Source organism: Anguilla rostrata, chromosome 9 (assembly GCF_018555375.3).
Source record: "Anguilla rostrata isolate EN2019 chromosome 9, ASM1855537v3, whole genome shotgun sequence".
NCBI classification, from domain to species: domain Eukaryota; kingdom Metazoa; phylum Chordata; class Actinopteri; order Anguilliformes; family Anguillidae; genus Anguilla; species Anguilla rostrata.
Window position 1 is genome coordinate 10,909,663 of NC_057941.1, and position 60,814 is coordinate 10,970,476.

Below are 60,814 nucleotides of genomic sequence, written 5' to 3' on the forward strand. Positions count from 1 at the left end.
GCACTTCAACACCGGTGGTTCATTTAAGTCCTAATCCACACACCTTGTTCTCGGTGCTGTAATTGGCTGTTAAATGAAAGGAAACTGCTAAAACCTGCAGACAGGCGCTAAGGGGGCGCAAGCTGGGGCTATAGCCCAGTTACGAATCTGCATAGCACCAGAAAAATTTCACTTTATTGGCGCTTGCACAAAAACAAAATAAGAAAGTTAGTTGCCACCGGTTTCACTCTAATTTGTTGCATATTGTGCGTGAGCCTACACAGGTGCCGTTATATTTCTACACCAGAGGTGCGTAAACTGTGGGTCGCATCTGATTGATAAAGCCTTAAATTCTGTCAATTTGACTGTGCTTTCCGTGATTAATTGCATGCTAATTCCAGTAACTTTGTCCTTTCATTTAGCTTTTAGGTATTGAAACATGGCTTCTGTCAGCAGCTTAACAATTAATAATCAATTAAATGTTATTGATGAAAAAGACATCAGATTTCATTGCAAAAAGCATGGGATTACATTGTTGGGTCATAGAAGAAAATGTTTCTACACCAACAACACAGCTATTTTTTAGCTTAATTACAATGATAGGATGTTAATTGCTTAATTGTATCATGCAGTACACCTCTATGGAAGCATCTGCATTCGTTGTTTCTACACTCATTTATTCAGGTTTTTCCTTTAATTTGTCACCCATCTTTACTTCTTTGGAGGATTAGGCTCTTGAATGGGAGTCACAGAAAAGGGTGTTATGGAGAGGGAGGTGAAATAATTAGTGCATTATTTTGCAAACACTCAAACTGCTTTTTGCTTTATGTCCGTGGAAACTAATGTGTATCCCTCCCACCCCTGATACTACCATTTCACTGCCTCTCCCCTCTCCAGAAAGTTCAAAGCAGGACTCCCTTTGTAGTTCATTCCAAGGCTGCGCTCACACAGGATGAAAGAGGTCGGCTTTTGCGATACCTTCTGAAGCACGCGTAGCGATATCCTTTAAAAGCTAAGCCAGAGAAGTCTGAATCTCATTTGAGTTAGGAGCTAAAGCATCCCTGGTCTCAAGGAGAAATTAATAAATAAAAATGTTGAGGTGAGAGACTTGACATCACACCTCATTTACTCCATAACTTTTACTTTTTAATCAGACCCCAGGGTTTTCACTCGCTTTGCAATTAAGTGCTTGCCATGTATTACCAAGGGGACTATTCAGGAAATGTATTTCTGCAATTTTTGGGGTATTGAATCCTTAGCTGTTAATTCTCTTGCTCAATGATTTTTAGGGTCTCATAATTTCCATTATTGCGACCAGCAGAATTCTGGTCTTGTTGATGTTGTCAAAGCAAGCCGAGTTGCTTGTGGTGCAATAGCTGAATCTCCCGATCACCATATGCAAGTACGGCAGAGGATTTCCTCTGACAGAAGCTATAGTTTTAAACACGTCCTATCAAAGCCCTTTCAGATGCCCTGATTCTGGGAGAAGAGCCAATTGGAAAAGAGAAACGAATCGCCATTTTAGAACTACACATGTGCCTCACACACCAAGGCAGACTGTTTGGAGAGGAGAATATTATGCGGCATTACAGCTGTGTGTAAAAACGTGTTTCAAGTGTTCATTCATGTTGGGGTGTTTGCACAGGACCTAAACCCTGTGTTTCAGTGTGAGTATGAACAAGATTAAAAATACATTACAGCCATGTCTTAGATATGTGTAATTATACTTCCAAAGTGAATGAAGTTCAGGGTGGTCCTCAATGTCCCAATGAACTTGGGAATAATATCCTCAGAATTTTATGGAATTTGAAATGCTTCCAAACTGCAGAGTTAATGTATTGAAGTCTTGACAGTTACATCAGATTTTACTTGCTTAATTTCCAGCCCTCATCCTTACAGCAATTTGCAGTTCATTTACTTTTAATTAATTCAACAGTATCACTCAGCAGTATCACTTTCATTTATTAAATAATTAATATGCTCTAGCCTAATGCATTCCTAATTATAATCATAAAAATCCTCTGTGCTTGGTGTACTTGTAGTGTACAAGCAACATGACACTGTGCTGATCAATATAAGCGTATATTTCATGGGACAAGGGTACAAATCCACCATCTTTAACAATTATTTGTGCCATTAAAAATACAATACATTCTCTGTATCCAAGACACAGTATGATACCCTTGCATTTAATTACCACCCTTGAATTCTGGATTAAAAGACTTCCTGGCAGTTTTTCAAAATTTTGATTCAGTCTTCTTTTAAAACATTTTTGATTCAGTCTTCTCGAGACTTAAATCACGGGGCATTGTTGCAAAACAGCTGGGAAGGACAGCTGCCACAAATCTCTTTAAATGCAACATAGAGAATAATATGAGATGGGTAAGGCCCTCTCAGGTGTTATTTTAATATGAACAAGATGATATTCCATATGCCTGGTATGTGTTTAATTTTGAGAAGTTTAATAAGATTGGCACAATTGTTTCCCCTCTCACATCTCAGTAAAAAAGTGTTAAATGCTTTGCTTTTGCTTTGTTGTGGAAAAGTGAGGACCAAAATTCTATGGAGGCTCTGAAATATCATTTTTTATGTCTTCATTTTTAACCTTGTATTGACAAATTATTTTTCCCCTTGCGAGATCTTGTTTGATCCTCTGTCAAGACTACACCATGTGACAAGAAAGCAGTTAGTAAATCAATTGTGAAGTCATTCATTTTCAACTGGCAGGTTGGAAGCTGGCACCTAGAATTCATCATCCAGACTGAGTCCTAATAAAGACAAATTCAGAGGCCTTCGTCCCACAAAGAAACATGCATAAATACACCTAAAGCTAGTTTGCTGCTAATTAGTTTCCATTCAACTCAGGCTGCGGTGTTTACTTCAATTGCAAATCTCAGGGGTTTTGAAAACTAAACAAACATTTGAATATGGATTCTCATACAATCAGGTTTATCCATCCATCAGTGGCAAATATTCTGTATTTAAATATTAAGTATTAACATAATCAACATCCATCAAACCATTCATCCATCCATTATCTAGCCCGCTTACTCCTGGCCAGGGTCACAGGGGGTGCTGGAGCCTATCCCAGCATCCATTGGGCGAGAGGCAGGAATACGCCTTGGAAAGGACCATCACAGGAAAATCAGCAACATCAGAATAAATATTGGCATTGGCATGTTTATACGACAGAATACCCCCAACAGCTGAGTTCATGAGTCTGAAATCTGTTCTATTTAATCTATTAGAGGGTACTCTATCAGAGTTAATTTCATAGTTTTGTACATTTTGCATTTAAAACATATTTTGACTGGAAATAGTACCTGTTGAACATACCGACAGATGGATTCTTAACTCTTGACTGAGAATCCAATTGAAAAACGTCTAAATAAAGAGATAGAGCACAAGAGGCCCTGATTAATCAATTATGTAATGTTAATATTGGAACATCAGGGATGTTGTTCAGAACAGGATTTGGTTTCAATTTGGACAAATTATTTGTAGTTGTTAAATGATTATTCTTCTCTGCTCTAACAGTTAAATTAGAAATTATAACAACTATAAAAAAGGTAATGTCCATTTGGAGGAGGAAAATCCAGGTTCAGAAAGTAAAAGTTCTCCCCACTAATTTGTTCTAATCATCTGGATTTTGTTAATTATCACAATTCAGCCAGGAGTTTGAAATAATTGTGGAAATCAGCTCTCTGTTCATGGGTGAAAGAAACATATGACAGGACTTTTACTTTCTGACCCCTGGACTTTCTACCTCTAATTTTAATTTACTTTAATTGTACATACATGATATGTCAAACAGCTAATGATCATCACAATCTTTTTAAAAATTATAATTATAGAAAAAAATAATTTTAGCTTACTAAAAGAAATGTGTTCACTTCAGTACATCTCCAAACCTAAATGCTCGTCTTACATTACAAGAATAGGTTGTATGGAGTAAACATATCATAGAGCCATGTCAATATTGTCCGTTGATTAATAATGTATAAATTATCAGCAAAGCACCAGGTGGAATTATGCTCAGAGAATTGAAATAGTTAAATACAACTTTTTATTATTATTATTGTGATGACACTGCAACCAATTCAAACAATAAATAACTATGTTTAAAAATAATGCATTATAAAATAAAAATAAAAATTGCATTAGATATAACTATAAGATTAAACAAAAATATGTACCTTTATAAATAACTCAGAATATTGTACAGCTACTAATTATAGTATATATTTATTTTTGCCATGAACTCAATGATTTGGCTACAAGCTATTGAAGCAGGTGACAAACAGCCTACAAAATTTAAATGAATCCCAATGTATCAAACACAGTTTGAGAATAACTGTAAGCTTTGTAATGCGTGTAAAACAATGGTTGTCAATATAGTAGTAGGATACTGAATATACATAGTAACTTTTGTATTTCATTATGCGAACAGTAAAATAAACACATAACCTAGAATAGAATAACCTAGAATTAGAATAGCGTAATTATGTCAATTCAGTTTCACTTCATCCTCAATTGCATGTTTTTCTTCATGGAAATAAACATCCTCATCCCCCAGAAAGTGCACTTTCACTTTCACCTCCTGAACCATCATCTTCACCATTAGTGTGGCATGAAGTGGCAGTTCTACTGATAACATTTATTTCTGATTCATGTTTCTGAAGTATTACAACAGTGTTAGGTGTTCTGTGCTTCATGTGTTTTCAGCAGCCAGTACTATTGGTAACAAAAGTTTTGTGAAACGTAGTCATAGTTTTCAAACACAAATCTGGCATTATTGTTGGTTGATTCTACATATTTGAGAGTCTCAAGTCTCTACTGCATAACAAAAAAGAAAATGATCCTATGTTCATAAATAAAGGAGTTATTCAAGAGAGATTAAAGGGAGTGTTTTACGATGCCAGTTGGCGTCATCCGGGTTTAAGGAGCTAAGGGTGTGCTTGGACCCTTGTGATCTAAACAAAGCTATGAAGAGACATCACTATTCTATACCTACTCCTACTCCTGAGGAGGTACAGTGCAACCTGTCAGGCAAATCCATTTTCACCATCTTGAATGAGAAAGATGCTTATTGGCAAGTGAAACTAGACAAGCTGTCATCTGAGCTGTGAACATTTAACACGCCATGCAGAAGATACCGTTTCAAAAAGCTTCCTTTCAGCATCAAGTCAGCCAGTGAGGTCTTTCAGCAAAAAACGGAGACATTTGGTGTCATTGAGGGGCTGCACTTCATTACAGATGACATGATAATTGCTGGTTTCTCCGAGATTGAGCATGAAGCAGTCCTTCAGAAAGCCATGGAGAGGGCACAAAGAGCCAATGTCAAATTTAACAAAGACAAAATCCAGTGTAAGGCCAGCACAGTGTTGATACATGTGGCACATCATTACTTCTGACGGAGTGAAGCATGACAAATCAAAGGTGAAAGCCATCGCTGACATGCCACCACCTAAGGACATAAAAGGGCTATAAAGGCCATTAGGCATGACTTGATTCCTTGCCCAGTACATTCCCAATGAAGCTGCAACAACAGCCCCGCTCAGAGAGCTACTAAGGAAACAAGCTGCATTGCAGTGGAACCATGAGCATCAATCAATAAATCAATCAAATTTTATTTGTATAGCATATTTTACAGCAGTTGTCACAATACGTTTTACAGACAACCTTGGCCTAAACCCCCACAGGAGCAAGCCTAAGGCAACAGTGGCAAGGAAAAACTCCCTGTGGCAGATGGGAAGAAACCTTGGAAGGAACCAGGCTCAAGGGGGAAACCCATCCTCCTCTGGTCGGCTCAGGGTGCCGACTGGTGACCAACATGTCAGTCAGTTTTATAGGGTTTATGATGTGGCTCAGATGATGGGTGGGGCTGGGTGGCGGTGATGGGGAGCAGCAGGTGGCGACAGATGTGGGCAGGGTGGAGGCAATGACGAAAGAGGGGCTGGACCGCATGAAACTGCTCTACAAAAGCTCAAGTCAGCTTTCATACAAGCCCCTGTACTGAAGTTCCATGACTTGAACAAACCTCTCACTATACAAGCAGATGCTTCAAAAGATGGGCTAGCCAGCTTTCTTCTTTAGAAGGCCACAATTTCTCAGGCGCGCTCTCAGATTCTGAAGAGAACTATGGCCAAATCAAAAAAGCAACTGGCAATTGCGTTTGCAGCTAAACGTATCCACTATGTGTATGGCAACACAGTGACTGTCTTCTCAGACCATAAACCACTATACGTCATCTTTAGGAAGCCACTGAGCAAAGCCCTAGCAAGACAACACATGTTATTGCAGCTACAGTGCTATGACCTGAAAATAGCATATACACCAGGTAAGGACATGTATGACACTGACACCATGTCTCATGCAGTTGTTCAAGGGCAAGATATTGATGTAAAGGAGGACAGAGTAGTGCATGAATTGAAGGCTACTGATGCTTTGGACTCACATATACTCAAGATGCTAAAATACTCCACAGCAGCTGGTGCTGCAAGCTGTGAAGACAAAAAGAACTAGCTAGCACCAGAAAGGAATGGCTAAGGCGACATTCCATAGCTCAGCTACTTGAAGTGCTCTCCCTACTCTAACAAACTGGCAGAGACTCGCGACATTCCCCCATTAGGTCATCAAAACTATTCTTCCCAGTGCCAACCCCTGCTCTACTGATTCAAAACACTTTGACATATTTAAAGTTTTGTTATTTAGATGGGAAACAAGTTCATGAATGAATATAAATATGAGTGAATGCTGCATTAGAAATCCCCTAGTAAGTTATAACCACAATGACTTGGGCCTTGTTTCACAAAACTCTAATTGTGGTGTCATCATTATTACTACTTATTACCACATTCATAAGTTGCAGCATTCATTTTTAAGGTCTTTCCCACTTTAAAACATGTCTGCTAACAAGTGCTTCAGACCGCAGAGAGAAACCACGTGCACTAAGAAAGAAAAATTCAGTCCCAGCACTCACCAGTTGCTTCCTATACTAAAGCATGTCTGAGGAACACAAAATTAATATGTCAACGATTGCTACTAATTTGTTACTGTTTATTTGATATGGGTAGGGCTGTTTGATTGAGGAATCATGAATAATGATAATTATTTTGCAGAAGGAATTGGTTACAATTGAAATCAACTTCTGATTTTAAGGATATTTTTGATAGTACTTGATGCAAGAAATCTACCACACGATCAGTGTTTGCCCACATCTTTTTAAATAGGTTGTCTTATTATTCACATGAATGTGTTGCTATGGAAACATGAACATTTCATTTATTGTACTGGAATTATTGCAGTATTTATAGAGGTGCTGAGACAGGTACTTGATTTGCATATTATATATGCCCTATAATATTTCTTGATTTGGCTGTGTACTCCACAATCTTCGATTTGTAATCAAACTATTCATATGTGGTTAAAGTCCACCTTCTCTGCTTTTATTAAAGGGAGTTTTTTAATACAATTTGGTTTCACCATTATAAATTACTGCACTTTTTATACATAGCCACCATATTTCAGGGCACCGTAACTTTGGGGCGTATTACTGTTACATAAATGAAAGTAGTCTCATTTAGTACTTTGTTGCATATCCTTTCCATGCAATGACTGCTTGAAGACTGTAACCCGTAGAAATCCCCAGGTGCTGAGTATGATCCCTGGTGATTCTCTGCTAGGTATTTGCTATAGCCATCTTTAGCTGCTGCTTGTTTTGGGGACTTCCAGTTTTTTGCTTTGAAAAACTGTGTTGCTTCACCAGTATGTTTGGCATCATTGTCATGCTGTAGGATGATGCATCGTTCAATGAGTTTGGAGGCATTTGCTTGAATTTGAGCAGATTAGATGCTTCTTTAGACTTCCAAATTAATTTTGCTTGCTGCTATCAGCAGTTACATCACTAGTGAAAACAAGTGAGCCAGTACCTGTGGCAGCACTCATGCCCAAACAACACCCCCACCACCATGTTTCACAGATGTGGGGGGGAGGGGGGGGGGTACTTTGGATCTTGGGCAGTTGCTCTTGGCCTCCACGCTTTGCTCTTTTTTCCAGGACTCTGCAGGCTCTTTTAGGTACATATTAGCAAACGGTTTCCATTCTGTTTTAGCGGTCAACTAGTAGCTTGCAGTGTATCCTCTGTACTTCTGTTCGTAAAGTCTTCTGCGGAACATCAATCACTGACACAGCCCCACTTGCCTCCTTTAGAGTGTTTCCGATCTGTTGGACAGGTGTTTAGGGGTATTTCTTCATTATGGTGAGATTTTTTCAGTCATCATCTGTAAAGTCTTTTTCGGCCTACCAACCCCTTTTGGTTACTGAGCTCATCAGTGCTCTCTTTCTTCTTAATGATGCTCCAAACCGTTGATTTTGGTAACCCTAAGGTTTGGCCTATGTCTCTGACTGTTTTATTCTTAGCTCTCAGACTTGTAATGGCTTCCTTGACTTCCATTGGCACTACTCCGGTTCTCATGTTGACAAATGCTAATAACAGACTCCAAAGGCAATAAAAAGCCTAGAATCAAGACTAGATCTCTCATACCCACTCTCTTACTAAGGAAGCAATTGAGCACACCTGACTAATCAGAAACACCAGTGAAGTAGTTTGTCACAAGTGTGATGGTGCCCTTAAATGGGGGAGCTATGTATTAAAAGTATATATATATATATATATATACACACACACTGGATAAATACCCGGCAAAGTAAAGGTGGCATCAGACCTGGGTCAAAAACCTGTTTGGCAACAACGTTGAATAAAATTGCACTAAGGATATGATGTTCCTCTCAGTATTTTATATTTCAGCTCCGGTCTCGCACCTGTCACATTCCAGGAGGAAGCAAATAAATAAATCCTCTCAAAACTGCCCAGTCTCATTGTCTCAGAAATTATAGAGTCAATGTTCAGTAGGATCAACTTTGTCCAGAGGTGCAGGATATCCAGATATTGCAAAAAGAACAAAGTTTATACCCAACCGATTATTGGGTTAAAGGCACATAACATCAGCAGTAAATAATTCTGTTACATTATTTCAAATTGTAGTATCATGTTCAGAAACCATTTCACCAAATAACTTTAAAAATGCATTTATTTATTTATTTATTTATTACAACAATGGCCATTATTTTACTGCCCTGCTTGTATCAATTCAGGAACATTGAGGTGAATCATAACTAATGAAACTTACAGACAGCGACTATGATCTTATTAAGCATGCCATTATTGTTGGCTTCGTGAATGTGTTTTGTGTGCGCTGTAATCTGCAATGACAGGATATATTACCCCATAAAAGATTGTGCATTTCACAAGCAGCCCAATAAAGGCAGGCCTATAACTCTCCACAAAGAGCACCCACCTGTCTTCCTAATGTACATGAAAGACTGCATATTAACGACTCAATTCTTACCTTGAGACGTCTAAATAATGTGAATTAACATTGTTGCAAGGGCACGGAGAGAACGGGGACAGATAGAAGCTCAGAAACGCGGTACAGTCCAGCGTTAATCACTCTGCGGTGACACATTCTGAATCATTATAGCTTTTGTCATCACTGCACTGGCACTTGTGCTGGCACTTTTCCCACGCCAGTGACCCCTGAACTGACGATGACGTCTACACTTGAAAAACAAACATTTCTTGACTTTATTTTTTAAAGTCAAGGACTAACTGGCATGTGGTATTTCTAAAAAAAAATATTGTAGCCAATAAATACAAGCGTCAAAACAAGGTTGAAAACTGATTGTTTCACGCAAGCATGACCAGGATGAAGTAGAGATCTTTTGATAAAACCAATATCTGATATATTAAATGCAGACGCTATCAAGTGACATATGCTGAGTTTCCTCAGAGGCTGTACTATGGTGAAAAATGGCTATGTGTTTAAGACATGCTGGAATTCATGACATTGTACAGGTCTGTGGTTATGGTTGTTCTTTTTATAATTCCACAGGTGCCACATGCTAGCAGAAGGAAAGAAGGGGTTCCTTTTTTGGCAAGAAGGGTTTGCATTTATGGAGCACCTGTTTTCCTTTTAGAAGAAGTAAAACCTCTGCAAATGTGACCGCATACATTTGATCCAGATGGGGGCAAATGCATAGCATCAGCTTGTGCTGAGCGTAGTGAACCAGTATTTAAACTAGGGATTTAGGTAGATAAGGATCGTAATATCCCTTTCACATAAAGCAGCTATTTTAATGTGCCTTCCTTTGTGCTCTGTCAAGGGACAGTGAGAATTATGTATTTAAATAAAGCATTATGAAAGGATAGTCAATATATTTTACCAAACATATAAGCGATTATACTCAACATAAATATATCAGGGACTTCAAGGACACTATTATGCATTTTACCAAACATATAGAATGTGAGCTCTGGGAGTAGCTCTGGGGATATAAATAGAAATCAGTTAATTTTCCATTTAAGTAGTTTTGAGACATTGTTCTCAATGCATGGAATAGTTAAACCAGTAATGAAAACAGACTTTTAGGAGTGTTCAAGACCAGGCTGTACACACTGCCGGAGTCAGCCTTCACCGACTTTATTATTATTATTTTCTGCTTTTATTTTTAAGAAAAGAAAAATTAATATTTTTGCAATTTATTATTATTATTATTATTGTTATTGTTATTTCCATGGTTTGTAATATACCCCTATGTTCACCAATTTATCAAAATTACTAAAGAAATTAAAATATAGCAACAAACCAAAAGTTTAAAATCTACACTTTCATATGCAAAACTAAACAAGCAATTAATCGTATTTGGTGTAACAATCATATACTGATTGGCACAGACCTGGCTCAAATACGTATTTGTTTTGGATTCAAATACTTTTCTACACTTTACTGATCTTGTCTGGTGTATTGGAACCAATTAAATACTCTCAGAAAGTGCAAACCCTGCCTTCTGGTCATATTGGCAGGCTCAATTATACCAGGCAAGATCAACAGAGCACAGAAAAGTATTTGAATTCAAAACAAGTACGTATTTGACGCAGGTCTGGATTGGACTCAACCATCCCTAGTGTTCGCCTCATGGCCCAACTAGATCATTCAAAGTTTGAATGGTTGGTTTGTTGAAGGTCTTTGGTCATTCCAAATATTGAAATTGACGTACACCATCCCTGGGAATTCTGATTAATGTTACATTGAGGCTTTCATGTGTGCTTTGAGGCTGTGGGGTTACCTGGCGCAGCTTCTTATAATGTCATGCATTAGTTGAATCCCTTAGATACTTCTGCAATGGGAATTCCACTAGCCTCCCCTTCTATCTTTGGGCAATGCTACAGCCAATTAAATGCCTCCTTGATGTCAGAATTTCATAACAGACTGTGGGGAGGTTCCACTACAATAAAGCCCAGTGTTTTAATAGGATAAGCCACCAGCAGCCCCAGAGCTTTGTGTGCTTCCTAGTACATCATTCATGCTGTGTTAACTGTTATGGTAGACTACCATCTCTGCATCCATTAGCAAGTGAACTGAAAGAAAACAGCTAGGATGTATCATGATTCATAATATATGACTCAAAAATAGCTGTGATTCAATCAAAAATTATCCTTAACTTCCCATTAAACATAATAAAGTCATGTGTTTTCTTCAACAAACTTAGGGCTAAGTCTTATTTTTAAAATATTTTATTTAAACCCTAAACCAGGCTACTTAGATGTCCCCATACTTTGCAGGGGCAAATGTAAGGTTGTTCAGCATCAATTATAATACAAAGCCCTGCTTTGTGAAGCGTGAATTGTACATTTAAAACTGAGGCAATAAATTTGAAAGCATAGTATCAAACATGGTTATTGCTGACTGAGGCACTTTCTCCTGAAGGGACAAAGAGGTGACCTCACCTGGAAGAATGGAAGGGGGGGGGGGGGGGATTTAAGGAGCTGAGATCAAGAGATGAATGAAAGAAAGAGGAACTTGCTGGCTCTGAATTGTTTAAGGAAATAAAATAATTTCTTCCTAGAAGATTCCCAGAGGCTGCACAGTAGGGGAGAGTTTTCATTTTGGCCAAAATAGAAAATCCATTTTTCCAGCACAGTGACTGTGCCATCCATCGGATGAGATGTTAAACGGAGGTCCTGACTCTGTGGTCACGGGATCCCGAGGCACTTTTAGAAAGAGTAGGAATGTTAACCCCGGTGTCATGGCCGAATTCCCCCAGAAACTGTCCGTCTACATCCGGCCACCTAACCACCCCCTGCGTAATGTTCTATCACAATTTCTACGCACTTTGATTCCCCTGGTCATTACGACATAAAACACGTATTGTACAGTGAGAGGAACTGTGAAGCATTCTCAGTTTACCTGCCTGAATAAATAAAGGTAAAAAAAAATCTGATTTTATTAGTGAACACTTGTGTTTTTTGTGCTATTTACTGCCGTTTGGACCTTCAGAACTATTTTTCATTGAGCTGTTCCATTAATCTTTTTTTGATATCCGGAATTATAACTCCATACTATCTAAAAACCTGTCAATTAAAAAAAAAATCTATAAGCTCACCCCGTCCTCCAGATGTCACCTAATTCGGGAGACTGAAATTTGGGATGGATTTCATGCGAGCCTATGGTAGACCAGGGATCACTTCTGTGTACCTCTTTGTAATGAAAGGGATGGCTCAGACTCAGCTGTCGCAATTAATGTGATGAATGCCTGCTTTCTTTCAGGTCTGTTTGAAAGTCAATTACATAAATTACTTTTAGAAAACAGATGGCTCTTGCACCCGGAAACTAAATCAAGGTGAGAACTTGTTGCTGTATGGAAGCGACGATTCACATTCACACAAACACAAAAATGGTGCATAAAATTGTGTACTTAAGAGGTAAAGGGTGAGGCCTTTTTTTAATTAACATTTTGTACAAAGTCCAAAGTTTTAGAGAAACTGCCAGGAGACACCAGGGCTAAAAACATTATATCTAACAGCACTTTTCCTCTTTATATTGTACACAATCTCATTTTGCATATGTCTACTAGATAGTTATGTGACTTTGATGTGCAGAATATAATATGTGTAGAATTATACAAATATTATGCATATTGTGAATTTACATAAGACAAACATGTAAAATTGAGTTGCAACTAAATAAGTTGCAAAATGCATAATTTAACTAATTCAAAGTAATAATAGTCTATATGTGTAATGCATTATATATTTTGACAAGAATTAGGATTGTGGCAAAAATTAGGTCTTGTCTTCATCTGAAATGCTTGCCCCCCATCGTAAAATAAAATAGAACATTGAAAGGTTACAAAATGGTCACCCTTTATTGAGAGGGTCACTAAAATGGCACAAACCGATTGAAAGGTTGCAAGATGTATCTCAGTTCCATCAGAGACTGCCTCTGGTGAGTGATAGAGAGTGGCTGGAAGCCATTGTCAGGGGGAAATATATGGACTATTCTACTGCAGGTCTTGGCTTCCCCCAAATAAGCAGGATGAATTGTGATATGATCTATCACTGGGGCACTCAATGGCCACAGTTTATCACTGCAGAAGTTTTGCCGGGGATATTTATGGTGGACCACCCTTTTATTGCCGAAACTCATCAATAATTTAACCTTGAAGAAGCCTCTGAACAACAGCCTCCAGCTGTGCCCTGGCAGCCTGCCCACAACACGCCTTTACAGCTCTGGCTGGGTGTAAATATTTTCTTAAATTAATGTGATTTTCTAATTTACGGACTGCAATAATAAATATTGGCCCGGAAAAAACACCCATGGCCCCCTTGGGCAGTGGGGGAGGACCGACAAGAGCCTGAAGATGACATCAGCACCGTGTTGGCATTCTCTAATGTGCCCTATTTCTCATCCGACGCTGTAGTTACAGGTCCATAATGCTCAAGTGGATGAACAGGGATAATTTGCCTGCCAGTTCTAGCCTCATTGTCTCTGAGAGCTGAGCGTCCCCAGATCGCGAGAGGGCTTTGTCCCTGTGGCCGATACAGGGCGAGCCTCATTGCCCAGCGGTCTCTGCGTGGTCATCCGCTCTCTTCCAGTGACCCAGCTATGCTTTTCCGTTGTTCTCCTTTCCTCTGCATTGCTATTTTTGGAGCTGAGCTGTTTTCTAGAGTCCGCACTCCAGAATTACTGCACATAGAGCTGGGCTGGCAGGTGAGGCGGGTGAAACTTCTCGAATGACATTTACTGTTTTTTTCTGGGAAAGTAAAATGCATTAAAACAGCAGACAGCTCTGTAAAGCGCACTGAGAGCAGTCCTGTCATTAAAACAGTGACATCTGGTGGTAAATCAGCAAACATCTTGCAAAATGTAAAATCAGAGTGTGGCCCGCAACAGTCACATCTCAAAACTGACCAATTTATATACCAACTATAAAAATGGCCAATTAAACTGAATTCCATCTCTCTCCCTATCAAATGTTCAATCACTCCTCCAAAAGAAATTAGGAACAAAAAGCCATCTAAATGGTGCGTGGTCTTCCTTTAAAGTAAAATTTCTTTAAAGACACACTAAATAAAAGCTCATCACCTATTAATGCCAGTTTTTAAAAAAAGGATAGTCCTGGCCCTGGATGCTGATTGGTCGATACAGCGTTCCAGCTGTGCTATAATTAAGCATTAAGCCATGAGAGGCCGCGCTATGTTGTGAATATAGTCACGGCTAAAGGGCATTTTACAACCCCTTTAACTATAACAATATTCACAATATAGTATGGTCTGAAGTGCCTTATTGCTTTTATAAAACCTTGGTATTATCATTAAAGTTACAGCCAAATAAAAAAGACAGAAATGTTCAATATATGCGATCATTTATTAATAAAAAATACAATAACATTTTCCCACTAAGCAATAAAGTTCTATAACAACATTACTAGTGTTGCCAAGCAACACAACAACACAAGGAAAACATTAAGACAAGTTAGCTAGCCTGCAGCCGTGCGTTCCAGTGGGACAGTGATTAGAGTAGCTATCTAGCTAACTTTGTAAAAGTTAGATGCGCGGACTGCTGTCTACATAGTTAACGTAAGTTTATTGGAAACATTTTAACATGAGTTTGATCACTCCCTGGATATGGAGCCTAACGTAATCTTTAGAGTGGCTACTGAAAGCAGAGGGAAGATAGCCCAGGTAGCCTAATATTAACTGACGTCATCTAGCTGAAATGCATGCTTACTCATTTTAGCAATCTAACATCACTTCTCCTTAATTTTACAGTCGTAATGTTACGTTACACACTCACATACCTGGTTATGCAAACTTGACAAGTTACTTCATCTACACCTTTCTAACTTGTAAATAATTTTATTTAAATTTCTGCTATAATATGAAAAAAAAAATAGAAACAGAGAGATTGGGCTATTGACAGTAGGTAAAGTTATTAGCCCTTACAACGTTAGAGTAGGCTACATTTGATTTAAAAAATACACTGCAACAAAACAGGACAATTATATGGATAGTTTTAACATTACTTTAATAAGAAAACAGAGTTATTGCAGCTGTTCTTGGATGATATCAAATCACAACTCACAGCTATAGGGGTTGCAGGCACTCCGCTTTGTGTCTTGCATAACAATGCCCTTTACTCATGTACTCACAACATAGCACGGCCTCTCATTCCTTATTACTTAATGAAACACTTATAATCGTCTTTAGAATTTATTTTGTGTGGAACGTGACACTGAATTGGAGCTCCATACATTTTGTTTCACTCCTATGAGAAATTATTTATGGATCCGATGATGATAAAGAATGACTGCATTATTAACACGTTTTGTTTTAGATGTTAATGACTTGGAACAGTCTTTGCTGAAATAAAGAAGATTATGGGTACTAATTACCCCAATTAGGACTGCAGTGTAACTATTGTAATTACACTGTGAGAAACCACACTACTTCTACAAAAGAGATGTTCAGCATTTGTATGAAGTGCAATCTGAGAACAGTGTGAATGTATGTTTTTCCACTGTTAATAATATGTTTACTGCATTGTTAATTTGGACCCTATCCATATAGGCAGATTCACTCTAATTTACTTTTTTTATGTACAGTATTCTGTTGCATCTGATAAAAATCTGCTGATACATGCAGAAACTGTGTCATAAAAGCCATGGATGCGAGCTGGTTAATTATTTCCTTTGGAATGCCCTATCAAGATAATTTGCAGCAGGTACAATTCAGGAAGAAAATGCAGCTGTGATGCCATTAATTTGATTCATAACAGTCACGTAGCCCACTGTTTGCATGAGCCCTATCATTACAAAAAGCTTGGTGGTAGGTTCTAAAAGGGAAATAAATATCAAAGCGACAACGCACCTGTAAAGACGCAGCAGTATTACTGTTTTGAGAACGGTGCGGAACGTGGCTCGGTGCATCACCTGTAACGCTAAAGACATACAGCTGCAGGAACACAGAGACAGCCGGATAATTACGAGCCAAATAATTTATCATATTACCAGCACTGAAGAGTGGGTAGGCATGCTAAGCATTCTCATAATTGTTGCAGTGCTATGAAAAGAAAACACATGCAGGCAACTGGCCAAAAATGTTTGCACCCGATACAACTTTTCTACAGGGTACAAAATGAAAACAGATGTGTAAACAAATAAGTCGTAGGCACAAGGAATTTGGGATGTTGAGTTAGGGAAAATTAGCAGAGGTTAGGCTACATGTATAATCGTACTTTTTACATCAGATATTTTGCATTCCCTGTAATCTTATTATGGGCCTTTTCCCCCCTACTTTGCCAGGAGTCTCAAAACCAGATCCTCCTCACTGATCAAATAAAAGCATATTTCCTTTAGTACTGGTTTCCCATGTTAGGACAGGTGTTTAATGTCTATGACATTAAATATTCAGAAAGAGCCGTGTCCTCCTTTAAATATCTTGCGCATTGATCACCGGTTATTCACATGGGTCTCTTCTCAGAACCGGTAACATCCACTGTGGTTTTCATATGGTGGACGCCGTAAAGGTTAAACACCCTGCATGAAGCTGAACTATCCGAATCAGTGCATATCACAAGAAACGCAGAACACATTCCATCCCCCCCACCCCCCACCCATGAAACCCTTCTTCATATTCTCACTTTGCTTTGAGTCAACCTTCAGAATGCGCTTTCTGTTTCTTAGCAACAGGTCTCAAAATTGCACAAAGTTTCCGGCAAAGTCTGACTGAACACTTTGGGTGCTGACAAGCCCATTGTTTTTTATTGCTGAGAAATATTTAATGCAACATTACCCAGCAGCGACAGATAAAATTTCATTTTAAATGAGAGCAACAGGCATGACTTGAAGTAACACCAAGGAAAAGACGAAAAGAAAGTGCCTCATTAATGCACACAAATACAACACAAACAACATGTATTTTTAAATGCCTCCTCAAACAAAATGCCTGGAAGCGAAACAAAAATGCTAAGCAGAGACTGTGCACCATTGTTGTCCTCCCAAGTGGAATTTTACTGGTGCCTAATAAGATTTTGGGGGGAAAAAATTGTCTAGATACCAGTGCAGCATGAAACGCGTGACATAGAATCCATATTTAATGTTTATGATGTAAGCCTATTGCTTCATATTCAGCCACAGTATGTGTTATCAAAGTTGTGTTAGTTATGTATAGGTTATGTTGTTTGTGCTTGGGAAAAAAAAGTTTTATTTTCTCAACTTTTCTCCATGTAGCCAAAAACAAAGTCAACATTGTATAAATCAGAATGGTGTCATTGTACTGAAAATAACAAGTTCAATCAAAATTGTACATTTACATAGGCAGCCAATTTCAATATGTCAAAACAAATATTTGGAACTAATTAATTAAGCAATGCATATTGTATAATAAATATCAAACTATGGATTTCATGCTTTTGTCTATTTTTCTATGTGATATTATTCAGTGTTCATACTTTCAAGAAAACATTACTGATTTAACAGAAAACTGGTAAGTAATAACAATCTATCAACTTTGTAAGTCATCGCAGTTTTGCAAAATACCTGCTGTGGTATTACAAAATGTTGAGTCTTCAGTAGTAGTAAAAATCAGTAGATTAGCACTGTGAGATTAGTGGAGTTATTCCAGAATTTATTCTGTTTAAATAACATTGTCATTTACATGAAGGAAGACCCCAATGATGAATCTGTTTATTCTTGATACTATAGCAATATATTAAATTCTGAATTAATTGATGCATAACATTTGAGCAATCACTGGAAAAATCAGTTCCCCAATCACAGTGCTCTCGTACGATAGACAATATAAATTTTAATCTAACTGTATTGTGTTATTTTTCAGATTTTATATTCCTATACACTGAAAAAAATGTTTCAGTGGATAAACCTAAAATTTTACTTCAGTTTGTTAGACTACATTTTTTTAGGTGTTCTCAATTTCAAATTTTTAGGTTAATTCAATGTTGTTTTTCAACATGTGTAACTCAACATTTTTTCAGAGTCGCAATTGTATTGAATTGTTTCGGATAATATGCATTCCAATGATGCGTTATTGCTGTTGCAGCATTGCTAACTGGTAGGCTAATCCTTATGTGCACAGTAGATGGTGTGGTACTCACATTTAAATTCACAGAGCACCACCGGCTCTCCACAACCTTGACCTGCCATGTTCAAATCACTTAAGCTTGGAGAATTAGGGACTCAACAAACCTCTCACAGAAGAGCATTCTCAAGGTAAAATTATCAAGGCAAAAGCTATTTTTATAAAAAGCCATAGGAATAACATTACCTAGGGCAATTCACTGTGTGGGCCACCTTTGTTTAAACTTAGACTGGAACCATTAGATGTTCTTACATCTCTGTCACTTCTCATAACAGTCACGTATGTTTCACATGTATTATTTTGTTTGTATTTAAGAGGAAAATACTTTTTAGTACACTCAAAGTTGGATGCATGACATCTGAAATACACCTCTCCATGTTAATTTACCACATTCTTTGTGGGAAGATTTTCAAACATCACTAATATGGAGCCACTAAAAAGCATGAGAGTGTAAAGCCAACATCAAAGTAGTCCAATCGGTAAATGCAAACACCAAGTAATTCCAACCAATCAGAGCTAAGGTGTTCCCAGTATTAGCAGAAGCAGGTGTTTTATTCATTGAGGTATTCATAGGGAACAGATGCATTGTGGGCTGGAAACAATGGTGGCAGTCCACAGTGGCTCATTTGCCAGTTGACACAGGAGTCTTTTGGGTGCATGTAGGCGATGGGGCAGGGCAGCTGCTAAGCAATAGAAAAATATTGCGAAAGTAGCTGATATTTACAGCATCACCAGCAGGAGAATTACCTGAAGAAAACTCCCCAGTTGAACTGGTTTCTACATCCTGCTGTTGAAAGATTTTACTGATGTTTCATTCCACTGAATATAAATGATAGTAAATAGTATGACTGAATAAAAGGAATAGGTTATGATGTCAAGGTTCTTCTGTGAGAACACACACACACGCACACACACATACTGGCAGGTGTTGTATAGGCCCAGACTCTGACCAGTGGAATGCCCTGCACTGAGTTGATTCCCCCTAAATGGACATATTTTATTCACACCAGTACGGCGGCCCTGAGGTACCAAACAAAATAAAGTTAAAATGTGCTGACATTTGGAAAACCCTGTGCACCAAGGAACTAAATACAAATACAAAACCCATGGCATAAGCACAAATTAATGTTGCCCTTTTTGGTTTGTTTTTCATGTTGTCTTGCTAGTACGGTTGCCACTTCAACAGTTTTTGATGGAAGTACACCAGGCTACAAGAGGGTGAGATATGGTAAAGAACTGATGAGAATTTGAAAATACAGGATATATATTTTTAATTTCAGTTTGAATCCAACATCCATATTGTAGCCCCTCCCATCTGAACTCACTCAGAGAGCAACATGGCTGTCACTGTGAGAGGGAGCACTTTCTCCTGCTGTAAACAATTGCGCTCAATAATGTTAATGATCTCTCTGCTCCATCACATTTAAGCCAGTGTGACTATACTTTTCAGAAACCACTTTTTTTTGTTCCACAGAATATAACCCTGTGCACTGGCACTTCATCCTCCTTGTTTGGATTCAGTTCAGAACAACGTGCAGATTGGATTTATGGTTCATTTAACAAACATCATAACTGTGGCTCTGTCACAGAGTCGCTGCAATGATTGGGTCTTTAAGATTTGAGTGAGGCAGTGCTCTGAATTGTAAATTCTGGCGAGGGTAGCTTCTTGGCACCGCAGGTCACATTCTGTTGAGAACTAATTCATGGGCTCTGCTCAGGCTCTTCGCTGATGGTCACAGATGACTTGCTCAGTGCATGAGAACAGGATCCCGCACAGCACCGGTCCAGACGGGAAAATATATTTTCAAAAGCCTTATCTCCGGCTGGAAATGAACTCCGACCAAGTAGCACAGACTTCAAATCTGAAAATTTGCATACATTTAAGAGGCTTATTCGAAGTAAAACACACAATTGCTGTTCCCGGAAAAGGCTATTTTAAACAAATTTCAACATTCAGCTTTCGATTCATACTGCCAAGATAATGGTGATCAAACTGCTCTATTTTATGGAGCAGCAGAAGCAGGAAATGGCACAGTGGTTCATTGAATAATCACACATTTGTAAGTTGCCATTTTGTTTAGATGGCTGAATATCAAAATGCATTGGGTTTTTTTATTTTCTGGGTTTCATGCCGAAAGGTTGCTTTTTTATTCTGATAGCTCGGTTTGCGTACTTTCCTATATAGCAAATTTAGCCTTAGTTCATAGATGGTTGTGAATGCTTTTCATTGCCCTAGCCACACCCATTATAAGCATCAAGTACTTACCATATCAGAAATAATTTGTTTACTTTACTTTCTCAGGAACTTTCTTCCCATTTCATGAACACTATCTAGTCCTAATGGATTTTATACTACCCATACAAAATGAATATCATATTAGTCTACGTTCTATATGTGCAGATATATGCTATTCAAAATCTTAATGATACTCATTATAGATTAGTATATATATTGCATATTAGCAATTAAGGATGAAAAAATTGGCATTAAAATGAATTTACTTGGAAACATCATCCTCCCAATATGTACCCCAAATCTGACCATTATTTGGCCAATCAGAATGATTTAGTTCATCTGATACTATTTTTAGCCAGTAGGACACACAAAATGCTGCCATGTTTGTTGTCCTTGTGAAGTGAGCTACCAAGCTGATTAATAAGAAAATACTTATAATAGTGTTAACTTAACAATAATATTACAACAGACATGCATCTTGCATTTATAAAACAGGATTTTCAATTGCAAATTGGCATACCGTAATATCATATATAATATGCAGTCACGTAATCGTGAAGTGCTATAGCAGCTAGTCGGCTGTACCATTTGTACTCTAATCCACACTATACTGCGTTAATATTTCCAAATATGCTATCCGCATATTTAAACTTAGCTATTGGCTTTGTGAATAAACCTTTATAACCTGTTGCTATGATTACTCCAAGGAGAAACCAGCTGTCTGGCAATGGGACCTCACTCTGATACTAGAACAAACGGTACTGATTTTAGTCCTATAAAAAGCGATTAGCTTGTACCTTAAGAGCAATGTCATTTTAGCTGTAACACTTGTCAATAATGCAAGACACAGCTAATGACGGCGGCGGTACCTTGGCAGAGAGGGCAGCTCAGCTACCCTGGAGATGGCGGTAGAAGAAATGTTGCAGGGCGGTAGTGAGGGGCTTGGGGTCATGGGGAGTGTAACCAGCTGCACACTATTCTGTCTGAATCCCAGTATCTGTTTGTGGCCACAGACAGTGAGGGTGCATGGACCAATGTCACTAGACACAGCATCATCACAGATGCTGTCCTAGCTATCCGCCAATGACCACGGTGCCTCCCATTGGCACAGAGAGCAGAAGCAGAGGTAAAAATTAGGGAAGTGGCTGCAGCTGGCGTCATTCGCCCCCTCAGGAAGCCTGTGGGCCTCCCTGGCAGTGTTGGTAAGAACAAAAGATGGCTTCCTCCAGTTTTGTGTAGACTGCAGGCAGCAGAATGCCATAATTTAAAAAAGACTCCCCCGTGTGGACAATGCTTTAGATAGAATTGTGGGTTCTATGCGGTTTATTTCACTCGACCAACATAGTGGTCACTAGCAGGTCCCCCCCCACTACCGATGCACGCCCCAAGATGGCATCTGTCTAATAACGCTGCTCCGCGATGGTCCCTGCGTCCTAACAACAAGCATCCTTTAGACTGGTTGCTAAGTGATGGCGTGCGTCGTCTCTCAGGCGTATCTTTGGATCCGCATCTCTGCGACAGGACCACGACGTCATTATCGCCGTCTGTAGGGGAGACAGAAACAAATGCGGCAGCAACAAAACACAAAGCACAAAAAATACTGGGACGTAACTACTATATTCTAACAATATTTAATTTAAAACCCGAGTATGAAAAATCTTAGTCAGTATTCTACAATAATAATAATAATAATAATAAGAAGAAGAATAAGTAATTATTATTGCAAATATAATGGCAGCACATTGATCCGCAAAAGATTAATTTCTGGTGGTTTTATGCATATATCCAAATGTATCCAGGTGCATGTTCAGCCACTCCTCAAAGTCAGCAGTAATTCCCCTTGAAAGCTTTGTGGTTGTTCATGACCTCTAATCTTTTCTTCAAGCTTGAAATCTAAGTAATGAGACCAGACAGTTAAATGTACAATCCATCTTTTTTTTCCCCTGCATGACTTTCTCTTATTGCTAAACATTCTTTCTCTCCCCTGCCTGCCTATTTGGGCCATAATTCTGAGGAAATTGTGAGTTTTGAAGCAGTCTGGAAAAAATAACATGGTGAGATTGGATTTATGGCTCATTTAACCAACACAGTATGTGGATGTATTATTCTGGCCTTAGTGGTGAGAGTAATAATGGTTTATAATGAGAAGTCTGGGCAATGTCCTGCCCAAGGAAGAGGAATTACAGTGTGTCAGAGGTTAATTCAAACACCTCCACAGGTGCAGGGGGAAAAAAACTGGCCACTATTGTAGCTACTCTACTTGCGGTTTCCTTTTAGAATGGGCACATCTGGTTTGAAATTGTCTGCGGTGGGCTTGTTTCTCTCTCTTTTTATTCACTTGAAAGAGATGGGCCAGTGCTGGTTCTGTTAAAGCAGCAGTAGGCAACTTTTTGTCAACGGCCCCAATGTTGCGAAAAAATCTTTGCGATATCATTGTAATCAACACCCCCCCCCCCCCCCATCCCCTGCTTATGCAAACACGTCATCGTGAACGTGCATAAACATTTCTAGCTACAACAGAATCACAGCATTACAGACTGGAATAACGTAGCTACACTAAAAGTGTCAGCTCCAAGGGTCCAGGTAAAACAACGGAATCTTTTTTGTTGTTCCGGAGCTTACCAATAATACAACAAAACATTTTCCATTTACTCACCAAATTCGGTAGCTAACGAAGTTCACTGGTTTGGCTAGAGTTAGCTATCTGCCTGATGGTTCGCCATACCTAATGTCAGCAAAATGTTTTTATACGTGTAAATTGTTGATCCCAGACAAACAATTACGAAATGTCTACTCCCCAATTTGGTACTCTGCTTAAGATTTTAGGACTTGACTGCTGACAACTGCAAGGATGGTTCTAGACGGTGTCTGTTCTAGCTAACGTGATCTTTCTGATAGGTAATGTTAGCTTACCTCGCTAGCCTGGGTAAACTACCAAACTTAACCTAACCACACAGATAACATACTGTAGCAAACATTTCATACTTCCAAAAACGAATGAAGTAACATAATTAATAGCAGCATCCTTTGGTGTCTAAATTCATTTTAGGCAACTTAGCTAATTGGCTGGCAAGCAGAAAGTCCATGTAAATTAGTGCTGAAATTTAGACCTACCTGTCGAGCAGAAACAATGTGAGCTCCTCGTTCATATTCAACACCACCTGCTGCCGAAGCTCTCACCTCCTTCCAAATTGTGCTCCGATATTTATTAGTTTTAGAGCGAGCTCTATCATTTTATTTTCTTCTTTTTGGCATGACATAGCGCCAAAGCCGGTTTTTGTCCACTATTGGTAACAGTTTACATCTGTGATCATTGTATTACTTCCTTTTACTGATCTCAAATAGATTTTTAAGAAATAAATTCCCCCTCCTCCACCAGAAAACCTGATCCTTTCGTCCTACTTTATTCTTATTTCCAGTTCTTTCATATGATCTCATTAATAATCCTGTATCTTTCAGAAGATCTATTAATATTCTACATTTCCAAGAATCCTCTGCTAATTTTAATACTATTTCAAATGTAAACTACTGCTCCCCACTCTGTCATTCTCATCTCCATTTAATCTATTTCAGCACTATAATGTTCCACTGATTCTCGTATGAGACAGTTTTCACATAATCCTGTTGAGTGGTTCCTAGAAACTTTCAGCATATCGTTCAATCTACCCTGTCCTAAGTAAAGTCTTCTAATTCCCTCCCTCCTGTTCCTCAAAAATGAATTTACTTACTTTACTTATCTACTTTACTTGCTTTATCTTTTTTGAATCTGTGTCTCTATTTAACTTCTGTATCCCATTTCGAATCCCGACTCTGTTGCCCACTGTTCCACCTGTATAATTGCAATCTGTCATCTCCTTGTAATATGCTGCTAATTTTTCCCTCTTCCATATGACCCTGTCATCTGCAAACAGAGACCTACCTATATCTGCTTGTGAGAAGTGAGAGAAGACATCATTGATCACTATTGAAAGCAGGACTAATTATGCTTCCTTGAGGAGTGCCATTCTTAATTACATACTTGCAAGGGCAGAACCAACCCTAACTTGAATGGATCTGTCTTACCCAGTTGAATGTTCGACCTCCAAAACCCAACATATTAAGCTTGATCAACAACCCCTCCGTCCACATCATATCATGTGCTTTCTCAATTCCAAAGAAAACTGTCATAACAGATTGTTTATTAACCTGTGCTTTCCTTATCTTGTCCTCAAGGCAAAGAACAGGATCCATAGTTCCCCTCCCTTTCCTAAAGCTCTGATATAGTTATATCAATTCCACTTCTTTCCAATTCAGTTATTTTTCAAACCATCTAGCTATGTGTACTGTTAGTATATGAATGTGCAAGGTCAATCTCATTGTTGATTGGTTTGCGAAAGGAACCGGCCTATCTCCTCGACTGGTTAACATTGTCAACCACTTTGTTTTGTTAGCAAAAATTCTGTCTGAATCCATGGTTTTAGAACACAGAATTTGAGGGTATGAACATAAAGTACTGGATTTATCTCACAGCTGGTCTTTCTATGATTGCTACCCATTGAGCCTGACCCTTCCTGCTATCTTTCAAAAAAAAAAAATAATTACCTACTGCAGCTTTACATAATGAAAGGCCAGTAACCTTTATGAGCATAACCTTCATACTTCCTAACAGCCCAATTTGGTTTCTTATGTGCACACTGTACAAAGTACAGTAGATGGGGCCATACTAATCCAAATGCTTGTCTTGACTTGAATTTTAATTGTAATTATTTTAAACTTTAGATGGAAATAATAAACTTATTTTTCACAACAAGTTTGCCACGGTGGATTCAAAAAAAAAAAAAGATAAACTAAAAAAATAGGAATTGTGATGAAACTTTTTTGACATACAGCATCATGTATAAAGCCATTAATAGAAAAGCACATGCAAACATGCCAGTTATGTTTGAGGATTGGGAACACCGTGGTCCCCATCAATACTGTCCTGTAGGTACTGCTCCTCTTTGAATACCCAACAAAGCATCAACTGGACATAATTTGCAATGTAAACATAATTAAAAAAAAAAAAAAAAAATCCTGCTCAGGGGTAAAGAGAAAGAAGTTTGATAGTCATCTCATAATGATGTGCAAGCATCTTGGCAGCCTGTTTCTAATAAGCTCTGTAATGTTTAAAATGAATAAATGTGGAAACAATTTTTCACTGAGTCACTGAATTAAGACCTGTGATTAAATGTTGACACTCTGTTCTTGTAAATCAGGGGGAATAAATAGGATCCAGAATTAGTCATATTATAATAGCAATTTGTTTGAAATACACAATTCCACGATGATGTCTGAATTATACATTTCCCCGAGGATGCTGTTATTTTGTTACCCTCCAGGGCACTAAAACGATGTTTATGCTAGTGGATGTGCACTCGAGCACACGTCGAATGCATTGAGTAAAAGAAACCTATTGTACTGCACAATTATTATGACAGCAATATAAATATATGACATAGCCTCTTGTGTTTGCGATATATATACAGTAGGCCTGTATAGTTTCCACTGCTTACAAATACTTAACAGAGATCTGGGACCAATGTGTGAAAAAGTGTCACATGCTTACTTTGAGTGATGTAAATTTGTTTATTTTGCTGTACTATTTTTTACTGAACACAAGGAATTAGTATCCGTTCACCAATCATATATCAAGTAATATATGTGATCATATATGGTCATATTTGGGACTCTTTGCAAGACTCAAACTGCAAAATAACCACTGAATTTGCAGATGAATCACAGCAAAATCAAGAAATGCCATTTAAAATGTATATTATTGAGCTGTCCATTAGAGTGACGAGCAAGTGAGAACATTCCCTGTCCTCAATGGTCTCAACCTAAGTCTGGAGCTCCTCCTGAATTATGCTGACATACCATATCCAGAGCGGCCTTTCAAACAATCAGTATGCCTACACCGTCCACCCTAAAGAGGTACTCCAACTGTCACTTAAGGGAACTGTTGTCATGTGATTGACTTGTTGTTCCCAGGAATGCAAGGTAGATATGAGTTCATCTAAAGAGTTCATCACGCAACAGTGATCAGCTGAAACAAGTAGGGGTGTATTCCAATTTGAATTTGGAAATGCAGAGGCACCGTATACAGGTGTTATTGTGCAATGGCCAATGATATTTGTGAAACGAGGTTAGTGGAAAATGTAAGCATGAAATGGAAAAATACAACTATAATCTGTTGAGTGCAATAAAACATGCATTTTAATTTAAAATCTGACCCCCCATTCTGAATACAGATGTTCTCTCTGCGCACCACCATAAGCAACTTTCCTTTTTTTACGCAACTTTGTGATCAATTCAATAATCCACCTACAAATAAAAACACGTTTAAATCCTGTAAAAACTTGTGCTTCAATACATTACTCATGCTGAAGTATGAAGCACATTACACTTCAGATTCAATCGAGTAGGGACTGACAGAGCCATTTTTCATGTACAGTTTGAGGTCTCATGTAAAACAAATCTGTCTTTCAACATCTATTACTGTCAAGGGGGCGTATGCTGTCCGCTGGATTTCAGTTTACATTTCAGCCATTCTGATCCGTTAATTAAGCACCCTCCCCCAGCCAGCGCCAACGTCTACGACGGGGCGATACGGGGGGGCTCCCGAATCGGGAGAGCTTTCCGATCCACATTTCGCTAATCCGAAGACTTGACGGCTCAAAAGGAGGAGGAGAAAGTTGTTTGGGAAAGGCCAGAAGGTCAGCGCTGAAGAAGAGGGGAGAAGCTCCGGCAATCACATTAACCTTCATGAATAAGGGAAAATGAAGGTGGCGGGAGACGGACCCGGCGCCATTACGCTAGGCACCGAAGGGCTTAAACGATCTGTCACGCCTTGGGACACACTCCAGACCGCTGGCTTACATGACCTAAAGGCAGGCAGGTAGGGTTGGGGGGGGGGCGGGGTTGGTGGTGGGGGGAGGCGGGGGGGAAGGGGGGAAGAAAAGCCTTTTCCTCTTCAGAGATTCAAAGGCGGAGACCTGTGAAGAGCTCATCAGCGGGTGCAGCCGAGAATGCAGGGAGAGCATTTCTGCGGCTAACCACCCGGCTTCTCCGGCTCGCCACCGCGGTGTTGATACAGATACCGCTGAAAGATACCGGTGTCATTAAAATCAATAGAGCAGATGAACAGTGGCGCATGGAACTCTGCATCCCTTTCGGTATTCTCTCCAATTGGAGTACATTTTCTTCTGTATTAGAATCAATACTGCCGTTCCTATAGGACGGATTTAGGTCACAGCATCAATTTTAGCACTACGAATTTCTTATATGTACAGTTTGTATTTGGACTTTTTGAAACTTATAACAAGGCTTTTGAAATATTGTCTAAGGAAGACGCTTGCTGGTTTTAATTTGTTGGTTCACATACATCCCTGGTAAAACATCCTTAGGAATTGCATTTTACAGCACCTACTCAGATTTATGGTCCGCTTATTATTGTATTGGTCCTTCCAATACATTTATCACTGTGATTAATGCAGCAGTTTTTATGATACAGCGCGAGCCTGTATCTTTATGGTCCCCTTTTCTTATTCAGTGGCACAAAACTCAAAAGTTAATTTGACATTTCAGCTTTCGCCCTGGACGAACTGCTTCATTTAACTTAATAAGTTTAAATAATGGTCTCCAATTGGTCTTACTCCACCACTTTTATAGCACCGAACAAAGAGCAGGATGGATGTCCCTGGCGGTCCCGTGTTTAAAGGAGACATCTGGAAGATGGCTCCCAAAACCTGGAACACGATACCTAGGCCTGTCTTCCAGGAAGCGGTCCGACTGCCAATTCTGCTCTCCCGGCTGCTTGCCGAACTTGCCACAGCCCCCTTTAAACCACACCAAGACACACACAAAAATGAATTAAAGGAAGAGCCACTGCAGCACAGTGCTCCCACAATGTCAAACTCCCTGGGCATCACGCGGGGCGGGAGTGTAACCTTTGAAATATTTATGAGTGTTTGTGAACCTGAAATTAATGCTTTAAGTTTTTTGTAAACTTAAAACTTCCCCCAAAAGCCCTTCCACAACGGGAATGGCATTCATACATTTTCTCGCCTTTTGAACCATCTGCTAGGAGACTGACTGCATAAAAAAAAAAAAAAAAAAAAAGCAAAAATATTAATAAAACATCCTTTTAAAGGCTGGGAGTATAAACCAAGGACATGCATAGCAAAGCAGACAGGCAAATGTCTGCCATAACTCAGGACGCCTCCCATTTTTTACATGTCAGTTGATAGCAATCTCTGTGGGCCTCATTATTTCTTAATTATAGATAGTCCATTGTTCGACAACAGTGTGGGGCAGGAGTTTTATGAAGCCAATAAAGTCGCACAGCTCTCTGTTTAGTTTTGGAGGTGCTCTTTTATTAGATTTCAATTCACCCAGGATTTTCTGGTTAGGGTATTGGAAGGCTTGTTTAACACATTAACTGTAAATCAAGACTGTTAATGCTGGAAAAGCACGTTGAGGCATATGTCTCATTATTATAACGGCTCAAATCATTTATCTAAAAAACAAAATTCCCCCCCAAATAGATGTTTTTGTGTTGAAATTTTTTTTTGTCATTTTGAATTCGCATCAATTGCATTCTGCTGAAACCGCATCAAAGAACGTCATGTTACCCTTGTTCATGGTCGTTCAGTAACCTTGCTTCCTTTGTGGAACCACTGATTCAGAACTGATCAAACGGCGCACGTCTACGGGAATTTCTGAAGGTGTAACAAACCAGATGACATCGCAACTTTAATGATGCTCGCAGCAATTTCCATAAAGGTGGCCTCCAGCCCTGTCTTTACATTTTCCCCTTTTGATAAAGTGAAGCAAAATGAATCTAGATACGTATTATTCCCATGCTGGGCACAAAACCGAAATCCTGGTGTATAAAAGTAATTGTTAGTGAAAACCTGATTGCTGCAATGAACACGTATGTATGTCATTCGCATACATTTAAAAAAATGAAAGCAGAAATACCACAGGCACAAACACTGAAAGAACGGCCAAGCATATTGAATTTCACATCCTGCTGACAAGGTGACAATCTTCCCTCAAAACATATATATTTTTTGTTGTAATTTTCATTTTCACTCATCACGAACTGAGCATTAAGCTATAATAGATGCCAGCCTCGTCTGGCACGAGTAAGCCTGCACATTGTTGCAGCAAGACACAGGATTTGCCTTTATATGTGTGTGTGTACAATGTGTGTCGCTTCTGATTACAAGACAAAAGCATAACTGGAAGAGCTCGTCAGCTTACCACCGAACGAAGACGGCAGCGGGGCAAGTGGATCCGGCATTTCCTCACAGCAGTATTCAAATGCCCCCTTGTGGACACACGTTCTCATTACACGATGAATGTAAACAAAAGCCGACTGTTATTATCTGAAGGACAAATAACACCGGAACAGTCTTTGTTACAGTACACCCTGTTCCGAGGCAGCTCAGAAAAGCTCTACATTGGTTGCGTGTAATGCATTAACTTTACAGAACACAACTAAATTTAGCATTTGCAACCCTAAAAAAACCATACAATTATTTGGGTTTTTTCAGGACTCTGCTACAAACTGACTTGTGTTAACTTCTATTAACATTCAAAATACATTATAATCAGATAACTTTATTCAATAAATGTTAACTTTGGTTTTAACAGCCATTTTTCCCAGTCAGTGTGACCGACAACTAACAAAAGAAGCCTGCATCAGTGACCAAGTTCAAGTGTCAATAAGACATGTGATAGGCAATGCCGCATTTCTTTTGCAGATAAAAAAAAGCAAACCAAAAATAAATCTAACAGAAGAGAAACACTGCAAATCAACTGGGTACGGAATATAATGCTGTTTTTTTTATTTGTGCAATATCTGTGAGTGACTGATTACAATCTTTTTCGACTGAATACGATCAATGGTTGGCTCGAAATATTTGGGCAAATAATTTTATTTGTCGTGCTGCTGAAGACCTAGATTTACAGCAAACAAGTTAGATTATAAAAGAGCTACGATGATGTTTACTCACAGCTAACAGTAAGCAACACTTTATAGAGGCGCTCCAAAGTACTGCTGTTAAATCTACAGAAAGCAGGTAAAGCGTGCTGGAAATGTTATCAAATGCTTATCCAGATGTCTTCTCAAAGGAACAGACGAACACTGTGAGAACACCACAAACTTTTATATTTGTTTAATAATACTGAACTGATCATTACAACAAATGAAACACTAAACCACATTTGAGAGTTTAAAATATATATATGGAAAATAGCTGGACTGCATCAGTAAAATGCACTTTTTTAAGTAAAGGAAAGTGCTAAAGGTATGTGCAAAGCAATGGGCTATATACATAACAATCAAAGGACAACTGATAAATCCAAAACCACCCCACCCCCTCTGCCCCAAAACATAATTCCTCTAGCATATAGCTTCCAAGCCATTTCTGATATGTCAAAAAAGAGTAAAAACACAGGCATACAAAGGCCCTCGTCTTAGCATGCTAACCCTAACAGGACATGGGACAATAAAAACCATTCAACGGACACTAATTATAAAGTTTCAAAGTGCATCGAACAATTGCAACCAAAGTATTATAAAATGGAGTTAGAATCATAAGTAGCAACTCATTTCCACCACAATTCGCACCACGGGTCTATACTGAAACGTAACGCATTTGGCATGAAAGCTGGTCGTTTGACTGGTGATGGTAACGCGGAGCAGGGGACCCCCTTCAGGTCTTCACTTTCTTGTCCTTGCGTCCCGCCGACTCCGCAGAGGCGTCCGCCTTCCTTTTCTGCACCTGGGGAAAGGGGCGGGGCGAAAAGACGTCGCGCGTCATGTGACGGGCGGATCTCAGCCACTCCCACTGCAGTTTGCACACAGCGAAACGTCCGGTGCTAATTTAACTTCAACAGAGTACACACGAGTCCAACTGGGACCATTTGTACTCTGTAATTTAACACGGTCTACTGTGCAATGGACAGAATTTGGGAACAAAACTACTTGTTTACTAAATTACATTACAATTCATTGATTTAGCAGGCGCTCTGACCTAGAGGGACTCGCAATGTGGGAGAACCAAGTCCATTCACCTTTTATAATTATTTATGATTAATAAGAGCAGCGGTACCACACCCAACTAACTACATTCCCAGACCAGTGTGTTCAGAGGCAACATCATGTAACACTAATGTAAATTATCTGTGTAAACTGAGAATAAGAAAAGATCCCAAATACATTTAAATCACATCCCTAACAAGCCTATAATAATAATGAGAGAGGAGATATATGTAAATCAGTTTCGGGGTCTAATATACTTCATTACCGTTTGAGATTTTGGGGCCCTCTTCTTTTTCTCGGCGCGCTCCTTCTCCTCGATCTCCATGTTCTCCTTCTCGATCAGCGAGATGAGCGTGTTGCAGCGTCTCTGAAGCTCCTGAACAGAAGCCGAAGGAAGACGAACAGCATTCGGGCGACGGGGTCAGGTTTTCTACGACACTCCTATTTATCATATATTTTGCGTTTTCAGCAGTTTTTCCTCTTGTGTTCATAAACAGTTCAAATTGCCTGACTAATATTCCATACTCCATTAACAAAATTAAAATACTTGTTTATTTTAGCTATTTAAACAGAGCGCAAATCACATAAAACTTGAACCTCAACTTGAAGATGATATAGTGCGTAGTAAACACTCTGGAATCACAACAATTATAGATTTTAATAAATGAGACGTGCGTTTGGACTAAGCAGAACGCCCGGCCGGTGTAAAATAAAATGACGCGGGCCATTATGTTTATAAATGCACCTTGACGGGCTCATAACTGCGTTCATTATCTCCCATAACTCTCTGCTGTGGTTATTTTCAAAACGGAACCAAATTTGTTTGCGGGGCGAAAAAGGAAATGATTTATGGAAAGGATTACTCTTTCCTCTCGCAAATAAGCAGCATGCATAATGCGGAAGGGAAAAAAAGTGGAGACCGTTGTGTAAAATATCGTCCCACGCAGTTACGATAAACACTATTTAACGGGGGGGGTTTGCCAGCGTTCGGCGTACCATGGCAGTGCGGGACTTTATGAACCAGTCGAAGCGGAACTGGGGCGCGTTCCGCACGCACTGGCGCAGCTCCTCGTACACGTTCTCCTTGTCGAAGCCCATCTTGTGCAGCATGCAGATCAGGAAGCGGTCCTCCTCCTCGGTGTAGTTCTTCCCTTTGCTGGTGCCGTACTGTATTCGCAGCTGGTGAAACGGGGCCTTGTAACGTGCGATCTGGAACAGCGACGCAACAAAAACGTTGGCTTTGAAACAATGTTTGAGTCGGAATAATGAGTTTGAAACAAAATGCGCACGTTCATTTGTGAACTGGAAACCGGCCAACAAATTTGTAAACCAGCCAATCGTTAGCTCTGAAAATCTGGAATGATTGAACGATTCAGTACCTTGACGTCCAGAGCTTTCTTGATGCTGATTCTCCTCTGGATTCGAGCTTCACCGCGCTCAATCTGAGCCATGATCTTCTCAATGTCCTGGAGCTCATTGCACCTCTCCCAGAAAACAGCTTTAAAACACAGAGAACCTGCATCACACTGTCTCCATGTCTCCAGGGAAACAGCTTTAAAACACAGAGAACCTGCATCACACTGTCTCCACGTCTCCCAGGAAACAGCTTTAAAACACAGAGAACCTGCATCACACTGTCTCCATGTCTCCCAGGAAACAGCTTTAAAACACAGAGAACCTGCATCACACTGTCTCCATGTCTCCAGGGAAACAGCTTTAAAACACAGAGAACCTGCATCACACTGTCTCCATGTCTCCCAGGAAAACAGCTTTAAAACACAGAGAACCTGCATCACACTGTCTCCATGTCTCCAGGAAACAGCTTTAAAACATAGAGAAACTGCATCACACTGTCTCCACGTCTCCCAGGAAACAGCTTTAAAACACAGAGAACCTGCATCACACTGTCTCCATGTCTCCAGGGAAACAGCTTTAAAACACAGAGAACCTGCATCACACTGTCTCCAGGGAAACAGCTTTAAAACACAGAGAACCTGCATCATACTGTCTCCACGTCTCCCAGGAAACAGCTTTAAAACACAGAGAACCTGCATCACACTGTTTCTATGTCTCCCAGGAAAACAGCTTTAAAACACAGAGAAACTGCATCACGCTGGATATAATACGGTAATATATACAAATGTTTATTTTTATTTTTCACTTCATATGAATTCTGTTCCGCCATGAATAATACAAATGTACATGATCAGTAGAGTGAGCTGAATAAATACGTGGCGGTGATGTGTAATCTCGGGAGTCACACCCTACCGGAATATTCTATGACTTCTTCCGGGCTCTTCCCTTCCACTTCGCGGGCGATGTTGTCGATGTCGTCCCGCCCGTATTTCTCATTGGCTTTTATGAACTGATTGAAGTCACGCTTGTTCCAGCTTGTGAACCCCTGCAATAAATAAGAGGGAGACTTTATTTTTTAAATGCCAATGAAACACATTGTATTTTTTGCCCTAGTTTTACAAAGTTATAAAACACCTTGTAAAAAAAATCTCTATAAACTGAAAATAAATTTAAAAAAAAAGATTTGGCAAATAAGTGTCAAAAATGACTGGCATTAAGCCAGGGCATGTATTAATGCTGTACGTTTCCTCACTCGGTGCTTTTTGGGGGTTCAGGTTCTGTCTTTCCGATTTTCTGTTTTCTCATTTTCCTGTGAAAGGGTTTTTGTGACAGTGTCTCTGTAAAAAGTGAGCTGCATATGAAATCAATGAAACGCCTGCCGTCACGACGCTCGCGAGCGGCATCTCGTGTCGCTCTAGGAAAGACCGAGCCAGTGTAGGCGTGCGATAAGCAGATCCTCCCCGCGTGAAGGTACTAAGCGTGCGAGTCTTCCGGAACATTCTGAAAAATACCCCCTCTTCCCCCTCCACGATTCGAGGGAAGCGCGCGGGCCAACTAGAACACTTTCTCTGGGTGTGGGCTTTTTGCGCTGGGGCGTTTGAGGGGAGCCTGCCTGTGTGAGGAGCTTCTCCTTCTCCTCCGTCTCTTCGGGAGAGAGGGGCTCCGCCTCGTCGATCTTCCTCTGCTCCTCCTTCTGCACCTGCGCCGCGTTGGGGATGTCGGGGGTCCGGGGAACCTGCCCAGACGGCACACAGCTATCACTCAGCAAGCTGCGGACACCGTCGGAGTTTGTAAACAGCAACAGAGTGACGTACTGATGGTGCGCGCGCTTTTTAGCAACAGAACGCAAGGTCATTTACTATGCGAGGCAGCTAAACTTCCAAGATCAGGCAAGTTATGTTAGTAAACCTTCCCCACGTACCGGCAAAAACCTTTCAGTTCCCTACGGTATAACCGACCGAGGTGTTGCTGTATCACTTTTACTGGGACACACCAAGTACCGATGTGCCTAGAAGAGATGGCATCATTGCTACTTCCTGTGCAGTTGTAAAACTGAATTAGTATGGCAGAAACACAAAACAGCCTGGCTAGCTCAGAGCTGATACTTAATTTTTTAATAAGCTGCTGCACGACTGGTATCAACGCTAGGCAGCATTGCCAGAGGGAAGGCCCAGCAATATCGCTTTGAGACTTTAAAATGGTCAGATTTTACCTCAAACTATCGCACATAAAGAAACGAGCAGGAAACAGGCGTACTGGAAACAGGGGCCATTTTCATAAGCTTACTTTGGCAGAGTCGACTGCACCTAAATGTTTTTTTTTTCCGAACAAAACACATTTTTTAAAGATAAGTATAAGGAGTATTCATGTTTTTGTACCGCTGACATAAGCCTACAGTTCCCTGCACAAGTAATTGCATCCCGAATGAAGATGCTGTCACTGTTGTTATTTTTTGCATAGATATAAACTTGATTTTCAGGGATGTGAGTGCTGGGACCTGTGCTCCAGCGGAGCTTCAAGTCTAGCAATGCCTCTGGTAGAGGATATCACAAACTGTTTCCCTGATTAGTGGCCAGATATACACATGCATTTGGTTGAGAAACCTAGCATATACCCATACACAGCCGTAAATGGAACAGTCTTGACATTTTCCGCATTTAAGCAGTTGAGAAAACAATGTTTTGCGAACCAACTCTCTCCCTGTCACACCAGTTTCCATAATAACTAAAGCTGAACTTCTGTTTCCAAAATGTGCACGTTTTTAGACACCAGGCAACTCAGCTTGTCATCAGGCCTTCTTCCAAATCAGAGTAATTATGTGTTCTTCGCTGCGAACCTCATTTTACATTACTTAGATTCTAAAATTCCCACAGAGCCACTTGTACAATAACCCATGATACCCATACATTCCCTATGGAACAGTCCGTCCTGGTAGAGTGGCAAGCAGGCATATTAATGTATTTGTACAATGAGCTGGTTGCCAATCACCAGTGATTGGTGAAAATAACATTTTACGCCAGTTTGGTTGATGACATCACAGTCTATTCAACAACTCAGCCCTTCAGCAGTGGGAAGTATAATATGACTCATTTTTGCTTTCATACATAAAACTAATTCAGTATCTCAGAATTGTAAGAGCTTAGTGGCATTTATTACCTTCGGTTATTTATAACTATTATAATGATTTTGATTGCACGGGGTCTTTAAAAGCATCACTTTCACTGATTTGTTGTCAGTGTTGTCAGGGACCATTCAGTAATGCATACGTAAACCCTGTTAGCTGCACCGGGGATGCTGACACTAATGATTCTAAAATGATCCTCTGTGCTGGGTTATAAATTAGTTAAGGTCAAGAAGATAATGATCCTTTGGTTTCTGCAATTTATCACACAGGTAAATAAATAGAAAGATATACATATCTGCTAGGAGACATGGTTTCAAAGCCTACGCAGAATTTTCAGTGTCTTCTTGGATTACGAGCTAGTCACTGCAGCCTGGTAGCATTTAGGAGTGAAAGCTATTACAGCTGTGACATACTTAGTGTAAAAAAAAAAAAATTGTGGCATGGTGTCTGGTAGAGCCACCATCCAGATCGGTGAAGAAATGCACCACAACAGGACTCGAGTCATATCTTCAGGCAGTCCATTTCCAATAAATAAAAAGACCACTGGGACTGTTGCTGCCAGTGGCGAACAGCCATACCCAACTTGTACCCTGCTTCTGCTGAACGGCACAAGCTGAGCAGCTGTGCGTTTGTTTAACACTCAGACGGGAGACCAGAAAAAGTTGCTACTGGAAGTGGTGTAGGTGGGCCAGTAGGGGGAGATCTTCCCACAAAACGAAAGAAATGTCCTCTCATAGAGCATAAGTTAAGTCTAGAGGGAAAAGCCTGCCCCAAGCAACAGCTACGCTCCTACATGCCTTCCTCACAGAGTACAGGGGACAGTGCCTTTATAACATGCCCAATGAAGCCAATGGGTAGTCCAACCCTAAAAAAGCACACCTCATTCTGCAGTTAGAGAACTATTTGAGCAGCTAATTAGTAGAACCAGGTGTGCCTAATTACAGTTGAAGTGAAAGCCTACAGGACGGCAGGTCTCCAGGAAGTGAAAACACAAGCACCCCGGTCTGGGGTGGGAGCGCTTACCTTGTAGCCAATGGTCTTCCTGTAGTGCAGGATCTCCATTTCCAGCAGCTCGAACAGGCGCGGGGGGAAGAACTGGAAGTCCTGGATGTTGGGCTGCTTCGGGGGACGCGGCGCCTAATTGAATTCAGACAGAGAGGTGCGGACACGTTCCTCTCCCGGCGTGCGGCCGCAACGCGGCCAGCGCATGATTTATTTATGAACGAGCCGTACCTTAGGAGCCCTGGGCTCGCTGACTCGCAGGGCTTCTCTGAAATACGCGTCCACCGCGTAATTGGCTTTCCTCTCCCTTTTGGGAGGCTCGATCCATTCCATCATGCTGAGCTGAAAGTCAGGACAACTGAGACAAAGTTTCTCACACAAACAGAAAGCACAACTCACTCCGAGCCTCGCTAAGATACTGACAGAATACAAAATGGTCGCACACAGCACTGATCGGTATTAGCTTGTCAAAACAATATTACACAGCGAATACATACAAAATCCGCATAAATATGAATGCATGGTGGACCAACTGAATGGCCAAATAAATATTTTACATTGTGTTTGCATTCTTTGTATCAATTAAACTAAACAAGCTCAGATTCCTCTATTTTGAATTTGCAAAAATACAGTACAGTCCATAAGTATTTGGACAGTGACAGTTTTTGCTGCTTTGGCTTTGTACTCCAGCCACACATTGGATTTGAAATGAAACAATGCATATGAGGTAAAGTGGAGATTTTAAAGTGTCAGCTTTTATTTGAGGATATTTGCATCCATATCAGGCAATTACAGCCCTTTTTACACTGTCCCCCCATTTTAGTGGACCAAAAGTAAGTGGACAAATTAACTTAATGAAGTCGTCATCATATATAGTGCTTGGTCACGAACCCTTTGCATTCGATGACTGCCTGAAGTCTGCAACCCATAGACATCACCAGATGCCGAGTATCTTCCCTGGCGATGCCCTGCCAGGCCTGTACTGCAGCCATCTTTAGTTTCTATTGGTTTTGGGGGCTATCTGCCTTCAGTCTTGCCTTCAGCAAATGAAACGCATGTTCAGTTGAATTCAGGTCAGGTGACTGACATGTACAGAACTGTACAGTTTTTAATGCATTTTTCTAGCAAAATGTAACCTGGCCATTCTGTTCTTGAACCTTACCAGTGGTTTGCATCATGTGGGGAACCTCCAGAGCTTATCCTGGTATAGCCTTTTCTTTATAGTAGTCTGTGAAACAGCTATGCCTACATCCCATATTCTCCGCTAATTCACAATAGTGGTGTTCTGTGGACTACCAGGTTGTTTGCTATTTCTGAGCTCACCAATGCATTCTTGCTTCTTGATAATTTACCTTCTGACTTTTGCACACCCAGTGTTTTGGCAATGTCTCTGATTGATTTATACTGATTTTGCAGTCTCATGATGACCTGCTATACTGGCACTGACACTTATTTGACCCTCACGTTGAGAGACAACAGCAAGACTCTAAATGCAAATGCTGCACCTAGAATCACCTCTAGACCTTTTGTTAGCTTTCTCGTGCATGAACTAATGATGCAACAACAGATAGCTGGCCAAGAAACAGCTGAGCAGCCAACTGTCCAATTACTGTTGGTCGCCTAAAATGGGGGAACAAGGTATAAAATGGGCTGTAATTCCTACACGGCGCACCCGATATGGATGTAAATACCCTCCAATTAAAGATGACAGTCTGTACTTTAACCTCATTCAGGTTCATTGTTTCATTTCAAAGGCAATGTGAACAAAAATGGTGTCACTGTCCGAATACTTTCACTGTTACATTTTTATGGTGGCGTTCATTCCTTTAAAGGGTCTCAAGGCTCATCTTAACCATATCTTGCTAGCATGGGTAATGCACAGCAGCCATTTTGAACAAGAAAAACATCAGCACATGGAGCATAATGGCCGGGTTTAAAAAGCCAAATTTGGATCCTCTACTTTTTGTAACAACGGGTACAGCAGTGGAAGACAGTGGAGTCAGGATCACAAAGTTTTCATTTGATTATTTATGTGCTTTTCAGACACCATTAACTACAGTGACACACAGCCTATGTTTATATTATCCATTTATTCATCTGGATATTTACTGAAGCAATTCAGGCAACCAGACTAGCACCTGAGCTATCTTCAGTTTATAAGGTCAGCTCTATAACTTAGGCCCACTCCAGTTTAACGTCTTGTCTGAAACACGAACAGTCACGAACGCCTATGAACCGACATACCTTCTGCTTTTCCCTATAGTCCTCGCCTTCAAAATTGTAGAGGCTGGTTTCCACGGTGCCGGTGTCCACCGTGAAGTTCCTCAGGGAACTTTCTCCCAGCTTCTGCAGCCGTTCGTTCATCTCGGCGGTCTGCGGGGCGAAACGTTGCCGGTGAGCTCGGCCCCGAGTTCGGCCTTCGACCCCGCGGGGCGGTCCCAGAAGTGCGCTAGAGGACCGCTCCCCCCTCCCCATCCCCCTTACCTTCTTCGCACCCCTCTCCAGGATGGTGTTGATGTCCTCGTCCGTCAGCTCGCTGTCCTTGGAGGCGAAGACGTGCGTGGCGCCATGGCGGATCATCTGCAGCATCTCGTCCTTGGCGAGCTTGCTGGACTGCTGGTCAATCAGCCTCCCTGGACGAGGTTAGGGGGTTTTTCGGTGAGGCGGCGCCGGAGAAATGCTAACGTGCTAACGTCAACACGGCTCTCAGGCCTTTTCTTCAGACAGCACGACCCACCGCTCACAAGATAGGCATGTATCAATACATAAGACGGAACGCAACTGGTGACTGACAGATGATCACTTCTGCATGGATTTATGTGAAGCTGGTTATAAATTAGTCACTACAGCTGGCAGATAAAGGGCTTTGGTACGAAACAAATGAATGCTTCATAATTACAGTTCAAAAAATGAGGAGACTTCTACCGCGCTCGTATTGAGCAGCATCTGTGCTTCATAAAGAACGTCAGCCTGTTCATGACAGAAATACGGTTCTAAATGCCTGAGGTGACCGTGCTGAAAAATCTTACACTCACATTTTGGCATTTCGCAGATACTCTTATCCTCAGCAATTTGCACAAATTACATTCTTTACACTCAATCCCTTTATACGTCTGGATATTTGCTGATTTTAACTCAGGTTAAGTTCCTGAAGTACTCAAGGATTCAACAGCAGTACCCCAGGTAGGAATTGAACCCGCAACCTTTGAGTTATTTATAAGCATGGTTCCTAACCATTAAAGCACACTGCCGTTATTCACCTTGCTGAATAACGATGGAGTCCAATCGCAGTTTCATTTCGGCCCGCTCCACAATCCTCTCTTCGACCGTGTTGTCGGTGATTAGGCGAAACACGCGTACGGTTTTCTTCTGGCCAATCCGGTGGGCGCGATCCTGTAAAAAAAACGAGGCTGCACTTCAAAATCCGGCAAATCAGAAACATGAAGCTAGATTGTCAGAGGAGGACTTAACAACGTATACACTTAGCATGCAAACCGTAATACCAACCATCGCCTGCAGGTCTACTTGCGGGTTCCAGTCAGAATCATACAGGATGACGACGTCGGCGGTTGCCAGATTGATGCCGAGCCCTCCTGCTCGGGTGCTCAGCATAAAGATGAACTTGGTGCTGTTCGGAGCGTTGTAGGTGTCTATCGCTTGCTATTGAATTTTCAAAATAAACAAGCAACAAACAGGTTAGAGAGATTTATGAGATCTCAAAGCCAGTGCACATACAGTAAACTGAGGCCATCGTTATTCTTTCCAGGACAGACTGGAGTTCCGCACCTCTCTGGCTTCATGGGGGGTGTTCCCATCCAGACGACAGTACTCATAGCCTCTCCACATGCAGTAATCCTCCAAGATGTCCAGGACTCGGGTCATCTGACTGAAGATGAGCACTCTGGACCCTACGGACACAGCAAACACACACAATTCCTGTGGGGCAGCATGGACATGGGGTCACAGGGGCCCACTGAGAAGAAGTACCTTTAGAACAGTCAGCACAAAAGTACCGTCAGTTACAATGGAAAGGCATTCTCAGAATCACAAGCACAGCCATTACAGAATCTATCTTAGTCTTGATATAAAGCGGAATAATAGACCCAAAGATACAAATTTTACTTAAAAAGATGGATAGGCTTAAATCTGAGGCGTTTATTCCAGTGTTATTCTCAGATTCTTAGGATTCTTGTGGAATTTACACACTTTTCTGAATTTCCATTTAGCAGAAGTGAAGTTCTCAGCAAATGCTGTCTCTGTAACACCAAATATGACACAAGAACTGTGGACTTGACCATTTATGGAAACTCCCAAGTGAGGTGGAAATCAAAAATGTAAACGAGCAGGTCCTATGAGAGGACAGGAATATGAAGGTCACCTGAAAGTAAAAAAGTGATTAGATATCTCCCCAACCTTGCTCCTTGACTTTGGGGAGCAGTTTGTCCAGGGCAACCATTTTGCCACTGTTGGTGACCAGGTGCGTGTCGGTGGTGTAGGGGGGGCCAGGCTCCGCCCCATCGAAGAGATACGGGTGGTTGCAGCACTTCCGAAGCTGCATCAAGATGTTCAGCAGCCGCATCTTGTCCATCTTCCCAGCCGAGTTGAGAATGTCAATGTCCTTCATCAGTATCTTCGTGTACCTATTCACAATGAAACAGAACTGAAAACTTGAACAAACTAGTCACTGTGCTGCATTCATAACATAACATAATGACGAGAACAGGCCATTCAGCCCAACAATGCTCACAATGCTACATTCGTGCGGAGCTTTGCACTGACAGGAAGGAGAGATTCTAAACAGATGTGGCTACAATTTACTGCTGTCTTACAACACCCAAGGACAGAAAAATGGGATTCATTCAACTAGCCAGTAGGCAAGGTAACCACTGTTAATTTACTGTGGCTAACATGAGTCATACACCACTGGTAAGCTGCATATGGTTTGTTTCAATATTGCTTGCAACAATGCTAATCAATATGTCTTTATCAGTGGAGGCAGTGCAGTATAATTATTGGGAAACCGGATTTGTGACTCAGATTGTAGGCCTCATTATTAATTGGACAGTTTCCGTTGTACCCTTGAGCAAGGTACTTAACCTGAACTTGCTTCAGTACATCTCCAGATGAATAAATGTATGGTATGTAAAAACGCAAGCTGTGTAAGTCACTCTGGACAAGACCATCTGTTGAACGCCTTTGCGTGCGTTACACGCAGGACGCTGGCCACTTACCATTCTCGCTGCATTTTGCTGAGCCCCAGGTATATCTTGACCTCTTTTTTGGGCGGCAGGCTCTTCTCCACGTCGGCTTTAATGCGGCGGAGCAGAAAGGGCCTCAGCACCTTGAAGAAAAGCCGCTAACTATGAGCAAACACTTTTTAGGGTTTAGCACGCAGACAAAACTTTTGTTTTGCTAATGTGGCGATACACTCAATTTCAGAAGTTTTGTGTTCTCCCCATCGCCTTTCATCAAAAGGCTTTCTGTCAGTGCAGTGCGGTTAATAGTTAAGAGGCGCCCGCCCGCGCGGGGTGTCTGGGATACGGCAGGCCCGCCGAACGTACCGCGTGCAGGCGCTCCACCAGCTTCTGGTCCCCCAGACAGTTGTTTGTGTCGAACCACGAATCAAAGTCCTGAGAGGGGAAACAAAACAAAAAAACGTTAAAAAAACAAAAAAAACAAACGCACGCCGTTCATCTATAATGCAGCAGAACTGTGGAGAAGCGCGCCGACGGCTCGGGTTCGGAGCGCGGATTAGGCGCTCGGAGAGGAGCGCGGGGGGGGGGGGGAATGCGTCTGGGCGCGCGGCGTTTGAATCCGAGCCGCGAGGCCCTCGCTGCGAGCGCGTGACAGTCGAGGGGCCGGAGGGGGGCCGCGTAGCTCCGGGCTCGCCGTCGGATCGCCGCTCGGCTAAAGCGTCGCCCCGGAGACGGCTGCGGCTCACTGGACCGGGGGAGCCCGACAGGAACAGCGGAAACTTCGACAAAAGCGCCGGAGGGCCGACGCAGGAATCGCAAAACATCACAAGGATGCAGCTATAACTGCCAGGAGGAAGATTTTTTTATTTTTTAAATATATTTTCTTTAAAAAAAAAAAAAACCTTACTAACAACTTTAAAATAAGTTTTTTTTTTTCTGTGAGTTTAACGACACAAAACTACAGCACCGTGAGGACGGAAGCTTACGTTTGCGGAGTTGAAGACGTCCGGCAGGAGGAAGTTGAGCAGGGACCACAGCTCGTGGAGATTGTTCTGCAGCGGGGTTCCTGTCAGCAGGAGCCGGTTGGTGGTCTTAAACTCGCGGACAATTTCAGACAACTGGGGAAAAACAGGCACCGTTCACACGCTTCATTAGCATTTCATTATTAACATCGTTTGACCGCGTCAACGAAACGCAAAGCTCCGTGTTGGATTTTTAAATGAGCGTAAAGCTAATTTATTGTCTAAAGCTCTCACCTTGGACTTCTCGTTTTTGATCCTGTGAGCTTCGTCTATGACCAGGTATCTCCAGTTGAACTTCTTGAAGACGCACTTCTCTCTGATGACCATCTCGTAAGACGTGACGCACACGTCCCACTCGCCGGGCATCATGACGTCACGGATAAAGGCTGCCTGTGCAGGACGGAACATTTACTCTGGAGCAGAACACTTAACGCTTCCCAGACCATAAGCAAAATACACCAGCTTCGGATTCAATTCAAGTCTATTCATTCATTTATACAGTCCCTTTGCACATACAGTGTCTCAAAGGGCTTCACACATTTGTAGCTGGCTAAAAGACCAGCTAAAAACTAAGAACAAATTAAAAACAAGAGAATAACAATGGAGCAATACAAACAGTGAATGCTCCTTAATTTCACTGGGTAGAGTGTTGCACAAAAAGGATGCTCGATACACAAAAACGGTTTCCCGCTGTTTTCTTCGGCATGGATTGGAGGCCAGTGTTCTGTGACCTCAAACTGACACTCTATTGAGCACAGAAGGAAGTCGGAACTCATCACTGAATTGGGGAAAGGACCTACACAACAATGCCCATTTCTTATCAGTTTCACTCAACTGGATGCTAAGATAGAATGCAATAATTTGTTAGCCTTTGCATTTCATAAGCTCTTTCATTCTTGAACTTGCCTTTCTCCAAGCTTCTAGTGGACTAGCTCTAGCATTGTTAGCTCCGAGAGCACTACTGCAATATCCTGAAGAGATAAAGGCCAATTTCTATTGCAAAGGGTGTTCGGGTGCAGCCAGCGCTGTGCAATTAGCCTCTTTGTTGCTGTCAAACCAGCAAGCATATCTTTTTTTTTTTTTTACACCTTTTAACATTCAGCTGCATATCTGAGTCATAATTTAGGAGCAGAACAGTAGGAGTGAAGAGGAATGTCTTTCTTCAGCTACATTTGACAGCGCCATTACAAATTCACCCACAAAACATATAAACCCCAGGACAATGTTTCAAGGTTCCATCTGCCCCCTGGTCCTAACACTTCTGAGCTTTTGTGCCTTTAACAACTGCCCAAAAACCGCCTTAAATCTGCATTTTCAGTTCGCACCATTATTTAAGCATTTTTTTTTCCTAATTAGAAGGGGCCATAGCTCGCCCGGGAGCAAAAAAGTTCAGTTAAGTATTTAATTAGTACAACGAAATGGTGGATTAGAACAAAGCCATTAAATAAAGTTTTCATTATTAACAATATTGTATTTTATATTAGTATCAACACAAATTAGGAGTATGCACCTTTTGTTCTTGTTGTTTGATCTTTATGCGCTTAAATATTAATATCTTCAATATCTGCTCTAATGGCCAACCAACTGAGATTACTATAGGACAAAATAAAATTCAGAAACATGTATATAAACGGCTATATTCATATAGAATGTAAAGACGTTCAAATTATAAAGCAAATGGCGGTGGTTGAAAAGACCAGACAGAGAGGAAAGATGAACGAAACAGGAGAGCAGATGGGAGAAGGGGGGCTGGACGGATTCTTACTCTGGCGTCTTTATCTCCGATGAGACAGACGGCTTTGAGGGACGGCACCCAGCGCTTGAACTCGTTCATCCAGTTGTGCAGCGTCGACTTGGGGACCAGGACCATGTGAGGCCCCGGAATGTTCCGGTAGTGCTTCAGATACCCCAGGAGGGCGATGGTCTGAAGGGTCTTCCCCAAACCCTGCAAAAAGTGAGGCGTGCAGATCACGTCATGGCCGATCACGGCAAGCACAAAATGGAAGCCCATATGCACTGTTGACACGCAGGGTTCCCCCCATACTTCAGGGTCCCAAAGCAAAATTTTACTGTGAAAACATTAGACTTTTTACGGTGAGATTGTGATCGTTGGGGGGGCTATTTCAAACAGTGGTTATAAGCTAACAAGGCGCCCTTTCGCAGGACGCGAAGCCCTACATTGCCTACAGGACAGGGCAGCACTCTCTCGGGCCCTGTCCAGTGACCGGGCCCCTGAAAGCCTTTCCATTTTCCCCCCTTACGTGCTTCACAGAACTTGCACACGCGACCCCAGGGTGGACGCTAAGAACAGGAGCCATACGGAGCGCGCACACTGGCTCTGAGCGTGGGCACTGAGAGCTGGGACCAGGAACCAGAGCGAGACACTAAAAACACTAAAAGCAGTGTTTTTGGGTTCAGCCTTGGCTCGTTTCCCATTTTTTGCGCTCGTACCATTTCGTCGGCGAGGATTCCATTAATGCCGTTTTCGTACAGGGAGATCATCCAGTTGAGCCCTCGAATTTGGTAATCTCTCAGCGCTCCGTTTTTCACATCTGAAAACGCAAAAAAAAAAAAAAAAAAAAAAACATAAAAGCGCATTAATTTACAAAAAAACGGCGCACAACACTTTTCAGCCGTTCTCGGAGTTCTGCAAATGGGCAGCAATTACTCCGGTGTGCGTCACCATTAAAAACCATCTGCCGACGGCAGCTGCACTAGACGGTAATTACTGAAGGAATAAAAGACCTTATCTGTGCCCTTGCTCGAAAAAAAAAAAAAGGACTCAAACATCTGCACAAGTTTATCTAATGATGGCTCAAAATAAACACATCATTTCAAAGTGTAAAAAAAGACCCGTGTGGGGGTGCGGGGGGGGGGGTTCTTAAACTGCGACGCTTGAGAGCAGAGGATGAAAAAAATCCCTCTTCCCCGGCTCTCCAGATCTCCCCCTTGGTTCCGCGCACCCCTGTCTGCATTCTTAGCCTAATTAGCTTGAATAAGGTGATCCGTTAGAAGCTGTAATTGCAGACGGGGGTTTATTGAATAATGCCGCGCACACACGTGCTCATTACGTTTATTCATGAGAGCACGAGTGGCTTCCATTCATTTTTCAGGGCTTATTACTAAAACTCGAAAACATATTATTTATATAGGAGAGCAGGTAAGCACAAATGCGGTAATGAGCGAAATCTTCCGCACGCAGCCTGCACGTGGTCCCCAACACTGCTATAGGTACGCTCGCCTCACTTCGGCGGTCAGAGTGCTCTACATTCATGCAACAAATCAGGTTTATTCAAAGGGGAGGGTAATGCTCCCGCATTTCATAAATGTTTAATAGAATACAGAAAAACAGAGGAGAACAGGTGCATGTGATTTTAATGCAGTTCTTCAATTATCTGCTCACGCTGTGTCGTGCATACACCTGTGTTTTAAGTAGGTACTGTGGTCCTGATGGGCGGGGGGTTAGCCAATTACTGTGGGACACCACATTTTGTGGAAAAAATGTGTAACGTGTTTCACATTTTGTGCACAAAATGTTTAATGTGCCTTGCACTTCGTCCATGAAATGTAAAATACAAAATGCATATCGAGTGATTATAATATTAATTACACACTACAAGCATTTTGTGACCATGAAAATGCACTTTTTTTATAATCAAGCTTGAACACATTTTGGTCCAGTATTTTTGTACATAAAATGATAATATTCATGCAAAGAAAACTTTTTTCCAATGATGACGGTGACATGTTTTTACCACTCACGATTAAGAAGACCACTGTCAAATACATTTTCATAGACGAAAATGGCTTCGAGAAACAACAACAAAATGATGAGCACAGATAGAAGTTTTAAGAGTACTAAACTATACTTCTTTAAGCAGTGTTTCCATAATTTCTGTATGCAACTCCCCCCCCCCCCCCCCACCCCCCCCACACACACACACACACAGACACACACACACATATATATACACTGTATACACATAATTGTACACACACATATATATACACTGTATACACATATTTGTACACACACATACACACACACACACACACACATCTTACAGGATGGTGACTCCTCGAATCGAACCAGGACATTAGCAGCCTTCCTGCTCTCAGACAACAGCTCCTCATCTTCCTCTTGCTCGGTACGTCGGTGGCGGTTACTGAAAGAGGGAAAGGATGGTAATTCCACACAGACAGAGCAGGAACACAAACATCCCTTCTAATGCGCGGCAGTTTCAGCCATTGACTGACTAACTGAAACTGCTGCCAGCTTCCGTTCAACAGCGCAGTCGCCCTCCCTGGGCCCGGAGAGCCACAGGGCCGGCTGGGGTCCCAAACCTGGGCCTAGATGAGGCGACTGGGGACCAGCAGCTCTCCATGACCCACAGTTAGGGAACCCAGCAGACCACACTGCTCTCCAGGACCAGGCCTGGGACTGGTGTCAGTCTATTACAGCTACAGAGCCACACACGTAAAAGCATATCAGACGCTGTGCTACAAACCCATAACAGAGAATTTCTATTCAAATGTTGTTTGCATACTCTGCATGTAATAATGAGGCACTCCATCTCAAAGAATAATTTTCAGATATTAAATATTCTCTTTTGGGGAGGATGTAACTCTTACAATTAGGTTGCACTTCATTGACACTATTATATAAGCACATTTCGTAAGACAGAGCCACCTGTCACCATGCTGCATCCTGTAGCAGCTTCATTGGACTGACTATTCGTCAGTCATTTCTGACAGTCTGATGGTCTCAAAATGACTTGGGCAGAGTCAGCTGCCACCCACCGTTTGATATTAAACCAGGACTGTGGCTGACAGCTGCGCAAGGCAACATAAAATGGGTTGTAGCACGACCCAGAGATGGGAGGCTTTCAGTCAGCCAGAATGCCAGCATCTCATCACTCTCTAGCACCCTCTCATGGTCAAATTGGAGACTGCATGTCTGCTTGCCAAGTTGTGCACAAAGCGTCCTCCTCCAGCTTATGCCTGTGCAAGCCTGACTTGTATTAGAAGTGGCAGCTGACACTTCCGGAGGAGAGCACGTGCTTGTCTGCGCTCTCCCAAATCGATAGAGGAAGTTGCAGCAGCGAGCGCCGATGATGAGTACAACTGGGCATTCCAAACTGGGCCAGAAAAGGTAAAAGGCGAGAAGGGAAGTAAAGCGGCGGATCCTGAAGCAGACTCACTCTCCGACGGACAGAAGGTTCTGTTTCTCATTCTGCTTCACGCGAGGGCGCCCCAGCTTGACCTTCAGCGGAGACGTGGGTGACTTGTGGGACGCAGGCTGGATGAAGTGGGCGAACAGCTCCGTCTGCTTCAGCAGAAACTCAAACCTGTTCGCCCGATCCGTTTTCTAAGGGTTCAGACACACAGAGGAGGTCAGTTGCTTCCACGCACGTGTGCTGTAGAATGCAAGGCTTCTTTAGAAAACTGCTTACTGGAAAAACGATGGATAACACGAGGTCTTAGGAACCGAGTATGGAGATATAAGACTTGTCAAAGTCTCTAAAATGCACACCTCTTCACAAAGAGTTTATAGTGCAACGAAAGAAAACACTGCTTACACAATGCATGCGCACCACACCTGCCCCTCGAAACCAAAGCCCTCAGAAAACGTACTTTGTGCCGAGAAATTACATCACCAAGCCGGCAGTGCAGAGCCAGAGGAAACCAGGAGCAAAGAAGCATCAATGAGCCGTGCTCTGAAAGGTCCCTTGAAACTCCTTACTGGTAATCCTCACCTACTGAGTTCCACTGAATTCACATTGCGGTTTTATGAAGACACTGTCAGTGAAAATGCCATCACTGTTATTAGTAAGTGGCATGATTCAAAGCGGGAAAAATACTTCTCTTTATTAACAATTTCATTATAAGAATTACTTAAAAGAAAGTAGTTTTCTACTAGTACCACATAGTGCCAGGTGGTTGCCAATCAACATTAATAAACTCACTTTTGTTCTGCTAAACTGGCTAGCTAGCAAGCTATCGTTAGTGAGCTAACAAGAGTTTCTGCCTTATTGATGTTTAGTATTTGTACATTGCCATTGACCATGAAATCACCAAAAAACTGTGAAAAAATCACGCTGCGTAAGTCTATTCATTTTGTTAGGTGGAGGAGGTAGATTGCTCGGTGTGGCGAGGATTCTGCTCCACCTTGTCCGGTCCCCCAGTTTCAGTGGGCAATAGCACTGGAGAGAGCACTCGCATTTGTGCTTGCTTAAAGACATGATCTCTTTCACTTCAAAACCTGCATTCATCAGATAGTCTCAAATATTCACATTTTGTGACTGATGATGATCGTTACAGATTTTTAAAAAAGTTTATTTTAACTTGAATGACTGCCCAGATGCGGAGTGATAATATAAACAAAGCTGTTGAAATTTACCACTACAGCACTGAATGTAACGTTACTACTGTAAAATCCAGCAGTCACGTAACTTAGCAAAACTGAGTAAGCATTTTAGCTAGCTAAACTTCAGTTAATATTACTTAAGCTATCTTTCCACTGCTTTTAGTCGCCACACAAAAGATAATGTTAGGCTCCATGTTAAATGTCGGACGCGTTAAAAGTTTCCAATAAGCTACGTTAACTGTATAGAAAGCAGTCCACCCATCTAACGTAGCTTTACTAAGTTAGCTAGATAGCTACTCTAATCAATATCTCACTGAAACGCATGGGTGTAGGCAGGCAGTGAATGCTATATAACTTGTGTTAAAGGGTAATTACACCCTAGATCACTTTTTTTTGCTGTAAATGTGTTTAAATCAAGCTGTTATTTCAACATTTCTGAAATAATATATTTTTATCTGAAAAAACTGGTTAAAAAAAACATCTTGGTACTGCCCTCTAACTCTACATTCCACTCTGGCCCCGCCCCAGTTATCATATCAGAGTACCTCTTTGGAGATACTACGTCACATAGATGTCAATCAAGATATCCAGTTGTAAAATTGTTTCCGCCCACAAATTCGTCCGTTTACTTTTTAACATGATGGAACACTGCCAGCACCTAATTGGCTAGATTGGTTTCAGCCCAATGATTCTCAAACCGGAGAATCATGGAGGCCTGTTCATAAACTCTCATATTCCACCTAAACGGTCCACTAAAATGTGTTTCTGAAAGCATTTGAGACAAGAAATAGGCCACGTATTTGCAGAATCTTGATGATATTTTATCTGCATTGCCTTGTTTGATAGATTGATCTGAGTTTCATGAGCCTATGCTGTACATATAATTTTCATATAGAATACTTTATGCAAATAATCCATCCATTATCCATACCCTCTTATTCCTGGGCAGGGTCGCAGGGCACGTTGGAGCCCATCCCAGCATGCACCAGGCGAGAGGAGAGAACACAACCCGGACAGGTCGCCAATCCATCGCAGGGCACACACCATTCACTCACACACTCATACCTATGGGCAATTTAGAGCCTTCAATTAGCATAACATTTAAACTGTAGGCGGAAACGGGAGTACCTTCACAGGGAGAACGTGCAAACAAACACACAGAAAGGCCCAGACCAAGATTCCAACCCAGGACCTTCTTGCTGTGAAGTGGCAGGACTACACTGCACCAACGTCCCAGCCTACACCTAGTCCAACCATGCATTTTTCAGAATTGTGCTGTAGGCAGAGCCAGGCTGAAACAGTGTGTGCAATTACTCTTTAACAATATGTCCACTGTGTTGTTGTGTTGCTTGGCAGCCAGTCAGTAATAAAACCATATTGCTCGGCGGAAGAACGTTATTGTATTATCTTATTAATAAATTATCGTATATATTGAAAATTGGTGCCATTTGTTTTTGGCTATAATGTTAATGATATTACCACTGTTTTAAAAAAGCAATAAGGCGCTTGAGGCCGTGCTGTATTGTAAATATAGTCACGGTTAAGGAGTAGCAGCAGGAACTACATTCTTGTAAAATATTCTTGTAATGAAATGAATAAAAACTTTTAATTATATTGTGTCTGTTATATATATATATATATACATATATATATATATATATATATATAAATCATATTTGGTGACCGTTTTATAAAAACTCATAATAAAAAATTTTAAAAGTCATAACATACCTTACATAATCACAATATACCACACCCATCATGAGTTATTGGTTAATTACAATGTGGCTCTTAACCAACTAGATTGTGAGATTCCCGTTTTATAAAATAGAGTATTGCGTAGCACAGATATTAATTAAAAGGGTGCACTTTGTGGTGAAACAAAGAAAAAAATAAATCTTAAATTTTGATTTCAGACATAGAAGACATAGCTCACCCTTTTTTCCTCATACTCTGGGTCGACTTCTCCTTCCACCTTGTTTGCTGCCTTGGGGGGCGGCTTGAGCACGAACGGAAGATCCTCCTTCTGCATGCAAACAAGTGTCAACCACTGAAACTGCTCATCCATATATGCATCAGCTGCAAACTTATGACCGAAATGGATAAATATGATCAAGTCTTTCAATGCTGCCATCTTACAACAATTTACTAAAATAGGATGGATTATTCTTTGCTTTTAAAAAATTCCTGGTTGCTTCGTGACTAAATTAAAAAGCGATAGCGTTACTATAGTCGTACGTTGTTCGGTTTTTGTTTGACTGACATTTGTTCAGGTACTGTGCGTCGATGTTCAAATGTGCAAACATGTAACATTACCGTTAGCTGCTAACGCTAGGGGTTTCTTAAGGTGAGTTGGTATCCAACTGCTTTGGTTCACTGCAAGTAGCTTTTTTGTAATTATTTATTTATTTCTAATAACGTTCATATGCATAAAACATAAGACTTATTTTAAGGTAAATAAATAATCTGGTTTTGTTCGAGCCACTCAGGGGGTGATAACTATAGCTCGGTGACCTGATACGGGATTTTAAATACTGAAAGTTGATTTAACAGCACAGGATATTACATTGGCTAATACGTCATGGAAGACAGCAAAACAGACCGCTAACGTTCACATACCAAGGCAAATTAACGTACAGAACGAATGCGCGCTTGGTGCAATACGTTCAGATAATGTTAGCTAGCCAGACAGACTATGATGCAAACGTTCGCTTAATTAATGACAGCTCCTTCGTAATTGCCGACTTAACTGTAACACGTGTTAGATTTATCATAGGTAAGTTAGCTAGCAAGCTAAACTTGAAACGTCTTTCTAGCACAGTACCTCGCCGTTATGTCAACCTAGCAGCTAGCTAGCGAGGTTAAAACTGACTGGCTAGCGAATGCCTGCAGCAACCTGAATCGTGATGTCGAGACTGCGTTAGCTTGAAAGCTAACGATAACCACTGGCTAACGACTTTTTGCTTAAATTCCACGCAGCCAGTACGTCTAAGCACAAGCGAACAATTAAATTTGGAATACTTGTCAAAGGATTCTGTCGACACAAGCGATCAATGTACTTTCGCTTTTTAAAACGTAGGGTAACATCTGTATACAGATGTGTCAAGCCTCCTTCCCGCCATATTTCCCCAAATGAACAAAAAGGACCAAACTTCTACACCGTCTAATAGTTTTTCAGGGAGGCTGTCTATAAAACGTAGTGCGCAAACTTGTCCCTCACCTCTTCCGATTCGTGTTCAGGTTCCCGGGAGGTGGACGGGACCTCTTCATCGGACATTATGTCAATATGTACTGTTTTATCATGGATCACTTTGATTACACTAAGTTAAAAATGATTAAAACAGATATCTACGTCACTACCACACTGTACATCGCTAGCATACGCCCCCTTCGACATTAGGATGTGAAATCTCGCGACGTTATGGCAATGTAACACCGCGAGATTTGTTGAAAGATTGAGCCAGAATATTCCAGCGAAATAAGAAAAAAAGCACTCTTCTCTTAAATAATAAGAACAACGTCCCGTCTGCGTTTCTTGCATATCAAGACGTGTTTGTATGCTCAGTTTCTGCAAACAATTTACGTGCAAATCAAAGAGGAACGTGTATGGAATCTTGTAGACAACCTGTAACATACTGTACCTGTATGTTGTTTATTTATGTGTCGGGTTGTATACTTGTTGCACGATTCTATCGATAACCACTTACGTGTTATGCAGTTTTTAAACACTCAATGGCAGGTTGATAATCTTCCAGCACTTCAGACCACGACTCCCTTCAGACTTTGTTTATCAACGAGACAAACTAGGCCTACATTTTTCCAACTGGCTACTAGGGAGCTCCATTCGCTAAAGATGTTGGTAAGCCTACATTTCTTGCAAGGCTATCACATAAGTTTCTTTAACAAAGATGAATGAGAAGCATATGAGCTTGTAATAATTTTGGAGGCCTCCTTACCCCAATTATGTACACAACTAGTGCATGTGAAATGTGTATGATTCAGACCACACCTGTGTGCAGTGTGCAAGACCGAAACAAAGTATGACCTGTCCGTGGAAACCAGACAGCAAATACATAAATTCCCACTAGATGTCAGTATTGTACCATGTTATTCTTCAGTGAATGGCGTGCAATGCATTTTGAATGTACAATGTCGTGTTAAATAAATACATGTATTCTATATACACAACCTGCGAGAAACCTTGTTGTTGAATGTTTTAATGGTACACCAAATTCTGCGTGTGTGGGCATAGGTGGGAATGAATATGAAAATGAAATGAACAGTGTCAATTGGAAGTAATATAATTCAAAGGGGATAATTCTGAAAAATACTATTGACATTAGATATATTTCTGATATAAGCTAAGCTATTAAAATAAAACTGATAGGACGTTTGTAAATGTGACTAAATGGAGGATTGAAGACACTGTACACTGCATGCAAAATAGCTAAACAGCTAGCAACTACACTACTGTACACATAAAATAAAAATAGATTTTACTTGTTGGGAAACATAACATTTTTAAACAGTGTAGTACATTACATTACATTACATTACATTACATTACATTACAGTAGTACATTTATATTGTAAGAAAAGATCTTGTTAGCTTTTTTCCACATGCACATGGGGAGTGGGATGTAGTGGTTAAGAAATGGGCTTATAAAGCTTTTAGGACAGGTAATATTGCAGGTGCAGCAAGCATACTATAGATCTAACTGTAACATACACACGCACACACACACACACATCCATTTTATAAATCATTACTCATGGTCAGGGTCATGGGGTGGGCTGGAACCTATCCAGGCAGACATCGGGCAAAAGGCAGGAATACACACTGGACAGATCACCAATCCATCACAGGGCCCACACATCATTCACTCACACATTCAGTCTATCCTTATGGGAAATTCAGTTTCCAATTAGCCTTCTGCACTTTGGGCTGCAGGAGAAAACTGGAGTATCCGGCGAAAAATATTTTGGTCCATGAAGACTTAATACACCTTCAGAAAGGTTGTGTTAACATCCAGCACCTTTTTTGTTTTTCTCCTTCCGTGTCATTTTCAACACATTTTGTGGCAAAGTTACAACATTTGTGTTACAAATATACAATTTATGGAGACTTTTTAACAGCGACAAAAAATGTTGGATTTACTTAAAAATGTTGTCAAGTGGTTTTTTTTCCATAGGTTTGTAGAATTAAAATTATGAACTTGAAGAAGACAACTTAATTGTTTAAGCAAATAACATGTAAGACAAATTTATCATTACAGTACATTCATAAACAAGAATAATGCAACAGTCTAATTAATAAATAATCCTAACAAGAACATCATGCATAAAATTTTTGTTTGACAAATTATTTAATAAAGCTAAACAAAGTACCGTGTTTAAGTTATGTGATAGTGTTTGATCAAATAAGGGGTCGACCGGAAGTGGAAGGCAACAGGTTTTGTACCCACAACAGTTTTTGCACTCACACTGGCCCATACCGAAGACCTTGAGACCCGACCCATCCAAGCCAGACTGGTACTGGCAAATTTGAAAACTGAGTGTGACCTGAAACCAAAATCACTCAGATGTGGTTTTGCAATGTTTAGCTGATATCTGCTTCAGTTATAGCAATAATTATCATACTGCAATTGGCTATATTTTATTTCCATATGAGATAGTTAACAGTAGCTACAGCTTACCATTGCAGCCCATCTGCAGAGCAGGCTAATAAAACCACTTGTCTTAATGGTTAGTAGCAATCAAGCACTGTACTTATCCACTTTTTGTCAGCTAGCTTACCAGACCTGTTTGCTTATATCTCACTAGTGCCTTCGCTGCCAGCAAAGTTTCTCTAACTTCAGTGGGATCACCCTTTTTGCTATTACACTATAGGTCAAAATAGCATTGAAAGTCTGACACTGTATGTGAACGGTAAGCTTTATATCTGTTGTCACAAGGAGGTCATATTTCCAGAACGTTCCAGAATAAGTTCCTGACTTATTGGGAATTTTCATAAGTTCTCCTTTTGAAAATTTTCATTTAATTTTATCCACTGGGAAATTAGAAGCTCACACACGAACTACAAAGAGTGTGTGTTAAAAATGAGTTTATTTCTTCAAATAAAAACACATAAAAAAACATAATTTATTTTCACCTCCATAAAACAAACCCAAACCTGGCCCAAGCACGAAGTTGTACGTGAAACAACGACCCGGACCCACCCAGAAACCAGATGCTTTGTTGGGTCTCATCATGTTGGGTTGCATACTTCCAATATAAATGAATGTAATTTAAGCAAATTCAAACCAAAATGCTCAGGGAATACCACGATTGAGAGCATGGGCATAGATGTACAGTATATTGAAGTCTTGTAACTGTATTTAAAAGGCTCCTTATAATCGCAGGCAGTTTAAATCCCAAGGTGGCAATTCATTAGGGACATTTTCTTCTAGTGTAATGACAAGGACGGTGGATGTGCACAAATGGTGTCACTTTGTTTCTGGTTCTGGTGTCATTTCCTCATCAATAATATTATCTACTAGTCCCTTTTTTAATCTTTTTGAAAAATTAAAGCAAACATTTTTGCATTATTATTTAACGAGCTAACTGGTCTTCAATTTTCTATATAAAGTATATTTTTATTCTGTGTGGAAATTAATGTAATGAGAGATTGAGATTTGCAGGCAATTTCTTATTTTCCATGGATTCTGTGAACATAGAAACTATAAAGGGAGCTACTAGAAGTCTTTTTCATTACATTAAACCACAGGTGTCAACTCCAGTCGTGGAGGGCAGCAGTGTCTGCTGGTTTTCAGAGTGTTCTCAGCACCAGTGGTTAATTTAAGTCATTGATTGGCTAAGGAATCCATGCACCTTGTTCTCAAGCCCTTAATTAGTGGCTGATTGAAACCACAAAAACCTGCAGACCTTGCGCCCCCCTTGTGATTCAGTTTGACACTTCTGAATCAAACCATTGTTACATGGAGATCTATTATCTTTAAGGCTCATAATACACTGTTTAATATCTTAAAGACTAATTTCCTTATCACAAAAATTCATGAAGTCTATTTTCCTTACAGTGTCAAGAAAAAATATTTGAAATAATAATTAAATTTATTTTGAATAAAAAGTAAAAGTAAATATGTTTTTAAAAGAGTTTTAAAGAAGGACAGTGAGATAGCCAGGCTGATCTCCTCAGGGAGATGGCTAGGGGCCCTAAAAGTGAATGCTTGGTCACCATTTGTCTTAAATCTAGTCCAGGGAATGACCAAAAGTGCCTTATCTGAGGATCTTAAGTTGCACAGGGGTAGATCATTAAGATAGCTTGCAGCTAGCTCATAACGTGCCTTAAAAGTTAAATGTAAAACTTTAGAATCAATCCTGAAATGAACCCGAAGCTAATGGAGGAAAGCTACTGTTGGGTGATATGCTGTCTCCTTTTAGATTTTGTGAGGATTTTGTCTGGGCAGCCGCCTTTTGGAGTGTGCAAGTCTTCCTTCTCAGGCTAATATTAAGTGAAGACGCATCTCTTCAGACTATACCTGGAATAACTACCACCACTCTGTATATCATTTCACTTTAAATTCCCCCCTTTCATGACACTCATGCTACATGTACCCTCATTCCAGCTCTTTTTGGTAATTTGTATTTGTCGTAATATTGTAGCTTGTTCTTCTCCCTAGTTTGGCTTGGCATACGTTAGGGCAGAATAGTGTTCACTGTGTGAACTAAACTGTGTTCTTGGCTAGAAATAGCTGTATGAAATGAGTATCGTATCTTATTTGAACCTGTGTTTTGAAGCTGTCCATGACCATGAAATGCACTTTTGTACATCGCTTTGGATAAAAGCGTCTGCCAAATAAATGTAATGTAATGCAAGTGCCATGTCAAGCTGAGTGAAATGAAATTATGGGTTAGTTACTGTAGACAGTGTTGGAAGAATTCTACCTCCAGGTCCAGTAAATCTGTTATACCTCATAGCTGTTATGCTAGCTAGCTATTTTTAGTGATCTGAATGTCTTTATTTCGTCATCTGATACACTAACTGTCCGTTTCATTGCACTTGCAACCCTGAAGCTAGATGTAGCCACGCTAACCATGTGTGTTTGCTTACTTGTGGGTGATATGTTTCGGGAGGACTTGAGAGGGAAGGTGGCGTACCCCAGCGCTCTCAACCACGCCCATACAATCCAGAGGTTTTTTTTTGTAATACAAATTCTATGCTCAATTCAAAATGTGTCTTATTACTGTTATTGACATGACTTTGAATAGCTATTAGGTAGGTGTGCAGTGGATACATCCCTCTGTGATAATTTATGGTTATTTCAACTATTTCAGCTCACTATTTTGAGCCACTTTGCAATCACTAATTTTGTTTCTTTTCAGCCATTCAGATGTGGACTTGCTTTTCTGTTTTGGATCCTTGTCTTGCTGCATAGCCCAATCATGCTCACGGACAGATGACCAGACATTCTTCTTAAGACTTTTGTGGTACAGAGCAGAATTCATGGTTCCTTCAAAAATGGCAGGTCGTCCAGGTACCGAGGTAGCAAAGCATCTCCAGCCCATCACACTACCACCACCATGTCTGACTACTGACATGATGTTCTTACTGTGAAATGCAGTATTCGCTTTACACCAGACATTATGGGACCCATGTCACCCAAAAAGGTCCACTTTTGACTCATCTGTCCATAGAACAAATCCCAGGTGCTTTTTCACAAATATGAGACAAGCATTGATGCTTCTCTTGGTTAGCAGTGGTTTTCGACTTGCTACTGTCCCATGAATCCCATTTTTGCCCAGTCTCTTTCTTATTGTGGAGTTATGAACCCTGACCTTAGCTGAGGCTAGAGAGGACTGCAGTTCTTTGGATGTTCTTCTGGGATGTTTTGTGGCTTCCAGGATTAATTGTTCCTGTGCCCTTGAAGAAATTTTGGCAGGACAGCCTCTCCTGGGAAGATTCATCACTCTTCCAACTCAAGTGTTTTCCATTTGGAGATAATGGCTCTCACTGTGGTACGGTGGAGTCCCAGAGCCTGAGAAATGACTTTGTAACCCTTTCCAGTTTGAGGTATGTCCAATGAAAAGCCAATCAGAGGTTTTTGTGAATCATATGATGTCCAATTTGACTTTGATATAAATCCCACAAGCAGGAAGATACATGCTTAGCATTTGTTCTTCATTGTCTTTTTTCTTTGTTATAATTTTGATTATTATTTTAATTCCTGTATTTATGAGTGGCACGATGGTGCAGTGGGCAGAACTCTCAACAAGAAGGTTGTGGGTTCAAATCTCGGCTTGGGCCTTTCTCTGTGGAGTGTGCATGTTCTCCCTGTGTGCATGGGGTTTTCCTGCAGGTACTCCGGTTTCCTCCCACAGTCCAAAAGACATGCAGGTAGGCTAATTGGAGACTCTAAATTGCCATATATGTTTGAGTGTGTGAGTGAATGGTGTGTGTGTGCCCTGCGGTAGATTGGTGGCCTGTCCAGGGTGTATTCCTGCCTCTCGTCCAATGGACACTGGCATAGGCTGCAGCACCCTCCGCGACTCTGCCCAGGATAAGCGGGTAAAGATAATGAATGGATGGATGGATTCCTGTATTTTTTTTGCTGATGTTTAATATGTATTAAATTGTTAATGGCTGTTCTTGTACTACACTGTGGTCACGGGGTTACTGTTTTCAGTTTTTTCTTACACCTGTCTGTAATGAGAAGAATGATAATTTTGTTTATGCACACATGACTTTGTTCAAATGTACACTGAATGATTGTTTAGTCAAAATGTTTGAGTATAATATCAATGCATTAGGTGAAATCATTTGTTAACAGTTGTCTATGTGGTCATTTAAATATACAAATAAGCTAGTTTCTCTATGGGTCCTATTTATCATTTAAATATACAAATAAGCTAGTTTCTCTAATTTCCTATTTATCATTTATCAACCTATTTATGAGACCAAAGATACAGTACTTACATCTCACACTATTTCATTACATTACATTACATTTATTTGGCAGATGCTTTTATCCAAAGCAACGTAAAATATACAAATAAGCTAGTTTCTCTATGGGTCATTTCAGTATATGGTGGTCTGCCTTTCATTATAATATCCTATGACAGGACACAAATTTTTTATCTAGCCTAACATTTTAGACTTTCTGATGGCCATCACTGCACTTAAATATCCATAAGATTCTTTAAATTTTGAAAGTGTGCCATGGAAGGAAAACGGTTTGTTAACCAAATTCTAAGTGTAGCTAGCTAAAGGCAAGCATGGCTAACCAGAGGAAAGCAATGTTTACAAGTGATTTGAGTTCAGTTTGATTACTTACTACCATGGACATGCTACAGTAGTACAGGGCATGTTAGGTTTTGTTATACGTTGTGGGAAACATTGTAGGTTTTGTTATAAGCTGTGGGAATTTCCTATTTATCATTTATCAACCTATTTATGAGACCAAAGATACAGTACTTACATCTCACACTATTTCATTACATTACATTACATTTATTTGGCAGACGCTTTTATCCAAAGCGACGTAAAATATACAAATAAGCTAGTTACTCTATGGGTCATTTCAGTATATGGTGGCCTGCCTTTCATTATAATATCCTACGACAGGACACAAATTCTTTATCTAGCCTAACATTTTAGACGTTCTGATGGCCATCACTGCACTTAAATATCCTATACAGCATAATAGGTCTAAAACACCACAAATGATTGGCAAACTTAGCTTTCGAAATTATACATTACCTTATGAAACAAATGCATTATTAAAGTGATACTATACTTTTTTTAGCGATATCAATACAAAATCGATGTGTGGACAGTGCTAGACGGCAGGACTTGACAGTACCCAATGGTACTTTGCGCCCCACTCTTAAAGGGACTGAAAAAAGGTAATTTGATTGGCTATGAGTGAGTCCAGCTTTAACACACCCACTGATAATATATTCAGCGTAA

The 60,814-nt window shown here is 40.6% G+C and overlaps 1 protein-coding gene and 1 long non-coding RNA gene across 2 annotated transcripts; both read right to left on the reverse strand.

Annotated features, from left to right (window-relative positions):
• Positions 1-19,950: 19,950 nt before the first annotated feature.
• On the reverse strand, positions 19,951-23,823 carry LOC135262919 (uncharacterized). The gene is made up of 2 exons (XR_010332344.1): positions 23,371-23,823; positions 19,951-22,258 (listed from the first exon to the last, which is right to left on the reverse strand). It is a non-coding gene; the product is annotated as an uncharacterized LOC135262919 (long non-coding RNA).
• Positions 23,824-30,898: 7,075 nt separating this feature from the next.
• On the reverse strand, positions 30,899-53,240 carry smarca1 (SWI/SNF related, matrix associated, actin dependent regulator of chromatin, subfamily a, member 1). The gene is made up of 24 exons (XM_064350356.1): positions 53,069-53,240; positions 51,785-51,874; positions 48,683-48,849; positions 47,547-47,647; positions 45,933-46,033; positions 45,247-45,426; positions 43,716-43,871; positions 43,446-43,577; positions 42,826-42,894; positions 42,496-42,605; positions 41,678-41,904; positions 41,051-41,172; positions 40,772-40,924; positions 40,525-40,657; positions 39,749-39,897; positions 39,509-39,637; positions 37,496-37,606; positions 37,286-37,399; positions 34,751-34,873; positions 34,051-34,183; positions 33,162-33,280; positions 32,779-32,991; positions 32,048-32,158; positions 30,899-31,522 (listed from the first exon to the last, which is right to left on the reverse strand). The coding sequence occupies exons 1-24, from the start codon at positions 53,123-53,125 to the stop codon at positions 31,454-31,456; spliced, it is 3,069 nt and encodes a 1,022-aa protein (XP_064206426.1). The 5' UTR covers positions 53,126-53,240; the 3' UTR covers positions 30,899-31,453.
• Between the last annotated feature and the right edge of the window lie 7,574 nt (positions 53,241-60,814).

Excerpts from the sequence above, each read along its gene's own strand:
- smarca1 (XM_064350356.1), bottom strand. The coding sequence starts at position 53,125 with ATGTCCGATGAAGAGGTCCCGTCCACCTCCCGGGAACCTGAACACGAA. Across the intron at positions 43,872-45,246 it reads TCGGAGATAAAGACGCCAGA|GCAGCCTTTATCCGTGACGT; the intron begins GTAAGAATCCGT and ends CGTCCTGCACAG. Across the intron at positions 40,658-40,771 it reads AAGTAGACCTGCAGGCGATG|GATCGCGCCCACCGGATTGG; the intron begins GTTGGTATTACG and ends TTTTTTTTACAG.